General features: G+C 41.3%; 1 protein-coding gene across 2 annotated transcripts; it reads left to right on the top strand.

Moving 5' to 3' along the window:
- The first annotated feature begins 31445 nt into the window (after positions 1-31445).
- LIFR (LIF receptor subunit alpha) lies at positions 31446-58648 on the top strand. 2 transcript variants are annotated; one of them, XM_009954913.2, is made up of 19 exons: positions 31446-31527; positions 32233-32350; positions 34345-34496; positions 36185-36348; positions 37157-37331; positions 37611-37880; positions 39957-40086; positions 41905-42068; positions 44289-44434; positions 47214-47379; positions 47531-47601; positions 48025-48238; positions 51105-51284; positions 52879-52980; positions 54591-54758; positions 55400-55561; positions 56608-56701; positions 57257-57335; positions 58010-58648. In XM_009954913.2, exons 1-19 carry the CDS (start codon positions 31446-31448, stop codon positions 58646-58648), a joined length of 3276 nt encoding a protein of 1091 aa, XP_009953215.1. The 2 variants fall into 2 exon arrangements, with proteins under 2 accessions (XP_009953215.1, XP_086336014.1); XM_086479888.1 differs by having other exon boundaries at positions 32239-32350.
- The last annotated feature ends 2300 nt before the right edge of the window (positions 58649-60948 follow it).

Raw genomic sequence — 60948 nt, forward strand, 5'->3', positions numbered from 1 at the left:
TTTAGCAGTTACATAGTTTTATCTTTACAAACTGCTGGAAGCTGAAAATGACTAGTTAAACACAAAGATAACCTTTCCTCTCTAATCTTTAGAGTCCCATGCTTCACATTTGTTTCCAGTACAGAGATTTCCTGTGAAAGTTGTTTCTCTGTACAGCACTGCAATTACAGGAGAAAATTTAAGGCATCAGTGGGAGGATATTTAGTGGGTTGGTTCTGCAGCTTGTGGTTTATCTCAAAAGGTAGGAGTAGCATCACATTTGGTCGGTGACTGCTGCAGTATGAAATGAGGGCTAGCTCTCTGGAAATTTCTGACACCTGGGGCCAGAGAGGTAGTCCTTTGTAAGAAAGTGCGGGAGTAGCCCTTTAACCAGCTTCAGAATAATGAAAGGAAAGAGCAATAACATGGGGAAAGGAGAATAAAAACAAAAAAAAAACGAGCAAGAGAGAGAGAGAGAGAGAAGAGAGACAGAGAGAGAGGCAAGAGCATTTGCAGAGCTGTAACAATACATTTTTTGGTGTTTGAGATAACACTGTTCCCCAGACTTTGTCTTCTTAAACTGAAATGTTTGTTTCAGGGTTGGTCTGGGACTGTGCTGAGTAGTTCCTGTTGGAAGCAGATCTTATTCTTTTTCTTCCTCTTCCCAGCTGTGGGAACTCATCCCACAGGTGAACTGGTACAAATTCTCCCTGAAGCCTTTGGTACACTCCCTCTTTCTGGAGTCAGAGCCAGCTGCACTACCGGGACAGACTTCACATACATGTGCAATAGCCACAGCCAGCCTGCAGTCTCTCTGGCAACCACTTCTTGCAAAAAAAAAAAAGCAATGATTTATGCAACCACTGTCATCTGTGGAACATATAAGCTTGTCTCCTCATTCCAGAATCTCGCTCTAGAGTTGTGGGCATGGTAGGAGTGAGATGCCTGCTTTGGTATTGCTGCAGGACAGTGCTGCTCTGTACTCCCAGTTCAAAGCAGTATAGTTAGCCCTTCCTTCCTGAGAATCACCTTTTCTCACTGCTGGTGAGCTTTGGCTGGCACACACCAATGGGTACTGCAGCTCCTACCTCCTCCAGATGCGGAAGGTTTTGGGGGAAGTTTTTACCACTTGTACCCTAAAGAAAAACCTGTTACTAGTACAGCTTATGTTAAACTGTAGAAGGAGTGGCAACTTCAGCAAGTCTTTCTGTCACAGCTCTCTTGTGCGGGTTTCTCTATGGGAGGAATCAGGCTATTATGGAATAGCTCAACACAAAGAGTTATGTTTCTCTGAAGTCCAGGAAAGTGGTAAGATTGCACAAGATGGGTCAAGGTTGCTGCCTGTAATAAGGGACAGGCTGAATCACAGTGTGACTGTCATGGGTAAATACAAGTTTCTTCCCAACTTCCTCAGCAAGCCTAGCTGTTCTGTGTGAAAAATACATGGCTCCTGCACCTGAATACACAAAAAAATGCATGCCCTGGAGCGAGGGCCAGAAGTTCGCTCTTCCCCCTCCCTACCCAGGACTACTATCTGCACAACCACCTTCACTTCTGCTCCAGCTTTTTCTGCCTCTATAGCTTCACTTTGTTTTTTAAGGCTTGTCCATGTCTCAAAAGCAGAGTGGACAGCGCCCTCTAGCCCAATGAGGTGGTCAGAGCACCCTGTGGACACAGTAAACACCCTCTGGAGCACCCTTGCCCGTCGCACCCAAGCTCTTCCACTTCCCAAACAAGCCTTTAACTACCTCTGTAGTTGAAGGCGCAGTTTTCAGTGACATATGATGGCATCTGTTGTTTCTCCCATATGACTTCAGAGAGAGAAAATCCTCTGGTGTTTAAAACCAAAGGAGGGTTTCAGGCCACAAATGCCAGTGGGGGAGGTCTGAGGATTGTGACTAGGTAGATTGATGTTGGTGCCATCATCTCCAAAGCCAGAAGAGACTCCACCTACATGTGACTTCAGACGGTGTGTATATTCTACATCTTAAAGGTTAAGGCTTTCAAAGAGTCTTCCTTGGCATCCATCTTGCGAATTACAGGCGTGAGAAGGAAAACTGCATGTAAGGGCAGGGGTCTGGAAAAAGGTATGGTGGAATTGCTGCCTGTTGGTACATATCAAAAGAGGGAGGATAATAAAACCTCAGCTTACAGAGCTCTGTAGGAAAGCAAAACTGAGAAATAAGACAACAGGAATTTCCCTTCAGCTAGAACAAGTGCCCTGTGCTCAGCAAGTTGCTTCCTGTGAGCCTCTGCCCCTGTTCACTAGATGCCTCTATGGATTTGTAACTATGTATTTTATGTTCAGCAAAGAGTGTGCCTGGGACTTGATTTTCTGAGTTCTCAATTTTCTTTTAAATAATGGAGAACTAGCAGCCTAACCAAAGTATGAGGAACATTAAAACACTGAGTGCTGCAGTGCTCACAATTTATATATGTTCAGCTCCAGGCTGCATTCCACAGCAGTTCCATGCATAAAACAGGGAAGAGGCACAGGTTGAAAAGGCATTCAGCACTTGGAGATGGCAACAGCCAGCATGCCAAAATAAAACACCTTTACTGTGGCTTCACTGAAGTACCTCTAAAATTGGAATTAGGAGCCTAATAAAGGCTTCCTGTATGTATGTTCTTCTGAAAGCCCAGTACTCCTCACGGGCAAGGTAGTTTCCATATTCTGGTGGGTACCCAGAAGACATGGTTAGAGAGGTTTGTGGAGGATGAGCATTGCTCTTGTCTTCAGATGTTGGCTCACAAAGATCAGACTCCAGATGATCTTTGCAATTAGGGACACAGCTCTGCTCCCTCAACTGTCACTATCCTGCTTCAGACAATGGACAAGAGGCAAGTCCATCCTGTCTATTGAATCCTGGACCCCTGGGTGCTGGGGTCCCTGGACATCCCTGAAATACTCTAGTCTAGTGACTAAAGCACACAGCTGAATGCTGAACTCACCATCTCTCCCAGACTAAGGATAGCCTAGAGCCCAGGACTGTGGTTTGATGGATGGCAGAAGTGCCCCTTCAACTTTTCCCCTTGGCTGTTTATTCCTACCTCCTACCAGCCTTTCAGTGGCTTGATGTTTGTGCTCAGTGTAATTCACAGCAGGAGAATTATTCAGTTAAAAAATACCTTGAGGGGATGGTAATGAAAAAAAAAAAAAAAAAAAAAAGGAATTATTTCTTTGATCTACCTTACCGTGTGGATGTGTTTAAAGCTTTATGCTAACACAATGCAGTAGAGGATCATAGAAGAAGAAACACAATGGATGCTCGAGTTCATACTGCCGGCAGAAAAACCACCTGCCAAACCCTAATTTAGGCCAATACATGTGTTAACTCGGCCTGTGCCTCATACACTCACAGTGTCTGTCTCAAGAATGTGTTTTGCAGCCTCCCTGGTGAGCTATGCTTCAGAGCAGGGAGCACTGAACAGAGCCAAGCATAAATGTGAATTGGTTTCAGTTCAGTGTTGACCAACGGGGTTCTATGACACAGGGGTGGTTGTTCTCAGCATCTCAGGTGACCCAAGTGGGGAAGGAAGTTGCCTACACATCCAGCTTGGCAAAGACGGAGAACAAGACAGAGCATGCTCTGTCGCACTGTTTTAAGCATGTATGTACATTTCTGGTGCCTCCAGTGCTGTCCACACACGTTCAAATAAGTGTTTTACAGAAAATAGTTTTCTGCCTGAAGAAGCTTAATCTTACAGCCCTGATGCTACAACAAATTATTCCCTGGGTGGGCAGCTCCTTCGGCTTTACTAGGGATGTGCAAAGGCAGATTGAGATTACCATCAATCTGCAAACTAGTGAAAGCGAAGTTTCTTGTTACACCAGAAAGGAGGATGGGAGGATGTACACATATATGTAATTAAGTAGGTACTAGGTTAGGATTGTACGTCGTTGGTAGAGATGTTTTTGTATAAAAATAAAAACACAACAAAGGACAAAAATAGATCCACCTTGATGGAAACTCCTGGAGTGGATACAGAATTTTGCTGCAATATTTAACCTAATGCAAACAATCGCCTGCTTTTATGAAAATATCTTTCAACCTAACTTTCAAATACAGCGAGACTATCTTCTTTACTAGAGTTAGAATGTCTGCTTATGTACAGATACCGACCTTTTATTAGCCTGCAAGAGAACTGTGGTTAACCAGGGCAACTGAGACAAACCAAAAAATAGTATTTCTAAAGTCAGACCCAGAACGGATAAAGTTGCTTCTAATAAATTGATTTTGCCATTGTGTCCTCCAAGGCCACACCTTAAGGTATTTTATTTGCACATTATTTAATACTATATCCCAAGCTTTGATGCACTGTGTGTTAAGCAGTATTGAAACCCACATCTGAAAAATTATATGTAAAGACTAACAGGAGGAACGCCATAAGCCATGTAAATATAGAACTTCATATGCCCCTGAAAAGCATTTGTTACGGATCTCCACCTTTTCTCTAGCTGAGCTGTCTTTGTCTCACTACTTTTGTGCTGATACACAGAAATTTGGTTCCAAGCAGTGAGTGGGCTTACATCTCAGTCCAAGGATAGTATGGGAGAAGGCATATTTCTTTCCCTAGATGTCGCTCAGCAAGAGGAGAGGGTGTTGCTGCCTGGAAACTTCATGCAGGGAAAATGTTGATAATTCTAGCCGCTTATTGAGGATTCACTGAAGCTGGCAGCTCAGCTGAGTTACATGAATTCTGGTTGAATGGTTCCTGTTGATGTAGAGATCAGCTCTGGAATGCATATAAAGTTTATAACAGCTTAGGGTGCTTCAAATCATCTGACATTCATCAGACATGTTCAGGCCAGGGACCGAAGCACAGAAAATACGAAGCATCCACTTACTAAGCTTTGTAGTACAGGGGACATTTCTTTGTGGGACCTCATAGAAACAGAAAAAGCTGGTGAGCAGAAAGGTATGACTGACAGGAATGGCACTGTATTGGAAAAAAAAGCCAACATCACAGTGACAAGAGCTGCTAAACAAGGAGCATAGTTGAAAGTTGCACAGAGCAAGGCAGGATGTTTGAATGTGATACGCTGATGTTGGGAAGCCAGTGAAGGACCTTGCAATATTAAGAGTATATGAATGTCTGAGCTGTTCTCAGTATCTTTTATTTGCAGATTACCATGCTTCTCTGGCTATTACAAATCTAAATTAGCTTCTGACTCTCATAAATCCTCTCTTTAGTGATGTAATTAGGCCCTTTCACTACTGTGCAAAGTAAGCCTCTTCAATTTCATATCCATAAATCAGACTTAGTTCTAGGACTGGTTCCACCAACCCTTCCACAGTTAGTAAGATTGTTACCATTTGTTGGTGTTTCTTCAGCAATTTATGTTTAGCTCCATTTCTTTCCAAGAACTACGCTGTATCTTATTTCACTGACCTGAAGACTGACCTCTTATGCTACTGTATGGGACTCAGCAATGGGATGCATCCAACATGATGATTAAGCATGTGCTGAACTTCACACTGCTAGTATAATCAACCGCAGGGCGGCACAAATGCTTGAATGGGAAGCAGGCCTGCAACTGTCAATCAGTTTACAGCATGTAGGTTGTTTTAGCAGAAGACTTCAGCAGCAGGTCCCTTCTCAGGCCACTGTATCCACCCTAGACATTTTTAACTCAAGTATTAAGACTCATCTGAATGAAGTACAAATGGAAATATCTGCATGTGGAAGCATCAGAAGATGCACTAGAGCAAGGGTGGAAAGAATGAGCATTAATGAACATGATGGACAGCAGTCAAATCGAGGAACCATGAGGAGTGTGTTACTTACATCAAGACCACAAGACAAGACCAAAAGAGCAGTCCCCTTGCTCCGATAAAGCCATAGCACAGGCAACCTGTCACACCCAAAACCGTGCTCTGATAACATGGGCTTAGATAACATCTTCCCAAGAGGAAAATAAACAGTAGCCATAAAGCTGGCAAAACGAGGGAATAAGGCAATGGGCAGTAACTTTTCCAAAGGTTCCTGGAGGACAGGGCAAGCAAGAGTCCGAGGCAAAATCATTGCATAACAACTGCTTGAATTAGGAAGATATAAAAGAGCTGTTCAAAAAAATTGTTTGCTGTTGCCAGTCAAGGCAGACACAATGTACTTAATGAGGACTCAAGACTGTTGGTGCCCCTTGCTCTCTGTCCTATGCAGAAATGACCCTGGTCAGACCACTTGGACACAAAGATCTTGACACTTGGCAGTGTGTGGCAATGAGATCCACCTGCTAGTGTCTCTGTACTGCATGGAAGAAGCTTTACCTTTACTGCTGACCATAAGGGTCTTATTCCTGGTACTGAATCCAGTATTTCCACACCATGTATTTTTCAGGCATCTGAGGTAGAATTTTTTCCAGTGAAAGGAATGCAAGTGCCCCCAGTTTAATTGTTTTCAGCAAGTAGTGTTTTTCTTTCCATTTCTTTTTAAATTCATGGCACTATCTAAGTTAGGGCAGGTCAGTAGATCAAAGTCCTTCATTTCTTCTCCCTGCAAACACAAAAACCACAATAGACAGTATGGTTTTCCTGCAGACAAGGGAGACCAGGGAATTTTTTTAAGTCCTTTAGCAATATATTGCCAACATGTTTACAAGCATAGGTCCTTAATGATAAAGAAAATTCTCTGTATTTGAAAAATATTAATTACAAAGAGTTTATTTCTCTGGGGTCAATGTACTCGTCTCCAATAATAGCTCTGCACCAGCTTGAACAACACAGGGATGCTTCCACTGAGACCTCATAGGAAAGAGCTGTTGCTTTGTAAGCGCAGCAAAACACATGCACTATCCACAGTACTCAAGGTTATTCTTGGCATGAACAGAGGTTACTCCTGCTCTTATCACAACTAGTGTGAGTTTTGTTATTGGCTTTCTTGAATATATTCAGTTAGAACCAAATTTGCTTTTTTTGGTTGTATTATATAATAATTTTTTAAAGAAAACAGGGATAGCCTATAAAAAGAATCATTGGCAGATCTTTGCTGGCAATCTTATATATTTTCAATCTCTGATGTTTGTAAATGCTGTTAGAAGTACTACCTGTCACATTTCTGGTTAAACTGTATGGTTTGTAAAATGTGTGCACAGCTTCTCAGCAAAGGAAGTTCTTTAATATTCTTTATTGGTTGGAGCAAAGTGGGTGCCAAATACAACTGTTAAATGGGAAACAATGCACAATGGAAAAGTTCCAGAACATCAACACATCCGTTCCTTTTCTGTGCCATAAATAACCAACACACCCTTAAATACAAGACTAAATGGCTCCAGGAAACTCTCATTAATGAAAATGTCCTAGCTGAGCTTCTCACTTTCATTTGGAATCCACATGCCCCAAGAAGTTTTTTCTGACCTAGACAGCAGATATGTTGTTCTCTAGGTAATACTAAGCACTGAGATAAACTAAAATAAACTAAAACTAGCCTACTATCCAGAGAGATTTAAACCTTCCTGTCTTGCTGTCCAGAATATTAATGTTGAAAGGCACAGCCCTGCTGTTGTTGAAATCAATGACAAAATCCTACACTGACTATATAAAGACACAGTGTGTGTTCCAGCATCTGTCCTTCATTTTTCTAGAAAGCAGAGATAAGGTAGGAAACAAAGTAAATATCCTGCATATATGTACTACATGCATATAAGTTTTATTATAAAATATAGCAGTTATGGTATTTTACAGGGAAGGTCTCATGATGAGACAAGATGTGTAGATAGCATATTTTCTGCAGATCAGAAGTAGTAGGGTAATTTGACCAGTCATTTGTCTAGGGGATATTTATATTAAAATTAGCATATTTCACTGCATAAAATAGAAATAACTGATACACAAACATCTGTAACTTCATAACCTTGTAACTTGTACTAAACAGACTTGTCTTAAAGAGCATCAGATCTAGAAAGTTTCTTAACTTCCAACTGAGTCATTGAGTCATAAATACAATATCGAAACTTCAGGAACTACCCCTACCCCTGATTTCTCCTGGCAGCTTCTTCTAATTTCATAATCACATTTTTCCAGTTAAAAAAAACCTGAAACCCACACTTCTTTCCCCAGTTCCTGGATGGAACATCTGTGAATTACAGAGAAGCTGCCTTGATAATTAAAAAAAAAAAAAAAAAAAAAAAAAAGAAAAAGTAAAAATTACTGTTGCTTGATTTTGTCATACATAAAATGAGCCAGATCTTCCACAATTACTCATGGTACACATGGTACCATGTACATGGTACAGGGCTTCCTGACAAGTAAGGTGCCTGTGAGCCTTTACTAAAGGTGAAAGAACATCAGCTGCAGAAGAGTGGTACAATTTCATTTAACATTTTCAATATCTTTGAAAGAAAGTTCTCGCGTCACTTTCATGGATGGAAACCTGCATTTGTGGGTCTGTTATCCATGGCACAGGTGCAAGCTGCATCCTTCTGAGCCTTGGACGCAGATTCTAGGGAGGGCACCAGGCTCAAATTAATGAGGTCTGGAAACAGAGAAAGGCAGATGCAGTCCTCCCTTGGATGGATCACGTACAATGAAATAGCCACCTTTTCCCCAAGCCTTCTGGTGCTATAGATATCACCACTTTCATTGTGATTTGGCTGCTGTTGCATGGAAACAGGGCGGGTGGGCTTCTGGGCTAGAAGGGGAACAGGAAACTAAATGCAAAAAATGGTCTTAGGCAGCTGACGTACAAAACCTCTTGGTGCCTGGAGGGAAATCAGATCACAGGATTAACCATCTAGCAGACCTTCCCAGTGGGGAAAGATTTGAGACTGTGTGCTGGAAAGGTAACTCCTCAAACCTGCTAGATAGAAGACCCCTAAGAGAACTCTCTTAAAGTCTGTCTATACATGGAGTTATGAACGTTTCCATGTGCATCAGGAGAACACACCATCTTCTGCTTGGCAGTCACAGCCCAGGGCTTCTCTCCAAATTCTTTTCCAAGAACGATATGTGTATAAGAAGACTCAATCCTTCCTCTTGAGAAGGTGACACTGGTCAATGGGTAGACAACCGTCTCAGGACGTAAGGCCTGAAGTCAGGCATGCTCTTGAGCCAGAAGTGATCTGAACTGGTGTTCAGATGCATGACCTAATCACAAGGTTCACACATCTTTTGCTAGCCTACAGAGGCTTCAATTCTCTTCGCGCAAGTAAAAACACCAGAAAGGGGAGGAAATGGTGGAAGATTTCTTCTCTACAACATAGCCTGTATTCACTTAGCCTGAGCAGGGAATGTACAGGATGGCAGGAGGCTCTGGCTTTGGGGATCTGAAATCATCCACTTCGCCAAGGTGGGACACAACTTTGCCCAGGACCTCCATAAAAGTATTTGCAGTCCTTTATCATCTAGGTTCTGAGAAAAACAATCTACAGACACTCTGTAGAAAAACATAAGAAGAAAATGGAAGGGAAATCAAGCGGCTAGTTTTTCTTCCTGTCCTGCTGTGGTTTACTGGGGAACAAGACAGGAGCCACAGCTTTGCCAGCTCTTCTGATTTTATGGGCCTCGTGGTATATATTTTTTTTAATTGCCTGACTCTTGAGACTGTGGGATTGTGAGGATTTCAAGTCTAATTTAAAGGAGAGGCTGGCATGTAGCTGTTGTGGCTTCAAAGAAATGTTGGAGGTCAAGTCCCAGACCTCAAAAACTAGAGGGAAATACAAAGACAAAACGCATCAAGAATCTCCCGGGTTCGGAGGGCCAGGCCCACTGCTTCGAATCCTGGAGGGTGGCAGCATCTAAGACGGATATTCGACCGTGCCACGGAAAGAACCTGAAACGATCGGCTCGGACCCGTGACTTCATCCACCCCCGCAGCACGCTCTTGACAGCCCGCTGGGGACCCAAGGAAACCACCGGCCACGGAACTGTCTGTAACAACTCAGCCCCGACCGTGCTCCGGCAACAACAGCTCAAAGCGGATGTCAGCCTCGAAGCCTGGATCGCTTCGGCGCGATAACACCCGGACCGCCGGCGGCGCGCCCCGCACCGAGCGCGGCCCCTGCAGCGCGGCCGGGTCGGGCCGAGCCGGGCCGGGCGGCGGGAGGCGGCGGTGCCCGGGGGGCAGGGCCGGGGGTGGCGGCGGCGCCGCCGGGCGGTGCGCGGCGCAGGCTCCTCCCGCAGGCCGCCCGCCAGCCCCTCTCCTCCATCCCTCCTTCCCTCCCTCCCGCCCCGGCTCCATCCCTCCTTCCTGTCGGCGCTGCGCACTGCTGCCCGCCGGAGCTGGGCCGCCCGGGACCGCGCCGCCGGCAGCCCCGCGCACCCCCCACCCCCCGCGGCTGGAGGCTGCCGCAGGGCACGGCGAGGCGGCGGCGGGTGAGTGAGTGCCGGGCACCCGGCCGGGCGGCTTCTCCCGGCGGCGGCCCCGCGGTGGGGCTGCGCTCGCACCTGGGAGGGGGGCGGCCCGCGGGGCGCGAGGATACATGGCCTCTCCGTCCCGCCATCCCTCCCTCTGCCCGCCCCGGGGAGGTGCCGGCGAGGAGGGGCGAAGCGGGGGGTTGACAGCCCAGCCGGGAACCGGCGGGGCCGCGGGGAGTGTCCGAGCCCCCCCGCCTGCCTCCCTGCCTCCCCGCTGGCGCGGGCGCTGCGGCCCGGGGCTCGGCCGGGGGCGGGGGACAGGTGGTGGCGGCCGCGGGGCCGCGGCGGGGTCGGAGCCGGTGCGGGCGCAGACGGCGGCTGCCTCCCCCGGGGCTACGGGGGGCAGACCGGCGGCTCCCCTCCGCTGCTGCCCGGAGCCTGCGGCTTAAATAGAGGCTGTGTTTTGTCAACAGCTCATTCTGCTGGCCGGCAGGTTGGTTGGTCGGTTCCAGGACTGAACGGCGGGTAAATCATATTTATGCCTCTTTGTTGTTGGGTTTTTTTTTTTTTTTAATTTCTGCTTTTAACTTTTTTAAAAATAAGTAAGACCCTTCCAAAAAGGGGGAGCTCGGGGGGGAATCCAGAGCCTTCTGCGTTTGGGGAGCATCCAGACATGCTGCACGCTGGCTGTACGGAGACGCCGGTGCGGTGGCAGGTTGTTGTGTCTATTTTGAGTGATTGAATTTCGAATGTGTTTAGCGATTGTGTTTAAAAGAGATTTCTCTAAGCCTCTGAGGTAGTTCTGGAAAGAACATCATTCCCTTGTTAAAATTCAAGGTGTGTAAGTTTGAACTGGGCATATTGTGCTGGCATGCTGTGTGTTGCTTCGGTGGGAATTGGTGATACATGTGGTTTGTTTGGTTTTTAATTGTAATCAGTGGTGGACGCCTGGGAACTTCACTATAAATGGGAGTAAAGCTCTGGATAGATACTATAATCTTATAGTGCTGGGGTCACTTACGCTGTGAGCTGTTGTGTAGGAATTGTCACTTTGATTCTTTTCCACAGACTTTCACACTTAAAATCTCCTTTGCAAAAATAGCCAAATACTCATATTCCGTAATCAAGCTGTCCATGTCCTGTCAAATTCCCTTCAGGGAAGCGTGGGCATTGGGTAGATTTCTGCTGTATTTGAAATCCAACTTGTTATTTAAGTAAGGCAATGTGACTTACCCTTGACATCTCACCTGGAAGTTTGTTCTGCTTTTTTTTCCTTACTGTAAAAGAATTCTTTAAATTCTTCTTAAACCGTTCATTCAAGTCCACAGCATGAATCCAGACTTTTAATCAGACTCAGCAGGTTTAGTGGCTGTGGGGAAGATTAAAGTCCATGTCATGCCCTGTTCCCACTCAAATCAGCATGTGGCAGTGCCAGTTGAGACAGTATCTTGTTTAATGTCGATCTATCAGTGCCTATATTCTTTATATTTAAAGATTTGCACATCCTGTAGGGAAGAATGCATTGATCTGTAAAAAGTCTGTGCCTGTCCTTAGTTTCTCAACCATTATATGCTGTATGGTTCTGGTGATGGAGGTAAGTATGCACATAGAAGTCTCCCGGATTTGAATCAAGATCAAAACAAAAATTATGTTTGATGAGGGGAACTATTAGGATGTGGAAGAGACAGAAGCAAATGCAAGGAGTGGATCCACAGAATGAGTAGTGCCATATCTACAGTTGGTTGGCATTGCTCGGCATGTGTTGCCTGTCATTAGCTGGATAGGAGTCTGCTGAGGTGATAGAAAAAGCAGTGACAGTCTAGTGTCAGTAGGCTGCAGCACTATGTATCTAAACTGGGAGATGTTGCAGAAGTCCACCAATGGAAAGCTTAAAAATCGCTAACTTGGAGCTGGTTTGGAATATAGCTGTTAGGCAGTCAGTAGATCACCTGATTTTGTTTGATTTTGCTTTCTGTTTACGTAGTCTTTGCATCCTTTCATCTTATCACTGTTTCACCTATTCAAACCTTTATCAGCATTATTAAGTGATAACAGTTTCCATTGGGCACTCTCCAAACATACTGCTTTAGTCACTTAGAGGAACCAGTGACAAGCACTATCTATGAGCTAGATTGTGCAAAATCCCTTTACAGGTGTGCTGAGGAAAGGGAGAGACTTAACCTTTAGGTTAGGGCATTCTCACAGACTTGCCAAAGGCAAGTCAGGAATGTGTGGGAACAGCCTTATGGGTGGAGATGCTCTCCAAGAAAGAGAAAGAAACTTATTTTCACAGGTGGCAAATCTGCTGCTGCCACTTTATCAGGGAATTCATGGGGCTTTAATTTTCAAGTGTTTGATGAGTTATGATCTGTGGCTGTAAGGTCACATCTGTTCAAACATCATGCATCTCAGGGCTTTCGTAAATGTTTTAAAAAAATATGAATTTATGAATATCCATAGGTAATGCTAGAACAGAGTCTGTAAATCTATTAGGCACAGCTCTCTTAAAGCGTGAATGTTAATCCAGTGGGTGACTGACAGCAAGTTTAGTGCCTTATGAGAAAATGCATTTAAACTTTGTGCATTAGCAAGAATTCCACCTGAAAGATGGAACAGTACCTCGAGAGGAAAGTGTCTGGGAGTCTTAAACAGTCTAGATGTTTATGAATACTGACTGTGTCTTGCAGAGTGCACTGCATCACAAGGCTGATGCAGATGGATTATGTTTTTCTGCGAATGACCCAGTAGATGATGTGATCAGGTTCTTTTGCACTTAGGCTGTGGGCTAATGCTCAAGAGAAATGCAGAGGATGCTAAATTCAGCGGTTCCTGTTGTGTTGGTACATTTGTGGGATGAAAGCAAAAAGGATCTGATAAAGTTTTAAATTACAGTTTGTATTATCTTGTAATGAGCTTATTTGAGCTGTTGAAAGGCAGCTTTTGGATAATGGGAAACTTCTTGGAGTTAGTTTTGTTCCATTTCCAATAATACGTATTGGTCTGAGACACAGATTTAATAGAAACACTGGGATCTTAGATTCAGGCTGATGTTGAAATACAGAGATGATTCAAGTGAATGGATGCTAATTAGCAGTAGAAGAAAAGGTCTGATGATGGAGGTTTAAAGATACTTACATAGGAGGAAGGCTGGTACAGTGTTAGACATTGATTTGCACGCAGGGAGACACGGAGAACAGATATGGAAGGCAATTTTACTCCTGTTACCGTAACTAGCTAGAATTAGTTTAAATGATACATGTTTTGGTGTATCTTTTCCCCTGAGGTTAAGTTGTGACTCCTTTTTGACAGTTGGGTATCAAATTTCTGTCCAAAATAAAAAAAAAATAAATTACTTCTAGATAAGGCTTGAGAGGTGATTGTGCTCTGTGCCCCAAAGCTGGTTGATGTTTTTCATTCCATAAACAGTTTAAAGAAAAGGATATAAATAATCCTTGGGAGCAGGACCTGGGGCCCATGGTCCCTCGCTTCCAGTGAGGGCCTTCTTGCAAGGACACAGGGTCCTGCTCCGAGTGAGTGGTTACTTAAGTGCAGAGAGAAATGCCATCTACAGAAAGGCTGGAGAAGTCTCCATCCTGACTCGTCTGTTACTTCAAGTAGTCTCTGGGGTAGTCAGAGGTGTTTCCCATACTCCAGCAAGTGCTGCAGTGCCTGAGTTGCCTGAGAAAAGGGAGCACCATTGCTACTTTCTTTTTTTGACTGTGTCTTTAAACAAAAGCGATGGCTTTTGCTTTTCTGTGGAACCTGATTCTGTGGTTCTGCACACATTTTATCAGCAGACACAGACAGGGGAATAATTGCTTTATGAATCTTGAGTGTCTAAGCATCATGCAAGTGTTATGGCCCTGTCAAAGATGAGACTGCATCTGTGCATGCTGATGCCTATAAAATTTATCTAAAATTTATCATCACCTTTTTTTTCCTTTTTTTTTTTTTTTTTCTCAGCACTAATACTTACCCGAAGCTAAATGGGATTTTGGAACATGTTTCTTTTAGGTTTAAGCATCAAAAGTTCGGTTTTTATAGGTGCTTAAATGTCTCCAGGGATCATCTTCCAGAATCTCATGGATCTCTTCCAGAGTCGTTAGCATGGCAACGATGGGGGCCATATAAATTCCTAGATGGCCAGAGCTGTTTTCTTACCTGCATTTGGGGGATGGAGGGCAGCTAGGATACCGAAAACGTCACCAGCAAATGCAGAGGTTCCCGTGTTATTTGCCTGCCTTACTGACTTACAAACGAGCAGATGGTAATTAGAATGAATGATATCTGGAGGTTCTGATCTGACACTGACAAGAATGTCTAGGGACTGTTTTTCATATGCATCATCAGTTCTTTGCCGATCATTGCTGTCCTCCCTCCCCTGAAACATTTGCAATCCCTAGCTTTGCAGACGGTGGGAGCCCTCCTGCTCTGCACCTACAAGGTGTTCGCACTTCCTGCAAGCAGCACAAACTCTCAGCAGGGGCTTTTGCCACTTTGCTGCTGTCTGCCTTTCCCTGCCACTGTCTCTTGGAATGACTCCTAGTAGCAGGTTTCACTGCAAGCAGAAAGTGCCTAACTAAAAATAACTCCTAACCCATCAGTATGAATGTTGGTCAGGGTGTAAGGTTTTGAAGGGCATATGTCTCCCCTCCTTCCCATGCATGGTCTGGAGCTGGCACTGGGGTGAGGTCAAAGACTGTTGCTACAACAGAAGCAGCTTTCTCTTATCCCACAGACAGGGAACTGCTGAGCTGTCAGCTGTTGAGTCCAAATTATGCCTTTTACCTCAGGGAACACAAGTTACAAAAGCACATGTCATGGAAACAAGGACAGCAGTGTAGCAATTCCCTGGTCCTTTTGCTTCTCTTCCTGCCCTGCCAAAAATCAGACCCACAGCACAGCCCACAGAAGAAGATGGGCAGCCTGTGTTGCCAGCTTGGTGTTAGGGGAGCCACTTTTGAGCAGGATGGCATCTCCCTCTCTTGGGCCATGTGTTGTCACAGAGCAGAGTCTCCTTTCTCACCTGTAAACCCAGCAAGTTAAGGGCAGCTTCCTGCAAAACCAAAAAGCACAGCCTTTGAGCCAGCCTTGGCCTCCTGAAATTTCCTGAAGTCTTAAGTAGATAAAGTAGTGCTTTCTTTGGACTGCTTTTATGCTACAGTATTTTCCTCACCAGCCAAGTAGTTTCACTGAAACAGTAACATTGGTTAGAGAATTACTGTGGGGTTTTGATTTTTTGGGGGGGGGGATGCTTCCATATTGATGAGCAACATTATACCAGTGTTCTCTGCCAGTATAGCTTACTGCATTTTGATCATCAGTCAAAAGCACTTTCTTTTGGCATATACATATATTCCTAAAATAGAGGTATGTATTTGTGCTTGCTGTGTACTTATAGATGCACTGGTAATAGCTTTGTAGTATTGACTGAACCTTGATAGCTTCATATCAAGGTAGCCTGGTAGTTTGTAGTGCATAGTCATGAAATTTAGATAAATCAACGTATTTGTACAATTTCTTTAGGTGATAAACACTGTCTGCGAAGTATTCTGGAATGCTTCTTACGCTTGCATACGTTTGTCATCATTCACAAGTTGCTCAGAAGTGTAATAAAAGCACAAGTTAGTCTGGCTCAGAAATGGTCCATGTTTTCCTTCTGGGCCTTAGCCATCCATCTAAACTAGTTTTGCTCCCTGAATAAATCAATTACTTCCCTCCAAGAGGAAATGCAGGCTCAGTTGACTAGGTAGCATGGTTAAACGTTTCTTCTGGATGGTGTGGATATGGCCTATATCAAGCTTGGCTAGCATGATGAACAAGGCAAGCCAGCTTTATCCCAGCTGGCTTTATGCCTTCAAATGCACCGCACTTTGTGCCCTTGAGCGTGCCACTCGTTTCAGCCTAAAGCTTTAAAAATCACATTCTCTTCATTTCATGCACTTTGAATGTAGAAACACAGAAAAAGCTGGTTTGGAGCCAGATGGTGACCCAGGCCACTTGCTGCAAAGTGGTCTTGTCCAGACTTGGACATGTTGGTTCCAAACAGTATGAAGGCTAGACTATCTGCAGCATTTAGGCTAGATACCTCCACATTACAGTCCACCAGGGTGGTTTGAGCATCTCTGGTACTCACACTTTCTGTAACTTTACCAGCTGCATTTCAAATTGTCTGCATGTTAGGGAGTTGCATAGCACATATCTTAGAGAGTCCAGAGGAGAGGGACATTCGGACAAGTGGGAGAAGAGGCATGGCTCTGCTCATCATAGGATTGGAATACGCCTCTGAGATCATCAAGTCCAACCATTGACCCAACACCACCATGCCCACTAAACCAGGTCCCGAAGTGCCACATCTACAAGTTTTTTGAACACTTCTGGGGATGGTGACTCTACCACTTCCCTGGGCAGCCTGTTCCAGTGTTTGACTGGGGCTGGCCTGGGCAGGCAGTTGCCTTCTGAGGCTGTCTGACGGCATTTGCTTTACCCTGGCAGCCCTTTTGCCTTCTAAACAGGACTTAACGTGGTCACCCAGAAGCCAAGACAGCAATGCTCCTCATCATGTGATGTAACCCTGTTTGTACGGCTGACCATGGATCTGCCCTTCTTGAACTGGGTGATCCAATGGCCTCTCTTAACTATAAAATTAGTGAGAACAGAGCTCCAAAATATCTTTCTCAAATAATTGGTCTTAATATTACTGCAGGGCAAAAGTGCTGCTTAAATCAAATTAACTTAAGAAGAAAATTATAGTGGTCAGTATTATAGGTGGGGCTTCTGCAGACTCTGAAGCCCAAAGGTGAATGTAAGTTATAAGTATTTCAACTACAGCTAATTTTCACAATATTTCATGTTTTGGATCGAGTTCAGCACTTGCAGCAAAAGAGATGTTTGACCTCTGAGGTTTTACAGCTACTCTGGAGCTAAAACCAAGGAGATAAACTTTTAATGTTTAATCCTAGGCAGTGAGAGAGAGGAAAAACCAAAACAATAATGTGATTTATTTATATTGTATACTTCAGTGTTGTCTTGAGTTACATGCAGCAAGCACTGAAGTGTGTGTGTGAGGTGGACATAAATGTCAAATTCTTCTGCTAGGGTTTCTGTTGGTTCTGAGGATAATAATATCTGTTCCCTAGAGACTACCTGTTCCTCTTCCTTTTCCCCTCCTTCTCCCTGCTCCATACTCTTCCAAAGGTCATGGCTATGAGAAGTCTTTGCTCAACAGGTCTCCAGGCACGTAACTCATAATTCATCTGCTAGAACAGCGTTGTCACAATTCCCGATATAGAACACCCTTCTCCTCCAAATTGTATGTGATTGGCCTGTTTCTTTTTCAAAATTATAGACAGTTTTTGAAAGAAGATATTGTTGACCAAATGTTGCCTCATGTTTCAAAGGGCAGAATCAGTCTGGAGGTAAATCCAGTAAGCTGTCATGTGACTCTTATTTTAAATCTTACCTCAAAATCTGTGGTTTGTCCCCTGTATATTGTCTTCCTTCACCATGAAAACACTTATTAATGTGAGATCTGTGCAAGATTTATGCAAATCTAGTCTGACATTAGTGTACTGTGAACCAAAGACAGTAATCTAGGAAGACTTGTGTTGAGCCCATATTTAGAATTTTTTTAGGAATTCATCCAATCTTATTTTTTATTTCAATCAGTTCACCCCATCCTTGAAGGGCTTTGCCAATATTTAATTAGCTTTGCTTTTCACAGTGTGCACTTTTCAGTGAAGGAATACTACGTGGCATTGACTCTTGTATCTCATATATTGGGGGGTATGTTTAAATCCTTTCTCTGTGTAGGTAATTGAGAACTTTGACCAAGTAACTTCATTGAACTAAATAGTTGCATTGTTTTAGGCTTTGCAACAACAGATGATCTCTCAGACCTGAACTGCTCAAAGTAATAATTTGATCCTGTGTATAAATCGACTTTGTACTGGATTAAACCATTTCCGCTGCTAATGAATGGCTAGTTTTTCTCTTGTGCTGTTGGATCTAGTGCTATTGTAAGGTAGTGTAGTAAGGTAGAGTAAGTTGTGAGGACTTTTTGTTTTCAGTGACTTTTGTGTATTTGCTTGAGCTGTGATAACTGATACTTTGAAAATTGAATGTTTTCCAGTTGGTTCTCCATATTTCAACTAATGAGCGGTGCAGCTGGTGTTAATATGCAAAGAATGTATGCTGAAAATGTTTGATTCCTGTCTGTTATCCTTTTGTCCTGCTGTATGCCTGCTTGCTAGTCAGTAGGTAACTCTGCGTTGGAGTTTGGTCAGTGATTACTGCAGACAGAAATGGGAGCAGGCACTCAGCGTTACAATAGCTGCCTGTAGAATTAGGTCACTAACAGTCTTTCAGCAAAATAGTGTTAGTTTTCCTCTCTACACATTTAAACACAGAAGGTATGTTTATAATTACACACCTTCTCTGAGTGATTCTCTAGTATAGCATTCTTCCCGATGGATTATATATGAATCTTTTAACTTCAGGTACCTAATGTAACTGTCCAGTTTAGCATTCCACTCTCTCATAGTGAAGACTAAGGACAGAGCGTGTCATAGGCTCCTGCAGCTTGGTTCCTGCCAACAGTGCAAATGTAAGTTTACGCATACCTTTATTCATAAGATAGAATTAGTCATATACTTACATGTTTGCAAATTCAGGAGCAATACATGTATATATGTGGTTACTGAGGCTTATTATCTTGCATAAATCAGCAGTTAGTTAGTCACGAGCAGCACTCCACAGCTTTGAAATACCTTCTTGTCAGAGGGCACAGGTGATCTCTGATAGCACTTAGCTGCTTGTTTCATGGGACTTGAGAATTAAGGTGAATAAAATGCTGTGTTCTAAACCCAGATACTTGATGAACTGATCACTTTAATAAGAATTTAACAAGTATAAGAAATAGTTGCCTCCAGTTGATTGCTTCTTCTGAAGTAATGTGCGTTAATTTTTACCATCTTTAATGATAATTGGTTTTTTAAATTTTCTTATTTTAAAAAAAAAGATACTTGTCACTTGCATTCCTAATACGTATGTGTACCTCTGACCATTTTAATCTTTTCTACTGTAGCTCACAAAGACTTTCTGTGTATATTATCCTAAAGTCAAATATTTATGTCCCTGAGGCATGCACATTATCATCTCAATACGTGTTGCAAATATGATCCTTGTACAGATCTAGTGTATTGCTCTTTAATGTGGAAAATTGTAGAACTGGGAAAAGCAAAGTACTCTCCAAAAATGTTTAAGGTGGTGTTATTTTTAAATGCTATGTGGATTTAATGACTTGTTTCATGGTGAGATTGGCACAAACATTTGTAGAAGAGTATTTCATAAAAGGGAGGAGAAGTGAAATGTTGATGTTTGATACCATGAAATTTACATTAGAGGTTTTGCTGATTTCTGGATTGAGACAGGTAAGCTTATAAGAACGTGCTTGGCCTTGTGAGTCTTGCACTTTGTATCTGAATGGACCTGATCAGGTGCATATAGAGCAGAAATTTCCTGAGGAATAAAATACTGGAATAGAAACTAAAAATAAACTGAAGCAGAACATGTCTTTCAAGTAAGTACACCAAAAGGTTAGTTGTCCAATTAACTCTCTCTTCTCTGCAGTTAGGTTTCCCCTCACCCCCACCTTCTCCCCCCACGCCTGGGCACCTCAATCTGCAGTCACCAGAGAGACCATTGAGAATTGTCGCATGTCTCGCGTTCCCACAGTTGGACTTACTCAGCACTTTGGAAACAATAGCTGCTTCATTGCTGAGTTGTGAAACAAAAACGTTAAACATATCAGCAACAATGCATGAAAAATGTGATGAACAGCCTTCCACAGGAAGAGATTTTTCCATGCAAATGTGTAGGTATACAGGATTTATTAGTGACAGAAGCTAATAAGTAAGAAATCCTTCTTTTGTACATCATCTGCCAGCTCAATACTGGGTGAAGTAAACCATGAGATGTACTCATAATAGCAGGAAGGAAGAACGCTGTTAAACAGAGATAGCAAAGTTGGATTGACTTGTGTGTGTAAAATCCAAGGTTGCTTTTCCCTCTCCACAGCCCTTTTTTTTTTACTCACCCTTGAGAAGATAAAGCAGAAAATAAGAGAACTTCAGGAGAAGAATCTTACTTTCAGGGGAGGATTGAGGAAGAAGCAGCAGATGCAAGTTACAGATGAAGTAGTGATGGTCGTGTGAAAATGATGTGAAGATGTGGGATGAAGTACAGTTGTGGATTTGAAAATTTCAGTTTTGTATTCTTACTCTTAAGTGCGAATCATGGCAGGAGAGACTTGTGAAACTGACTTGCTCTGTATACTATTAGTAGCAGCCTCAATTTTCTATGAGCTGCTTTCATTTTTAAATGAAATGTGGTATCATTAGCCTCACAGACACTGCTGTCTCAGCACTTGCTGATGGGTTATATGCGCTGCTTTTGCTAAGTTCTTAAAAGGAGTGACAGAAAAGCATTGCTTTATTTTACAGCAATAAAAATGATACATATGGGTCCTAGCCACCTTGCATATTGTTTTAAAATGTTCAGCTCTGCATTGCTTTGTTCCATTTGCTGAGCATTACTTTAATGGTGCAGTTTGCTCAGGTGTTTCATCCCCTTGCAAATTACTTTATAGCAGTATTTTCCATTCTCAGACCCTCCGTGAAACAGGTAAAGAGCTGCTAGTTTATTTACATCAAGCAAAATCAAGAAACTTTCTAAGATATATAAATCCAACCAACAGACAAGATGTGAGGTTCTCATTTGGGGTATTCCGAATAAATGTAGGAATTTTTTAGCATCTTTCTCACTATTGTGGACTGAGACATCTCCGTCTGTGTTTGAGTTGGATTTGAAGTCGTGTAGCAGAAACTGAAAACAAAATTTGAACTTTTTTATATGTTCTGTCTTAAAACAGTGTTCTGCCTAAACTGAATATTCGGCCTAAATTATTTGAAATGGAAAAGCAGGTGTTAATTTAGTTGTAAAAAACTACATCTTGTGCCTTGGACGTTGCTGTAAGTGATTTATTTCAGTTAGGGTAACACAGTTAAGGAAATGCCGTGTGTTTGTAGAGCTGGGGATAACATGGAGGAGCACACTAAAACTGAGCTGAGACTGTCTGTATTTTGGAGCTGTCAAAGTCTATTAGAGGGATAGAAAGTATAACATGAATTAATCAGTTTATGTTGAAGCACTGACTTGCTAGCAGTGCTGCTACAAGAACTGAGCCAAAGGTGGACCGTAAGTCCCTTGCAGGGACCTGCAGACCTTTGTTAGAGGAGCAAAGCAGACAAGGAGGAGGAGTATTAGCTTCAGACATCTGGATTAGGTGTGCCTGCATGTCTTTTGGGTCTATGGCTCTAATGAAGGCGGTGAACAGCAAGAGGACGAGAGGGTACCAGTACCATGAGCAGGCATGCATGTGGGAGAGAGAGAGTGGGTCTCAGTTACCAGTAGCGGTGTCAATGTACATGCATGCACAAGTGCAAGAGTTAATATTTGTTCTTTATAGCCTGGCAATGGTGTCTCTTGGGTCTGTGAAAGTTACTTAGTAAAGAGACCAGCTCCAATGCATATCAACTGTAGAAGTCAATATTTGTATTTCTGAGTACTCAATTCCTACACTTTGCCGCCTTAAAAGGAGGATATGCATGTGTATGCATAAATGAAAAGCTGGAGAGGAACAAGGTACAACTAAAACAGTATGTGAGAGAAATAAATGCCAACTGCTATGTAATTAGGCATGGGCAGACTTGTTCTAATAAAGTCATACTAAATTGTAGACCTTCCTTCTTTGGAGAGGTTGGGAGGGGAATGGTGGCACTTGAGTGCCCACTTGGGAGTGGAGCAGAGAGGAAACCATTTGCTCACCCCAGCAGAAGGGTAGCCTACACATGATGACATGCTGCAGTATGTCTGTGTGACACGCCTGGTACTTACTAAGAGTGGAAATACAGCAGGGCATGCGAGCTTTTAAAGTCTCAGGAAAGATTAATACAATGGGAATTTATCAGAAAATATAGATCTGTAGTTTCAGGAATTGCCCCTTCCCTCGATTACTAAAAAATCAATTTATTTCTCGTAAGTGACTCTCGTTCCTTACATTCACTCTAAAAGGATATTGCATAACTTTCTCATTATTCTCAATATATTATTTAATGTGAAAGCTGCACTTCAGCATTTGATCTATTTATATGCTGTTTGTACACATGAAGACAGACTTTCTTTGGATTTGATTCATTGTACCTTAAAAATAAGTCGCATACCACAGGTTTCATTGTAAACAATGAAGGATTCCAACCCTCAGGTCATTGCCGGTTGTTTAAAAAAAACACACTTGGAATTGCTTCAGTAATTATCAGTGTTCTCTTATAAAACTAAATAGGCTTTTCCTGTGATGGAAAGAAGATTAAAGGTCATATAGTTCAAAACAAGTTTTTGGACATTGCCAGATTAAGGAAAATAAACTCTTTCATTAATAAGGTCAACTTCTTTAAGGACGTACGAGCTGAAGAGAACAAGCAGAGACAAAACTATGTAGATAACGTGACTCTTCTGAGGAACAGCATTTTTTTTCTGTAGCCCTCTTTGTACAGTCTGAGTGACATGGTCTGGCCCCTGAACCTCACATTGAGTAAAGTGCAGTTGACAGTGTGGGCAAATGACATTTTCTGCTGAAGATACACTGTCTTGAGAACTTCACAGAGCCTAACAGTACCTCCAAGAAATGAAATGTGGTTTAGAATATTTGGTTTGTGTTTTATTTCAGTTGTGTATCAGTAAAATGCAGCAAGCAGTGGAGAAGTGGGAAACCTACTCTGTGTATTTTCATTTGATTCTTGGTTTATGCACTGCAAAAAATGTGGATACATTTGTTTCTGTGCTTTGTCCCTGCGTTAAGTATTGAAAAGGCATAATGGGTAGCCATAGCATTCATGATAAGAGATGGTTTTTATACATACAAAGTAATCAGACTTGTGTGCCTTTGCTCAGTGTACTTGTTCCATTCTGCATTGCAAAGTGCAAGAATTCAAGGAAGTGTGGTGACCATGAGGTCACCAAATTCAAGCATATCAGGAAATGTATGTAGCTGTATCGGATTTACACAATACGTAAGTTGAATCCTTCACGTTACCCCAGTGTTAATTTGCCAGTTGTAGTAAGTATCAACACGATTTTTGAATGTGTTAAAATACGAGCGTGTAGGTGACTGGGAGCCATTTCCTTCTCCTGCACAGCACAATAGCCTAGAAGATCAAAATTTCTTTTTTGGCCAGTACCGTCCCTTACCCTTCACCCCTTTGCTTTGTTCTTTGTTCAGATGATTAGGTGTTTTCCATCTGCACCTCTATGGGAGAAGAATCTGTGCTTGTTAATTTGAGCTGACTTCCTAAGGAAGTTGGGCTTATCCGATAGTGCTTTGTGTGTCCTCTTACCCCTGCAATAACCTTTGAACACTGCCCAGGTTCGGTTCACTCGGCACGAGGAGGTGAGGTCTCAGCATACTATGTCCTTACAAGCTTGGTGAAACTCTGCAGCTGGATGGAGAGACCCTACTAAGGAAATAGCTGCTGAGTGAAGTCAACCTTTACTGGTCTGCAGTCCAGGCCTCTCTAGCGTGCCTTCTCTGATGTCTAATAAGGCTTAGGGAGTAATCTATAATAACATTTGCCTAATATGTAACAACAATAAATCATGAACAGGCTTGCAGATATCCCAAAACATATTTAGTCTATTTTTGGTAGTACCAGCATTCACTGTGTTTCTCAGAAGAGTTTGTTTTCTGTTGTTACCATCTGGAGAGCAGTACTATGTTCCTAGTAGTGGTGGATGTGCTTGTATTTAACCACGTGCTTGGTGGCTAATTGATATAGGCAAGGACTTCCAAACTCAGGAGTTAGACACTCAATTTTCTATTAAAACTTTGTTCTTCTGAAAATCTCACACTAGGAACATCAAATGCAACATCTGGCTTGGGGACCGCTGTTCCATGGTGTATGCTGGGCAATGCATGGAAAATTACTCTAGTAGGAGTAAGTTTCCAAATTAGCATATGGATTAATTGAAAATAGGTGTAATTCAGTGAGAACAAAACACAAAATGTATATGTAGCTTGAAAAAAAAAAAAAAGTTATCTAATAAGTTGAGTTTTAATTGTGGTAAAAATAAATCATCAGTTCCTACAGTGTCTCTGCTTTGTTTCTGCCCTTTCAGTCCACTGCTCTGCCTGACTCTCTGCCTCTTTTTCTCTCCAGCCTGGCTGTCCCATCAGGGATATTCTTCACAATTGTCTCTAAAAGCCACCTAGGCTGTTCTTCTTTGGAGGGGTTTTTTTGGTTGACGTGAGTAACCTGAAGGAGTCTTCCATTGTACTTTCCAAATCCTACTCAAAATTGCATCCATTGCTATCATTAAACTATTTGACATCTGCTTCTTCTGTATATTTTTCTTTCTTTCTGAAGGCAAGTCCTAGGGCTCAGTTTCTGGGCATGCATGTGTGTTGTGCTGCCCAATGGGTACTAAATGCTTTCGTAAAATCACTCTTGAATATTGGTGCTTGTTCATGGAGTTCTTAAGCAAATGACTTCAAACCTTTCTGATACCTGTCCTGTATGTAGTCTTCATGCATCACACTCCAAGTCAGGAAATCCCATGCAAAGAGTTTTCTCTCACCTCTTTGCCAGGTGAGGGTGCTTCCCATGCTAATTGCTGCCTGGAAGTGCCCACCAGCTCTCCCAGTCTGCAGCTTGCTTATTTATGTTTCCATAGTGTTTAACAGTTGGGATCGGAAGAAAGAAAGAACTGGAAATACTGGAAAGCAGGTGCAGCTGTGCGTTTGCCTCAGACATTGCGCCAGGTGAAATATTTACTCCAGCTGGGGTGCACCTTTGCTTTTGTTAGTAAAATTTCTTGCCTTTGTAGGTGGTGCTTGTGACCAGGAGCTTTGAAAATGGATTGTTGAAGTGTTGATCCTTGTGTTGAGCTTGCGTGTTGTGTCCTGAAATGTCACTTCACCTTGCAGAGCAGAAGCAGGCTGGGTGTCTGCAAGGTAACTGTGGTGTCATCCCAGCATCTCAGAGGTGATGCTGCTGTTTGGCAGCTAGAGGAAGCAGTGAGGAGGGAATTTTTCTCCGCGTGTTTGACAGGAAAAAAAACAACAAACCAAAGTTTGTCTCAAAGGACTCAAAATTTGGCCTTGTGCACTCCTGCACATTTACTGTATAATATCTTAATACCCTGTCTTTGTTTCCTTTTCCTCTGCTACAGATCAGGACAGTACATGTGGTGCAGATAGGCAATTTGAATTATTTTATCAGCTTTCCGAAAGAGAAACAGCAGATTCTTAAATCAATTCCTCAGAACTGGGGAAAGCCAGATTCCCAAATGGGATTCAGCCTTCATTTATAAACGAGTTTTAGTGATTCATGTCCTGTGAATCTTTTATAATGTGGAATAGTGCCACGTTCTAAAACAGAGAGGGAAAGCCTGCGTTTAGATTACTAAAGAGAGGTTTTTCTCTTAACTTCGGGAATTTTTTTAAGGAGGTGGAAGAATGTACTCTATTGAAAAACAGCCAAACCCCTTCAAATAAATCTTACTGATTCTCTTGCATTTTTTTTATTACTCAGCTAGCTTTAAAGTCAAAGACTGAAGGCTGTGGGATCCGCAAAGCTGTTCTAAAGAAAGCCAGTTCATCTTCTGCTTCTGTGTTCATTGTCTTTACTGTCAGCTGTATTGGCAATTTGCTCAGTTTCCCAGAAATGTGTACTTCTGGCATGGTCTTTCAGATAGGGGAATTTCTTTGGAAGCTTTCTCTTGGCAATTGTAGGATGTGTAATTTGATATATGCTTTTTTATCTGGATATAGGCGTGTTTTCTTTCACTTTGAAGGTTAAATTAGTATCTTCAGGCAGAGACAAATAAAATGAGAATTCTCCATTTGCTAAGCAGAATAGTTTTTCTTCTAGCAATAATGTTTTGATCTAGGCACATACTTAGCACCTGCATTTCTCCTTGGCTGTATTTGGGATGATGGCTGTTCAGTATCGCCAAAAATGCAGCCTGCCATCAGTCACTAGAAGTTTTTTGGTGGTGTGCTCTATAATAATTTTCCTTGAGAGCTTTTGATGTCCCATTTGGTTGTAAATTATTATTATGATATCTTTAACCTTGTAACTTGAAAAAATTTATTGACAAACAGATTTCTTCTATTGTATTTAGTACATATTTTTTACTGGTTTCATGGTTTCATCTAGCATTCTTCACTTACATTTTCCCTAAACCTTTTGTATAAGCTGGCTTTTTAACTATTTCTTTTTAGGTATCTGCTTGTGGAGCACAAAAATAGCTGTAAAATATGTGGCCACTGGTCCTCAATTCACAGATTTTTTTAAAACCAAATCTGGAGGGCTGTGACTGACAGATCAGACTGCAGGCAGAAAGCAGGCCAGAAAGATTTTTAATTCTGTTATCTGTTTTGTTTGTTTTCAAAGTGGTTTCCAAGCACTTGACAATGAAATTCGGAGACCAGAAAACTCAAAAGTGGAACAGAGCTTTGTAGAACTTCTACACTTAGAGAACTGATGTGCTACAATGTGACTAAGAAAATAATTTTCTTTTTTCCTTTAGAGAGAATCGAGCATTTGGTCAGCTATGCTTTCAGAAAAAGATATGCAGAACCAGTTGAGCCAAGAAATCTGTACAAACCACAGCCAGTAGGAGAGATACAAGTTATCTTCTGGTTTTCCCTTTGACAGGTTAAGTCTAAAGAGGCTGGTAATGTCTTGACATGTCACTGTCAAACAGCTGGTGCTGCCCTGGTTTTCTCAGCTTGTCAGAGGACCTTTAACATTCCTTACAGCCGATAAGGTTTTGAAGGAAAGCTTGTCCACAGATATTTTCCCAGATGCAAATTATTGACTTGGGAGTACTATCCCTCTCTTATCTATCTGATCACCAGTAGGTGCACTGTGTGCATTAAAACATCTTTAAAAGTCATCTAAAAGTCCACAGTTGGTATTGAGCTGTTTAATGAAGAGCCACCATCCATTGGCTTCAGTGATTAAGAATCTGAATGCAGTTGTTGCTTTGTTAGCTTGTCTGCATAAGAAGCAATTTAAAATTACTTCTTTCTGAGCACAGGCACAAGGGTAGTTCCTCTGCACAGCATAAAGCCCTGAGTAGAAGTCAGGACATTTCCATGTACTGTAGCTTCCAAGAGTTACTGTGAAATCCTGCTTTTAGTAGCTGCTCTTAAATATAGGTAATTCCGTACTGAAGCCTGACATGCTTTTGCTGCTGGTATGGCATGAATTTGTGTGTGAATGCTTTTTGGATGTACATGTGATGTTGTTCCTTAGCATGGATTTATGGGAGGCTTTTTCCTTATTTTAAAATTTCAGAAGTGAAATACCTTTTCCGGCAAGGCCTTTAAGATGAATTTGCTGTGCAAACACATTCGCACTAAGTCAGGAGGTTTGCAGTCCATTTGAGGATGAGATTGGAGTCTGAAGTACTAGATAAACAGCAACGTGGCAGCTTTATACAGTAATATCTGGGGCTGGATTGCACACTGAAATTGAGTCAACAAGGTCTGAATGTTGGGAGAAAGCAAATATGGCATGGGCTGTGTAAACACATACTACGCATCGGTTTGCCTTAGAAAAGTTCCTTCATTGTGCTTGATAATGCTCAGGCCTCAGGAGGCAGAAATATTTCAAAGCTAAGGATACAGCAGATTTGGTCCACAGAGAGGTATGTGTTCCAGGAGTGATCAGAAATCTAGACACTGAGATTGGGAAATGGTGACAAAAATTGGAGTTTTTAAGGGAGGAGCTGGTAGAAACCGGGTCTCAGTCACCTTTTATGTAAGAGTTTGCTGCAAGGCAGAGGATAAACTGTTCTTTGTCTTCTGGAGCTGGGACAAAGTAAAGTGCTTAAAATGGAGCAAGAGATAGTTGTGTAGCACATTGGGAGCACTAAGAGTGGCAGTGAAGTGACATGAATAGATTGCCCAAGGAAATGAGATTGTTATGGGCTGTGCTATTGCTGATGTATTTTTAAATGGACAACTGTTAAAATTGGTTTAGTTGCAGTTGCTCTTTCTGGTGCAGAAAATGGGCTGACCCTCTTCATACCATTTTTTAAAAATACAGACTTACAATGTAAAGACATTTACATTAGTAAATAAGAATTAGTAAATTAGACGTTTACTTAGTAGCAACTGCTCGTGTTGCACTCCAGCCAGCCCTGGTCAAAGTTTTGCCATTCTCTGACAACACTGAGCTCTCTTGTCCTAAATAAATATCTCTGACTCTTACATTGACCTATCCATCTTAAGAGTATGTCTGCCTAGAGGATAACATGCTTTTCCTATCTCTCCAGGGTAAGTTAAAAAGTTCCATGCCTTGTTTGTATTAATCTTGAACTGATGGAAGGCAGCTTTCCTGCAAAGAAAGTGAACTTCCTATTTTTGAATTACTTCAATTATTTTGTAACTTTATAATTAAAACAAGGCTATAAGTGGGGATCTTTTCTCCTGACTAATGACATTTAATTATGTGACATGAGGCTTTGAATGGCCAGCTTTTCAGCAAGTTATAAAATGTGTATGAGAGGACAAGAGCCAGGGAGTCTACACTTCTTACGAAAGATTGTGGTTTATAAGACACTCATCGTGCTCTGCATGAAAGTATATAGGTTCCCTTCGGTGCCTGACTCTGAAACAGAAATTAAAACTGTGCTTGAGTTAGGAGAATTTGATATGACTCAAATTTCTTGTAATTCACTGTTGTGATTACTCTTAAAACTTCTGCAGTAAGGGGACTACTCAGTAAGCTATGTATCAAAAGAGTGTGGAGAAAACCAGAAGATTTTCTTGAACCACACACACACACTTGTAGTTGCTGAATCTGCCTCGTAACCCTGGCATGACCAAACAGGTTTTGCACAATCCTGTACAGATAATGTGTTTAGAAAGTGAGAGGGTTGGGATTTAATTAACTTCACAATGCGGTGTTTTCTGCTTTCAGTGGCATTTTTTTTATTCTTTCCTTGGCTTCTGCTAACTGATAGGGGACTGTCATGTGATTTTTGATATAAAACCTGAAATTTTGATTTTGGGCTTTTCTGCGGACCAGAATGGCCTTTGAAGAGTACTCACAAACAAATAGATATAATTTACATGTACATTGCAAACAGAAATCAATCATTCTCGTGTAACTGCCAGGTTTGTCTGAGTGGTCTTCAAGTTTTTAATGAAGTTAGAGGTTTGTAAGCAAAGTTTAGACCTGGAGGTGACATTCCATTTTATCATTAGTAACATGGACAAATACAAGACCCTGAGAGACACCAAAATGCAGTGGGGGACTTCTGGCACAAAAATTATTGTATTTTATGTGCTGGTGGGTTTTTGATTCATCTTTACCTGAACATGGATTTGTCAAACTTCACTCTTGATTTGGCATTTAAGTTGCATGGCATGGATATTACAGTTTAGGAATACATAAAAAGAGTATCTGAATAGGTCTGGGAGTAGTAGGGCTTAAATTAGTATGTTTTTAGCGAGATCTTCAGGTGGCTTGAGAACATGGTGAAAATAAAATAATTGTTAAGTTTTCAGGGTGTTTCTTCCCTCCAAATGAAACACTGGCCTTTGCCATAGCATCTCTCTCAGCTCCTGTGCTGGCTGGGTCTTTCCCTCAGTCTGATTATTGCAGACCATGAGAAAGAAGAGAAATGGCCCCTTGTAAACAGCTCTGGATTATTTATCATAGTGCTGATACATTTCTCCTTGCACACTGCGGATTGGTGAAGGACAGAAGGGCATTTTGGGCATTCCCACCTGTCCCCTGAGGGAGAATTCCTTAAAAAAGAAGTAATGAAAAATATACGGTTGTGTTGCAGGGATGAAGGAGCATCCTCCTGGTGGCACAGAGGACTACAGCAAAGAGAGGTTTCTTCTAAAATTACAGAGGCTTTTAGGCAAAGTCTTATTCTGACAATGATGTATATCTAGCTTTGGAAGAGGTTTCTAAGACAAGGTCAGGAGCCTTTCTACTTCATGCTTTTAAAAGAAGTTGCCTGAACAAAATGGGAGTTTTACGAAACTGCTCTCTAGGATAGGCTGGCTCAGCTATGTTCTTGCGTGCAAATGGCCCAGCTCCTGCTGTTGGTCACTGAGACAAAGCCCTTTGCTATATGGGAGTTGTGGTCTCTGAGAGGGTACTCAAGACTTCAGAACTTCCAGGTGGCAAGGAAACAATGCACCAGGGATTGGCTGGGCTTTAGGATAAGCCTTCCTGCTGTTTTCCTTTTGAGAACAAAAACTGATGGTGGGCAATGTGGGGGTGGAACTGAATGTGTTCCTCAGACCCTGCTGAACACTTGAACTTCTCTTTGGAAAATGTGCAACCCATTAATCTTCAAAGAACATATTAAACGTAAAATTCTACATAATTTTTACCTTAAGGTCAGTATTTACATCAACAAGTTTTTGTGGGAGAAATGGCTCTCATTTTAATCTGTTTTTTTTTTACCTCCAGACATTATTACTTAACACTGGATTGAACCAGTGATCCTGGGTGATGAGGTCTGGTTCTGCAGTGTCTGGAGCAAACCGTAGCTTTGAGTGGCAGCAATATGAGAAATGAGTAGAGGGGAGAGGAAAACAGATGGGTTCTCCTGTCCTCTTAAACGCTTATCTGAAGTAGGGGACATTTCCATTCATGGTATACAAGACCCTTTGTGAATGTGACATTTCATCTGAGCTGAAGAGACCTGTTCCAGGGGAATACCGTGCCATGCTTATTCTGTTCTGGCCTCAGTTCTGGAGGAGGCCTGTGGACAGTTGAGTTTTAAATGTCTGTGATTCTTGAGGTTATGTTTGAAATGTTCTGAAAACTTATGCATCAAGAAGCAGTTGAGACAGTGAAAAGATTTGCTTTCCAGACAATGAAGAAAATGGAGTTGCTGCACCTGGGAGCAGCACTGAAGAAGAAAAGTAGATGAAACAGCAAGTGGCATTTGTGGAGTACCAGCTCTGGAATTTCAAAGTTTTTTTTTCTTTTTGTTTTTAATTTTAGAACTGACCAGCTTGTTGGAAGACGATGTTTATTCCTGCTTGAAGCTCGCGTTCTGAAAACAAACAGTAGAAGAATGTGGAAGAATTCAAGCCTCTGCAGCCTTTTAGCACTAGCTATTTTGTGTTTAAGAAGCTTAATATATAGCCAAGAGATAGGTGAGTTTATTGCAATGGAATTCACTAATTACTTTTTCTTTGTAGCTTCTGTACTGACACCATTCAATTATGTTGCTTTCCTACTATATATATGTTCAAAAACTCACCTCTGTGGTCCCACACCATCCTAGGTATGGACATACTACCAGGCCTGGTCTCTGCTTTCCAGCAACCAGTGGCATATTGTAAACCAGTGCAAAGTTTGGTGTTGAATTCTCCATAATGCAACTGTGATGGTCTGCAGTTGATGTATATGTCCATGTTAAGACCTTCTTGCTGTACATATCGGCTCTCTGCAACAATTTGACACATAATCATTAATTGCCCTTCCGTCATTAATTGCCCTCCATGTGGGACAGTGGAGGAGAGAAAAACTCATTAAGTTTATCATCAAAGCTTGCGGTTTTGCCATTGGCCCAAAGCCTGCTTATTAGGCTAGGCTAGGAACGGGTATTGTGAAAGAAACAGCTACTTGTGTCATTGCACACAAGTATAAACCCAGATTTTAGGTACTTCTAGAAATCTGTCAGTCTGTGGCTGGCTGTAATCAGGCACACAACTCATTCAACAGTTTTAAAATACTGGCCAGACATGCATGCACTAAAAATGTAAAAAGAATGGTTATAGATGTAAACAACAGCAGTCGTTTTACAGTTGGTAATTTTTGACCTGCAGTTTGTGACTGTATTTCTTATATGATTTCAGGTTCAGGGCACCTCCAGAATTTGAAATGTGTAACGCACAATTTGCATGAAATGATCTGTACTTGGGATGTCTCGTCTAAAGGAAGACATGGACAAACTGACTTTTGCTACACTACTAAGTAAGTCCCCTGTATAGACTAATTTGTGATGAAAGTATAGTTATTCCTCAGTCACCGCACATGGAATTTGTGATGCTGTTGTTTCCCAGCATCTCCTCGTCAGTTTTTCTTGGGTGGTGCTCCCTCCAGGCACTGTTAACTCGGGCAATGGTGGAGTTTCTGGCAAAGACTTGTTTCATGCTAACAACTCTTCTGCCAAAATCTCCTGCTTGCTCTCATCAAAGGACTGGAAGATGCTCTCATTTACTCAGACTTCTCTGTGTGTCTGCCTAGCCCTTGCTCAGAGTTTTCATAAGGGACATCTTCATACCAGGTTCAGTCCAAAAGGAAATGATAGTTGAAAGAAGCGAATCCTGATGTTATAGGCCAAAGTGGTAGAATATATGACATAAGTGTTGAGAATCACATGTGGAAAAATATGAAAAATCTCTTGGTGGCTGTCTTATAACCTGTATAAATTTTAAGTTGTCTGGAGATCATTGTATTAGAGGAAACGTAAAAATTATTCCACCATTACAATAGCTTTTCTGAAGTGAATGCAAGTTGAAAATTTTAAGAAACGTTAAACAAAACTTAAATCTTCAGTGTTTTTTTCACTAATGAGAACTACATGTGCAATTCCCCATGCTGTGGGTCTGCCAAATACTTATCATATGCTAGGGATGAGTTCAAATCCTTTTTGCATCTTGGTCCTGCCCCCAATCCAGATATTTGTAAATTCTTTTTTCCTGTAAATTCTGCAGGCAGCCCAGATTTGTCCTTGGGGTCCAAGGCTTGGCTGCACTTCTTCCACCTACATGTTTGATTTTCTGTGTCTAGTTATTCCTCCTGCATTGCCAGCTATCATTTCTATATAGAAAAAAGCACATGTATATGACATTGTGGACAGAGTTCAGGAGTGCAGAGTTCATGAGGTACTACCCTCTAAACAAGAACAGTCATGCAGCTGCTGCTATTTCTCCTTAGCAAAGGCTAGGTCCCCGAAGCAAAGAGGCTGAGCTTAGTGCAGACCTCCCTGAGGGGAAGATATTTTGTTTTTCAGTTGCCCAAACATCCTCTAATAATATCTCAGTACAGGAGAGGAATAGTGTTTCTGAGCACTCAAGTCTCAGCTGGCCTCTGCTAGCCCAGGGTCTTGCGTGAATCTTAAAAGTTCAACCCAAGCTCTTGACTCCAGCCCATGGGAGCTTCAGGGTCCTGCTCCAGTTCGTAAGTGAGTAACAGTCCCTCATCAGGAAGTCTGGCATTGTTCTCTTTGCTTTCCTTCCTCACATCATTCCCCCAAGAGGAAGGTCTGGATTTTTCCACTTTTTGCCTTTCTAGTTGCATATCAATGATAATAAGCAAAGCGACTTGACCCATCCATTGTTGTTTCCTGTATATACCTACAACCTCCAGACAAAAGCCAGATCACATTGTGCTGAGCACTGCACAAACATTATGTGCAGACTGTATTTATGTCTGGGATTTTTGCAATTCTATCCTCTGCCCTCTTTCCCCACCAGCTGAGGAGGAGAAAGGAGCTAAAAGATTTGTTCTAAGACAGGGACACAGATGGGTAAACCTGCTCTTTGCATCCATATGGCATTCCTTGAGAGGAAATGGAGGGAGAGGGAATCAGAAAACCTACAAGGAGGGGGAGGTACTGTTGAGGTTTAGGGTGTTTTATTTTGAAATATTTATTCATGGTGACTGTAGGTTTCAGAAATGTGTCTTTTGATTAAACACTTTCACTTTGAAGTGGTCTTTTAACAACTAGGTAACTGCAAATAGTGCAGAGCCTATCACTAGGATAAAAGTGATTTGAATGATGAGGGAATGCCTGTTAATCTGTTACTAACCCCAGGCAAGTCTTCCTCTTTCACAACCTTGATATAGAGCGCTCTGTTATATGACAAAGAATTTGTGTTTTATTAGTGTCCTGGGAATAGGACTTAACTTGCCTTAGCTTCCTATCAGGTGAAATACCTGTTTAATCCACTCTGTCTTTCCAGTGACCTCTCCCCTCCAGTGTGTTTTAAAACTAAGGAGAAAAGGGTTGAGATTCCAGTCCCAGAGACCTCCAGCGTGGTGACTATAACCACAAACAGCATTTCTGGAACTGCTTTTGCTACCAAAGAATTTGAAATTCACAAGAAAGACATCTGTAAGTATCAGTTTTTATGTGTATAAATAAGGTCTTCATACTATGATTACCAATGCTCCAGAAGTGGATATGCTTGTTCCTGTATGTAAAATGTTGATATGCTGAGTCCCTATAAATCTACCATACCTAATAGGTTCAGGGGGAACAAAAGACTCTTATCCATAGATCATAGCAGAGAAATCAAGGGCAGAAGGTGAGAAACAAAATGAAGTACAACACTGTTAGATGCGCCTAATCACTCTTGCCTTTTTTTTTTTTTCCTAATTGTAGATTAGGAAGGATTTGTAAACAAGTTCCTAATCTACATACTGAGGTACCTGCATGGGGCCTAAAGTGCATTTGGTCAGACTTGGCTTGGGAAAGGCAGAATAAACTTCCTAGTGCCTGTTCTCCCATTTTAAATGCTGAAGAGCTACAGAATGAAGTAGTTTATTCCTGCAATTTCTCAACATTTTAAGGGAAGTTGTATGTCACTCCTTGATATATGTCCAATTTACCCATTCTGTTCAAATGTATATGAAACTGAGCAAATACATTCATGCTTGTGAGGTAGGCTGCATCATGTTGGAATCATAGATAAATGAGTCTTTCTCCAAATTCCTTCCTCCCAAAGGAGGAATTTGTAAGCTGAAGATGGCATTGATACCATCTGCCACCCTTGCTCATGATTTAGTCTTTGGTTTTGATTTGCCTGCGTATTTCTTTAGTGCAGTCAAATTCTAAAGTCAGTAGCACTTCTTATCTGTGGCTCAGTTTTCTCTTCAGTTGAGAGCAGCTCATAAACTTTTAATGAAACACAACTCAAAAATATGTGGGGAACACACCGGGTTCTCCAGCATGCAGACTCCAGGTAGGATGAGTCTTTCAGGTTCATCATGAGTTATCCTGGGTAGTATGTTGACTGCGCTGAACCCTTTGCAGGCTCTGAGCCTTGTCCAGGACCAAAGTTGGATAAATCACACATTTTAAAAACAGGGTTTATCCTGCACCAGGCCCAATGAACTGCCATGACCCTTGTAATACCATGTTCCTTGCCTGCTTCTTAGCCTCTTGCTTCACCACCACCCATTCATAGAAGAGGTGATTCTCTTTAATCTCCTGGTCCTATCCCCATCACCATGTCATGCCTTTAATATTTCTTCTAGCTTAAAATCACATACCCCATGATCCTCTTCAGAGTTTCATGTGAGCTTCTTCCATCTTGTGCTTCTGCTCTCCTTTCTCCCTCCTCTGGCTTTTGTTGCAAGTCACGCCTTCCCTGCTGGTCACTTCTTCCTTTGGAGGATTTTCCATCATCCTCCCTAGATGTGTTCTCATGTACACTTCAAAGACTGTTGCCGTGTTTCGTTTATCTCTGCAGCATTGAATGAAAGTTGTGAAAGATAGGATGTCTTCCTTACTATGTATTATAAAGAGTCATAGTCATGATCAGTTACTCACTCATCTCCATGCTGAGATGTTAAAAAAAAATGCTACCTGGTGACTCATCAGCACCTGCACTTTCCTGGGAACTTTCCTGCTCAAGTAATGACAGAGCTCATCTTGTTCTAATTACAGAGGTTGACTTAATGTTTGTATGGCTACTAGCCAGTTCAGAGCAGAGAGATGTGGCTGTTAAACACCTGTAGGGCTGATGTTGCTGACTAATGACTTGAATATGTCTTTTTTGTCCCACTCTCTTTTTCAAGCGTTTGTTCCTCTCACTCCACACATTCTTAGTTTAACACCTGACTTTTCAACTTCCACGTTAAATCTGAAGTGGATTGATAATGGATCAGTCTTCCCATATGGACTGGATGCCTTCTGGCAGATTCAAATACTCCGTAAGGAAGCAATGGAAAAAGTCACACAAGTAAGTCCTTTTCTTCCTTTATGAAAATTATATATAGAATTTTTGCCCTTGGTAATATTCTGGGAGTTCATTTGAAGAAAGCTGAGAATAAGGAAGATTGTAGATCTTTGCAGAACCTGAATGTAGTCATGCTTCTTGTAGATAACTTCTTGTTAAGTTTCAAAGTTATGAGGACACTGGCTACTGTGCTGTCAGTACTTATTCATAGTCACAGCATTATTTTTTTTTTTTAAATCTAGTACAATTTATTTTTATTAGAACTTGCTTATGAATTCAGCAGGTATTTTACACTGTTATCTCTGCTTTACTTCTCTAACAGTGTCTCAAGTCTTGGTGGAGTTTGAATGTTCAGTTTGCTTTTTTTTGTGACCACAGGCCAATTTCTAGCTTTGTTCTATAATTTTTAGAAATGGAGAAAAGATGTGCAGCCTGGGACTAATATTAGGAGGGTGTCATTTTGGAAGGTCTGGAGTGTTTCCCTGCCTGGGAGAGGCCCAGGATAGTGGGATGCAGTGTATACCTTTTGAAATGCTTAGTGGGCTTCCTGCTCTCCCTCAGATGTCTACCTTCTGGTATTTCTGGCTGGCAGTCTGTCCTGCTGGTGTGATGTTTAGCATCTTAGACTTTTGTCCAAGTAAACTTACAACACAACTGAAAGTTAGGTGAGACACTTCAACCATCTGTCAGGATTTTATGATTTGCTTCATTTAATTTGCCATTCTGTTGATACCTGGGAGATTATATGTCATTACTAACAAGTGTTTATAAACATTCTCTTGGTTGTTTTTTGGGGGGGAAAACTTTGTAGGTAACTTACTATTCAAAACTGACTCATGAAGACATCATTCTTTCTTGGAATTGGACATCAGATATGCCTTTGGAGTGTACATCACATTATGTGAAGATTCGCTGTTACATTAACATAACACAGTTTGTTGGCCCCAAGGATTGGAGTGACTGGAGCCCAGTAGAAGAGGTCCCTGGTATGTTTGTTCCCTTGGCACCACATGGGTTTACTTTATGGAAAGTAAGCCAAAATCAGGTGAAAAGTATTAGGCAGTGATGGGCTACTGCTTTTGGGGGTGTTTTGTTTAGAGAAATAATGCAATCATTAGTTAAGAAAACATAGTTAACATTGATTTATATGCATTGGAGTGTTCTTCAGTTGCACTTTAGCTGATCAGCACCATGTTTGTAGCAAATTGTTCATGTGGGAGTTTTTGTTTGTTTGTTTCTATTTTCTGTTCTTCCTTCTCTGCTAGGAAAAGACACTGAGCCCAATGGGAGTGGGGTGTATCCTCAGGACACTGTGGTGGCAGTAGGTTCAGATGTGACAATTTGTTGTGTCCATGAAGAAGGACAGCAGATACAACAGATGAAATATGGACCAGAAATATACCCAATGATACGTCTGAGCAGTCGGAGCAGTGCAATCAGAGTGCTAAATGCCAGTGCTTCAGACACCAGTGGGACAAATGTAGTGTGCCTGCTGTCCGAAGAGGGAATGGGTGGAACTGTCCTGTTTGTGGGATGTATGTATCATTATGTTTACTAACCTTAGGAAAATCAAAATAATTTTGAGACTCTTAGAGTTCTGCTAAGAAACAAATACTATTGTAGCTTTTTTTCCCCTGGCCTTTGGTTTCTGAGGATGAACTGGGATTTTGCTGGTTTGATTTCAATGTGGAAACTCCAGCCCATGGAGAAGACACCAAGGCTGGGAGGATAAGGAGGTACCCATGTAAGCCCTCTTCTCTTAGAATCTGGCCCAGTGCTTCTCTCCTTGATCTCTTTTTCTAAGGCGCTTCTTCGTGATCTGAAGTACTTAGTAGTTTATTGCCATATGAAGATTCATCCCCAGTCTTTATCACTTCAGGTTTACATCTGTTCTGGCTTGGTCCCAGACAAGGTGAGAGTAAGAGCAAGAACTGTAAGTGAAAACTCATTTACCAACAAGTCAAACGAAGACAATAAAACAGTTAGACTTGCAACAACAACAGATGCTTATCCAGGGTAGTACCTCCCTGGGAGCTAATTACAACAAAGGAACCCAACTCACAATACCTCTTTCCTGGAATATCTTCTAAACATTCTTGTAGTACTTTCTTTAAAGATACAGAATCACTGTCTATCTTCTCTCTGTAACCATGCCAGCCTTAGAAATATCTTTCAGATACAGATGTCTCTTAAAACAAACTACTGAAAGTACTTGATTCTTCTTTTCCATAATTGGTCACTTTAGAGCTTTGTGTGTTTTCTCTACAGGGGTTTTGAGAGTTACCATCTTCTAATAGCTCCCCATTATAATCCTGTTCCGCATTACAAATGCCTGCCTTTGAATTTAGGGTCCTTGGAGTTGAGGGAAAGGAAAGACTGAACTCATTTTGAAAGTGTGTTCCCAACTCCAGCCTGCCTCCTGTCATTAACTTTGTGTATTAAGTGTGTGCAAATACAAAACAGAATCCAACCTTTTATGACTTCTCAGTAAGATGCCATTTTTACATTATTTGTGCAGTATTTGCCTTTGTGGGAGAGTCTTCCAGGTAAATAAGTCAGCGGTTCATGAACGAAGGCTGTGATAATCCAATAGGTTTTTCCCATACAGTTGTTTTTGAAGAGCTGGCATGTGGTGAAGTCTGTTTCCTGCTACTGTTTCTTCTTGTGGTACTTACTTAGTGGGAACAGAGAGGACTTGTCATGATGCTCTTGCTGATGAGAGACATTTGGGGAACAAAAGGTAGAGGAACTAAATGTGTATGCACACCACCTTGGTTAAGCCTAGGTTTGGCAAAGTAAGTGGTCTTTTTGGCCTGCTGGTCATAATCTGAACTAAGCCTGCCAGTGTTGCCTCTTGTGTCAGTGCCCCTTCTCTAGGGCAGCTGTGTGGATATTATTGTGCTAACTTTTGGAGAAAAGTGTGTGAGACTTGAAATAAGTGCTCTGCTTAGTCTCACATTAGCTCCCTCTCTGTTGGGAGCACTGCCTGTCTTCTCCCTGAAGACACTCAGCGTTGCTCTAGTATGGGAGCAAAGAACAAGCTTTAAAGAAAAAGGATGGGCACTTCCAAACCAACAGTGAAGATGGTGAGCCATTCGGGACTGACTTTAACTTTCAAATTCAGTGTGGAATTCATGCTAAAGGAAACTTCTCCTTGACATGACTTGCTTGGAGAATTCAAAGCAGAGGTGGGGCTGGCACGTAAGAAAATGTGACACACAGCCGACAGCATTCCTATGTTGCTCAGCAGCTAAACTGGCGCTCAGAATTTTGGAAGAGTCTTGGCAGAGTTTCAGTGAAACACTTCCAGGTCAGATCCTGGAGCTTGTGAACATATTTTCATATGGTGATTTACCATATTACCCACCCACTTAGAAGCCTAGAGTCAAGTGTTAGTCAGATGGGACTGATAATAATTATCCATCTGTTTTACTGGGATTTTTTTTAAGGATATTATTTATATGGTTGGTAACTATTACCATATATTTGTGAGGCATGCAATCTAGACCCAGCAAAAACCAATGATGATGCTTTCAGGGAGCTAGCGGCCCAACTGTCACACTAGGATGGCAAAACATTGGCTAACTGTTTGGTTTCCTTTTGTGCTACAGATGCCCCTGATATTCCCCAAAACCTCAGCTGTGAAACACCCAACTTCCTGATAATAAAATGCACCTGGAAACCAGGCAGACCCAGTGGACTATATGGAAAACGAAAAACAAAGTACAGTTTATTTGAAAGGTAAAACAATTCAGCACTAAAAGGAGTAAAAGGGTAGAATTGGAATATACCCATTGCTGCTGCTTGTGAGTTCCTGCACCATGCATATTTCAATGAGATAGTCTCCATTGTTTAGAGCCTAAAATACTTTTCAAGAGTTTGTGGAAGTTGAAACTAAACTCAGCTTGGAGAACCCTTGTCTAGCTTTGCAAAATTCCCATGGGAATTAAGGATGACTTTTCCTGAAGACTTATGCCATTATGAACTCATAAGAAAATAATGAACTTAGTGTGTCAGGCTGCTGTCGACATGTAGATAAGACCAATATGAAAGTACAGGGAGATGGTAGGAGTCATTCACTATTTTTTAAATTTGTTTTATATGCAACCTGTGTCAGATCATGTCAGACATTTACTGAGCTTCTGCTATGCAGCATGGCAGAAACTCGCTGAGGAACAACTGTAAGATGAGCCATGGGGCATTTCCTAAATGCTAGTAGGGAAAATAGCCGTAAGCCTACATCCGTTCTTCTTCCAGTGTTAAGAACTAGCTAGTGTAGAGGAGGCAAAGTGCATGTTACCTGGAAAACACTGAAAGGGATAGATAATATTGGCATCAGCCACAGAAAGAAGTGAAGACTGGTTTGCCTTACATCGTAGGCCATGTAAAGTCTTAAGAGTGAAGAATTGTTGTTTTGGAATAGCACTTGCAAATGGGATTCCTTGGTGGTTATGATTAGAAGTTAGCAAAGAGTTAACAAAATTCCTGAAGCGAGGATGCTCCCCTGTAATGCCAAAGGAGCAGTCAGGGAAAGGAGCCAGGAGCGGACTGAGTCACACAAACTGATGGGAAAAGGAGTCTAATGGTGGCTTTAAAGCAAGTCAGAGGCAGTGAGGACTGAGTTACAGTCACAGATGTCGTCCAGGATGCTAGTGCTAAAAAAGTCATTGGGTAGGGTGCAGAAAGGTGGACAAAACAGAGCAGGTATTCAAAGGAAAGGAGCTTCAGTCACTGGCTGCCCATATTCAGCTCATAAGCGAGGATGTAGTTCAGACTTGTTTTGCTCAGCCCAAAGCTGTGAGGAGACTGATGTGATGCATTTCAGAGTAAATATTCTCATCCTTCTCATCCCACACTGAGCTGTTGAAATAGAAAGTATGGTGTGGAGAGAGCTCAGAGCTCAGCTAGAACACAATAAAAATACCCGAAGGAAGAAATGAAACGTGCTACTGAATGAGAGGTTTGTACAGATTGCAATTCTTCTTCTATATACATAGATACAGATACACACTTTAGATTTTACCCCTAAGGATGTAACTCTGGTCTTGGCTGTTACCAGACTGCCTCTCTTGCTTTAGATTTAAAAACTGGGGACTAGTGGATGTATCCCAGGTAACAATCCTTAGTTTAGATTTGGCAGGGCTGATAGAAAGATTTGATGTGTGTCCCATCTCCCTAGTTCAGAAAACAATTAAGAACATTCTTTAAATGCAAATGTATGCTGATCTGAACAAAGATACTTTAAATCAGAATTTTAGTTGTGACTTCTGAGGTGGTTTTACAGGACCTACCTGTTTTCCAGGCTTTTGAGAAGCGAGAGGATGGAAATGTTATGCTAGTGGAAGAGGAGAGTTTCAGGTGAGAACAGGGCAAGTCATGACTGATGCCACTTTAACCTGCGTTGTGGTGTTAGATATGCCTCTGCAATCAAATCATTCTGTAAGCCATGTGTCAGTGAAACCATCGTTCTTTGCTGTGCTTTCAGTCTAGGCTTCTGACTGTTGCTAGTAATTTTCTTACTCAAAAATTAAGTTGTTCCCGTCACTTTTTGCTTTGTAGAATATCTGGGAAAAATGTTTCGTGCAAAGTTGATGAAACAAACAGAGACCGTGTCTGTGACTTCCCAGTACTGGCTGCTCAAAAAACCTACGATTTCATATTAGGTGTCTCCAATCCTATTGGACAAACAGAGTCATCACTTTTGGTTGATTTAACTCAAAGAGGTAAGGCTAAAATTTACAAAGGCAAAAATATAAGTTTACTGCATGCTAACTGTATTTGTTTGGTTTAGATTTCAAGAACTCTGACATGGTATACTTGCTTTATTGTCACCAGTAATTTGCCATGTTTGATAATTTGAACTTGAAAAGAAAATAGCTTAGGACATGCCCTGAGACAACAATTAGGTGTACAGGGAGATGCAGGTTCTCAGACAGCAGTGCTACCAAATTGGATGCACTACTGCGTGGATAAATGCTACTGGCAATCTAATAATTAGCTAGCTGCTGTTTATGTATTACTTCATATTCTATTACACATCAATAATTAAAATTTATGTGTAACTTTATGAACTGTAAGTGACCCTGCATTTCAGGATCTGCTTATAGGGCAAAATATTATGCAGCTTTACAACAGCAGGATTTGGAGCATAACAAAAGTAGCACTAAGCTTGAGAAGTGAACCTCGTGAGGTTCAATAAGGCCAAGTGCAAGGTCCTGCACCTGGGTCGGGGCAAGCCCCAGTATCAATCCAGGCTGGGGTATGAAGGGATTGAGAGCAGCCCTGTGGAGAGGGACTTCGGGGTGCTGGTGGATGAAAAGCTGGACATGAACCAGCAATGTGCGCTTACAGCCCAGAAAGCCAACCATATCCTGGGCTGCATGAAAAGCAGCATGGCCAGCAGGTCGAGGGAGGTGATTCTCCCCCTCTCTTCTTGGTGAGACCCCACCTGCAGTGCTGCGTCCAGCTCTGGGGCCCCAGCACAAGAAATACATGGAGCTGTTGGAGCAGATCCAGAGGAGGCCATAAAGATGATCAGGGAGCTGGAGCACCTCTCCTATGAAGACAGGCTGAGACATTTGGGGTGGTTCAGCCTGGAAAAGAGAAGGCTCCGGGGGGACCTTATAGAGGCCTTCCAGTGCTTAAAGGGGGCCTATAAGAAAGATGGGGCGGATTTTAGCAGGGCCTGTTGCAATAGGACAACAAGTAACGGTTTTAAACTAAAAGAAGGTAGATTCAGACTAGATATAAGGAAGAAATTTTTTACAATGAGGGTGGTGACGCACTGGAACAGGTTTCCCAGAGAGGTAGTAGAAGCCTCATCCCTGGAAACATTCAAGGTCAGGTTGAATGGGGCTCTGAGCAACCTGGTCTAGCTGAAGATGTCCCTGCTCACTGCAGGGGGGTTGGACTAGATGACATTTAGAGGTCCGTTCTGAACCAAACTGTTCGATGATTCTATGATAGCAGGAGTATTACCTGTTATTGGTAATAGCCATGATCATCTGCTGTTGTGGTTTGTAGGAAGAAATAACTTCTTTCATTAGACCTTCAGTTTAAACAAGGAAAGGGAGAGGCTGACCACCTTTCTGGTGCTGTCTTCCCTGACCTTTTCTATCTGCCTTCACAACCACAGCTGAGAATTCAGGGCTTCCTAATGGTTACAGCATTCTACCATTCTCTCTGAAAAACTGAACTTAAGCATGAAGATGGTGAGGGGTTTTTTGTCCATGTCCCAGTTCAACTAGCCTGAGATTAGAATTGTCAGAGTAGATTGGCTGGTCCTAGAAATGGATAATTTGTTTCTTTTAATTTTAAACTGGGCTGTTTTGCACCCAGTCGATATGACTGCTATTTTGTATTTGTTTCCTTTCCTTTCTTTCCCTCAGTGTCCACTTAATTCCCAACATAGAGTACCTATTTCCTTAAGGGTAACTGGACCAATTCCAACAGTAGAGGTTTCTTTTCTCTGATAACTATTAGTAGTAATACTGAAAATTCAATGAAGGAAGTTTTCAGGAGGGAGAGGTCATCTGGAAGTCCTACTCTGTCCTAGTCTGCAGATTTAAAGTTCTAACTTAAAAAGTTCCCAGAAGGTGAACAGAGTTGAGTGAATGTCATCTGTCACTGTGGTCCTCTGAAATAGCTCATGTTTCCCTTTTTTGATAAAGAAAGTACGAGGAGAAATGTTTTTCTGTGTCTCCAACTTCTTATCACATATGCCAGTATGCTTAGCCTTAACTAAATCTGTTTCCATGTTTGATAGGTAAGAGAAGCATTAGGACTCAGACTGCTTGCAAGTGCCTTTCCAGCAGCAGCTGTCCTAGTTGCTGACCGAATCCCTTATCTTTCTGATTGTCTTTGATCTTTTAAAATCGTATCTTTCTGAACTAAATTGGATGTTTTTTTCTTAGAACTGAGGGCTTTTTCTTTATTTTCTTAAGTTCATCCAAAAACTCCAGAAAAGTTAACTGTTTCTGGGAACAGCTCTACAAGCGTCCGTCTGCATTGGTTTGTAAATGGCAGTTTTGCTGAGATCAGGCTTCTGTGTCAAATTGAGATTACCAGTGATCACTCTGAGCAAAAACTGGTAAGTGTTGCTTTTAATGGATTTTTTAATTTTTTTGGCTCAAATGTTGATCTTTTTCACTGAACTAATAACATTTCAAATTCTTATCTCTCTAAGAGCTTAATTGTGATCATCTTATTAAATAATTAATGTAGTAATGATGAGAAGAAGTTCATCTACTAAAATCAGAAGATGTTCCACTCATCTCTGTTGTTACCTGCTTTCTTTATTTGTATTGGTTTTAAACAATTTAGGGGAGTGTCAAATTACCCACCATATTATTTGGTACTTGGAGAGGGTGCATAGTGCTTTATGCTGACCCTTTAGGTAGCAGTCCTTGTGCATTGTCCTTCCTGGTGCAAACAGCATTAACACACGCTTGTTCCAGGATGCACAGCTGCCCTGCAGACTTCCACAGGCGTTGTTTCAGATTGCCTCTTGCAGTCTGTAGTTCAATTTCGTCTTTTTTTTTTTTTTCCCTCCTTCAGAGAACAGTTCATTTGGTTGCTGTCAGGAACTGACATGCATGTGGTTGTAATAGGGAGCTGCTAAACCTGCCTGTATGTCAGTGATGGAGAAGCAAGATAAGGAAGGAGTCTCCCATTGGGCATTATCAGTAGGTAGTCCTCAGTGAAGACCTCTGCATCTGGAGAGAAAGTGGTATTTCTGGATGGGATTCAGATTTTCCAGCATTCAGGCTTTCAGCTGCTGCCCAGCTTTGGTGCTTTGCGTCACTGACTGAAGCTGCATATGTACTCTGCTGACTGTCAGAGGAGCTTAAGATACTAATTTAGACACCAGCATCAAGTACTGAGTGTAGGTGGTAGGAATATATCCTCTTCTTCTGGATTGCCCGTCTTAGTGTGGGGTGATCTGTGTCACTGGGGAAGCTTAATGGCAGAACTGTATGTTCAGTTGGCCTGAGATTTACCCCCAAATCCTGTGTTTGCGTATCTCTGACCAGCTCAGGTAGGCACGTGCTGAATTATCAGGTCTTGGTGTACAAAGGCTGAATTTGTAATTTGAGCACATTAACCTCAGAGGCTGCTTTTTACAGTGTTTGTTGGATTTTTAGCAGTATTCTATTACCCACTGCATTTAGTTGCCTGTTGGGCACAGCCTCGAATAAAGTCACTCAAGCCACGGAAGTGATGCAGTTAAAACTGAAGATAATCATTATATACATATATGCATCTAAAATAATAGGATAGTAGTTAATGCATGCTCTGTAAGAATATTTTTAAAATACTTTCAAAGCACTTGATGAGTGTGGAAGCCTTAAGTTTTTATATATTCTCTGTAATGACATGTGTTAAGTAGTACCCAGAGATTAGATACGGCAAAGAAAATCATGGATATCTTTGGAATTAAGAGGAGAAGGAACTGGCTTTTAAATGTACATAACAGCTCTGACAGGTGAGCTGTGTTGGATTTTGGTGTATAGTCTGAGGTACCATCACCCACCGCTGTCTGCATTTCTCTGCTCACAAGTTACTGCTTCTGGAGCAGTCAGCAGGGGAAACAAGTATCCGAATGTCACTCACCTTCAGCTCAATTAAACTTAAACTGCTAAAAAAATAGATTTGCACAGTTCTGTCTAGCCAGTTACACTGCTTGAAGCCTGGGGCACACATTTGCTTGTGAACTCTGCTGCCAGGTCAGTCACCTGGGGCAGTGGGAGATGGTAAGGTCTTACGCTGCCACAGCAGTTTGACTCACTGCACCTGTATCACGGCCCGCAGCTACAGTTATTTTGAAACATAGCAAACAGCTTAGTAGAAGCTTTTACAGCCTTGTTTTGTTGTCTCTGGTTGCTTAATAAAAAACCTCCAAGAGTCCTCTGTAATAAACAAAAGTAGCTGTGAAATTGTTACGGGGCTTTATATGGCATTTTGAGGATGTTTTCAGAAGCTTTTCCATCTGTATGAGAGATTGTTGGCTTTTTAAAATGTTTTTCAAGTTGTCATTTAGCTTTAGAAAGGCACAATTAGTTGCATCTTACCATCACTCAGAGTCCAGTTTTTGGCAGCTGTGATGCACATGTGTTATAATTAGATTCAGTAAAAAATATTGCCAATTTAGAGTTTCTTTAAGTAGTCATGAAATGGAAATACTCTCTAGATTCTCACTATTTTAAGAATAGTAGGGGAAACTAGTCCTGTCATAAGAGCTGTTAACAGAGGTCACCTGGGTGAGACTTGGGTACTGTCTTTTGAAGGAAAAATGACTGCCTAGGAAGAAGACTGCATGATAGACATCTTGCTCGGACAGTCTGTCCAGCATGCTTCTGTGCATGTGTCTTAGGAATAAGGCCTCTGTTCATCCAGTTTGATGTGCATGTGCACAGTGGAAGTGCAGGCTCTGAATACCAGAGGTGAAATCCTGGCCTGCCTTATGTGAGAAGTTTTTGCGACATATGGGAGAGAGGGGGACTGGATGGGACAGATGGAATACAACAGCCTGCTACTGTCTGCACAGCTCATCCTGTTGAAGGCCTATCAGTGTTATCTCTCTTTTTCATGCTTTGCATCTCAAAGGTGCTACCTACTGTCATATTTTGATTTCTGTGTTATATGTGACTCTTTCAGCAGACCTCTGAAAAATTTTCATTTGTTTAGGGTGAATGCATAGGAAATATTTTTCTTTTTCATTAATTTCTTTGTAGGGCTTGACTGCAGCTTTTTTTCACACTATCGGTATTCTTGGAGAAATATACCACCTTTTTAGGTGTTGTCTTTCAGCGTAATTTAGGAGCAAAGGATATGTATGTATTGTGTCAATTTCTGTAAATTTTTAACAGCACAATGTCTCCATGCCTGGTGGAAAATTCTCAGTTTACACAGCTCAGCTGAATTCATTGCATCCATATACCAAATACCAGTTCAGGGTGCGCTGTTCAGCTGGTGACCACTTCTGGAGGTGGAGTGATTGGAGCAGGATAGAGGAGCACACAACATTGGAAGCCCGTAAGTTTATTTAATTCTTTGATGAGAAAATGTCAAACTTGTGAAGCCATGTATCTTAAAATTAGCCATCTAAAACCCTATCTTTTTAACAGATGGTAAATTGTCTTCTCTGCAACTCAGAAAAAAATGCCGTCTTTTTTTTTTCCCTTAGCTCCTACAAAAGGACCAGATATCTGGAGAGAGAGAAGTTCTTCTGGAAAAAGTCTAAAAGTCTTCTGGAAGGTAGACAGGACACTAAAAGTTTTAAAATACTGTGTAATGTAACTCTATGAAAAACTATTTCCTTACACATTTATAAATGAGGGAAGTTCATAGTAAATCAGACAGCTTTTCTTAACTTTTTATAGAACCATCCATTGAGACAAATATTTTTCCCCAAATGAGAATATTATTAAAATTTTGTCATTTAAACATTGCATTGAAAAGCATTTCACATGAGAAATTAAATTTTTCATACATCCCAACTGAAAATTTAAAAACTTACAGACTTACGTGTTAAATCTCAAAATCACACTTAAGTAACTGTCTTTTCTGCCTTGTCATCCTATATGGTCATCAGACAAGATCAGGACATTCAATTCACATTATCATATGTCTTGTTTTGTTTATTCCATCTTGATTATAATGTGTTCTTGTCGCTCATAGCCTTTATCCCTTTCTGAAGCAAATGGAAAAATAGTGTCTCATGAAGTGTACTGCTACCTGCTTGAGACAGCACTGGAGTATAAAGAGGTCACCGAACCTTCAAACAGTACTGAGATAAAACTTGGAAAAAATGACTGTGTAATTAGTGTTGTAGCCAAAAACCACGCAGGCTCGTCTCCTCCTTCAAGGATAACAAGCGTGGAACTTCCAAATGGTGAGTCCTCCCAGCAGAGAGCTAAACACCTTCAAAGCTTGGGGAATGCCTGGGCGAGTTTGTTTATTGAAAAATAAGATAGATACATGCTTGCTTTATTTGAGTTCTGTTTCTGGTTTATTTCCCTATCCAAATCTACTTGGTAGGGAAAGAAAAAAATTACTGCCTTACTTTTAAGGTAGCATCTCGCCAATTAATTATGCTCTGTGCATAAAAGAAAGGTCATAGTGTTCAGTCTCTGCAGCTATTTGCACTTTTCTGGATACCTCCCAGGAACAAGGATGGGGCTTCAAAGCGTTAGCATTGATCTCTGATGTTTAGGGACCTCAGTTTGTTTCTGTGTCTTCTTGTTGAGACACTGAAAAGTGTTACATGCTAAAAAGAATCAGAATAAAGTTTTAGGGGTGTTGTGTGGCTTTTTAAGGGGGAATTGTCGGTTCAATGCCTGTGAGCTCTGCAGGAGAATATTAATTGGGCTGGTTGGTAAAGTGTTGGCATCCTTGTGCTAGGAGCCAGTGTTTGAAAAGGAGGTAGGACTTTAGCTTCCCAATTAAAGCACTGCCAGTCTTGCTGCAGGCTTTTGTAAAGGGAAGTAGCTGAGCCAGATAATGATTTTCTGCTCCTAACACTGAGCCTGGGGAGAAGATAATATTGCATGTGGCTATTGAGAGTCCATGCTTCCCTGCATGCCAGGAAGAGTGTAAGTTCCCGAAGTCCAAACCTTTAGCTCCAGATCTGGCCAGTGCTCTGCATGGAGGACAGACTTAGAAAGGAAGGCCCCTCTCTGCTTGTTTGCCAGGATCATGTATGGTGCTTCTTCTCCTTCCCTGCCCAAAGAACAAGTATCACAGTTGCCTGTCTTGCAACTCAGGTTCTGATAAGACAGGGCCATCTCTTGTAGGAAGAAATGTGCTTTGAGATTCACAGTGAGAGAAAAAACGAGTTTGTTTCTATACAAATGAAAACCATTGCTCTTAATGTTTCTTGTGCTTCTCCAGAACAGGAATACTAAAAGTATATTCTTAGTCTGCTCCTTGGAGGGAAAAGTAATTGTGTGGTACAGTTGAATGAATGAAAACACTTTCATAGCTCTCCTTCAGCAGCGAAAGAATGAGACTGGGAATCAGGGAGGTCTCTCTAATAGGTTTGTGGTGTGGGACCACTGATGGCAGCTGGATCATTGCATTCATTTGTTGCTTTCTCTCAGATGTCTGAGGTTCATTCCCTTTGGTGTTACCCAGTTGTACTCATTGAAGATTTGCTCCCAAGTTGGTATAGGAATTATCTGAGTCACTGACTGGAGTCACGAAAGGTGACTCATTCACTGAACTGGATGACATTTCTACCCAAACATCTTTTCTGGCTGCTTCCTGTGTACAGTCTGTAAGTGCTTTTAATGTCCGTAAGAGAGCAGTGGCTCTGAAGCTTGAGATCTTCTGAGGTTTTGTGAAAACTGGAAACACAAACAAAGGGTACTCTGCCTTAATTAATTTGTCACTGTATCTGAAAAGTGCTCTGTAGAGAGTTTGGGCATATAGTCTGACTGTTACAGGCTCCCCTACCACAGTAATACTGCAGTGCTATTAGTTACTTCTACTAGTCTAGGTTGCAGCTATAAATACACTAAAATGAGCAGTACTGCCCTGGGTGAATTTCTAGTCATCGGGCTCAGGAAATAAAATTGAGTGTGGTGTATTTAAACATTTTTTAGAGAGTATGTGCTCACTGTCAGTAAAAAGAGTTTCCTGTAAATAGGAAAATCAAAGCAGTCTAATTAGAAATACGATTTCTTCCACCATCATAGAAGTGTAGTTTCACTGGATACGTAGTAGTTTTTTAGGGAAATGTATTGAAAGATTTCTGGACTTGACTTACTTTTTTTAATCATGTGTGTCTTTCGTGCCATGAGCAAGCTAGAAAAGGATTGTACACTTAGCTGTATGTTAAGATTATTTAGAAATAGACAGTCCTTCGACATTCACAGCACGTCTGTGAGAGTAAAGTTTTCACAGCACTGGTTCTTAAAAACTGCCCTTGCCCTTCAGCCTTCCATAGTTTATGGCTTTAATAACATGAAATAATAGACTCAGTAGGGAGTATAAATGAGAACACTGAAAAAGGAAAAACTGAAATCCTGAGATTGTTTTTTCACATCTGTCGTGGGGCGACAGCTGTTGTGGTGGCCTTTGGAAAACATCCCTTAGCTCGGCAGGGTCCCATCTGATGGACAGCCATGGAGGGAAGCTGCAGGAATCAGAAGTCGGATCACTTGAAGGGCAGATAAACCTTTGATAAACAAGAAAGACTAAAAGCAAAGCTTTTAGTTTTGGGTTTGTTTGGTTTTTTTTTTAAATTTACCCTTGGTACACTGGAGCCTCCATAAAGTTCACCAGGGACTTGACTCTTGCAGTTGATTCTTGATGAAAAATGATTGTGTGGTCAGGTGAGTGACAGCTAGGCACTTTGAAAGAAACACAAGGCAAACTGTTTGATGGAATGACAGCAGGAATTTATAGCTGGAGGCTCCTGCCAAATTGGTGTCAAGTCAGATTTGAACCTGACATGTGCTGTAAATCCTTACCTTGAAAAAGTGCTTTTTAAGCTAGTCCTGAGCTGCAGCTCTTCTCGTCATCATACTTAAGGCTGGCTAAGTGATTTGCTGCAGGCTACGTCTGATTTCCAGCGCTTCAGAAAGCATAGCTGACTGCACCGCTTAGAATTTCACAGTACCAGGAGCGCGCCTCTCATTCTTAGAAATTACTGTAGTTTATAAAACCTTTGTGCTGTGGCTGGAAGGCTTTCTTCCAGCTTGGACTACAGATAAGTGACTGCTCTCTGATGGATTTTTGTGTCGTCTTTGTTGCAGACAATGTCAAAACAGATCGGGCTGTGGCAATGGGGAATGGAATTTATATTTCTTGGAATTCGTACCCCAACATGACCTGTGGCTACGTAGTAAAATGGTGTCATTCATCTGGGTCTCAACCCTGTAGTGTGGACTGGCAGAAATTTCCTTCAAATACAACAGATGCAGTGATAAAGTCTGGTAAGTCAGAATTAATTTTTTGTGAGTCTTTCTGGTTGAGAGGCTGAGCAGTGAGTGGAATGAGAGCAGCACCAATGCTATAGGTTGAAGATTGTTGCATTGCTGTGTCCTTGTGTATATAAATGAACCCCTTGTACTGTGTTTATTTTAATTTCTTACACAGCCTTGCCAAATCCAAATATCAGTCTTAACTGTTATCATCATGTTTATTAAATGTTTTGAAATTACCTCTTCTAGCTACACCCAACAACTTCCTAACTCAGCTTAATGCATAATGGTTAATCTAGGGTTTGGGGTTTTATTTGGATTCTAAACATAAACAGTGCTGCTCAGGATGAGGGAAGGCTAATCCGTTGCTTTTACATGAGGCAGATTTTTTTGAGTGTGACCTCCATGTGTTGGCTTGCTGTCAGCAATTGAAATTTCCTGGAACAGGGCACATTCCAGGTCTCTAGATGCTGGTGGGCAGATCAGGGAAATGAAACTCAGCTGTGGAGCGACTAGTAGGAGCAGAAGAGAAAGGAGGACCCAAGAAAGATGTAGGAATTTTTGCTGCTGGCTAAAAGGCTATATATTTGCTTTTTAGAAATATATATAAAGTCTCCTTTACAGAAAACAACTTGAAGCTGTGTACTTAGGAAAGTTGGGAGGGAGTAGGACCTGGCAAGGAGGGCAATATGTTTTTCTGCCTGTAATTACAGCACTGTGCCCATCTTATTTTAGTTTGTGCTGGCTAGAGCTTGCTTTTTCTAAGCACACAATACTACGTCTGTCCAACGATGCACTGCTCTAGTCCTGAGCTCTTCCCTGGGATGCTTATTGCAGCACATTGTGGGAGTTACCAGGCTGCTAGGGCTGGCCTTAAGCTGACAAATCCACCTCTGCACTTGGTCCTGCCAGGAGAATCTCTCAGGCTGGACCTGAACTCTTGCAAAACCAGCTTGGCTTCTGTAGAGTTTCACAGTGACACCTTGTTTAGAAAAAATCTTGAAAGTAGTATACACCCCCGACTTGAGAAAATCCCAGGAAGTGGTAAATTATTTACACATTGTAGTATCAGACACCTATGGCTCCATCAAAGACATGTGGAGTGGAAATTTGATGACTGTCTGTGTTTTGTAGAGTCCACTCAGGCCTGGAGTTCACCACTAAAGCGCTTTACTATCACCTTTGAGAGTTCTCTGAATTTCTTTTTGTGTTGTTGCCTGGGTATTTCAAAATGCATTTGTATGTCTGAGGAGGAGGCAGGATCTACATGGCTGCTGTGGGAGGAAAGGGAGGGGATTGTTTCTGGTAACTTCAGTTTGTCTTTCCCCATGGAAAGAGCAATTTATGCAATTTGAGTAGCTTGTTTTGAATCCTGTTTGTTTAGAACCAAAATTTCTCTAGGAGCTAGATTTGCTTACTGCTTCGAAACCGCATCTGATGGCACAGCTTTTATAGGCATTATAAGTAGGGATAATATTTATATGTAACACTGTGGTCTAAGACTTTGTAATTTTTTAATGCGTGTTTATGTAAGTCTGCATTGTGTGAAAGCTAAAAGCATCACTTTTAAATAGTGAAGTGTTCTTACAGCAATTTTCTCTTGCAGCTCTGTTTAGACCTGGCGTGAGATACAACTTTTTACTATATGGCTGCAAATCCAGTGGATATCAGTTACTGAAAAACATAACTGGGTATATGAAAGAGCTGCGTAAGTGCACTTTATCATTCAGGATCTTTACAATGTGAATTTAGACTGTGTCTATTTTTAGCTTAGTGTTGGCAGAAGAAGATTGAGATCAGAATCCCCATGCAGTACTACTGACCTCTGCTTGTTCTCAGGATATAATTGTAATGCATTTCTCCAGCCACTTCCAGTTCCCAGCATACAATAATCCTGTGTTCTCCACCTTGTGTGGTGGCACGGGGTGTCACAGAAGTTTGCTCTGAAGACAGTGGTCTTAAGAGTTGAAGTCACAGGCATCATGTGAACCACAGGTCTGTGGTCACTTCTGCAGGAGAGGAGGCAACTTTTTTTAATTTGTCAAGTCAGAGTAAACTTCTGAGCACATTTGGTACAGCACAGCAAATACAAAAAGACTCCATGTTTCTGTTTAAAGCACTTCTTAGACCAGAACTAGGTCCTAGAGGACAAACTACTGGGAGAATTGCACTTGTATTCACTCCTGTACCAACCGTGTCTGGGTAACTGAGGTTTCATCCAGAGCTGAGCTTTTCTTGTGTGGTGATGCATTAGTGTCTGAATGCTTTCTGTTCCCAGATATCTGAATATGTGTTTACCGTTTAACATCACAACTGTATTGTATTGTAACTACAGCACCCATTTAACTTTGAAGTTTAATGTGTTTTCTGCTAAAATAGCTTTCTTGGAAAACTGAGCTGCTGACATAATCTGAGCCTTTGGAAATGCCATTGTTTATTTCATTGCTGAAGGTGACATTAAGGCAATTTTATCAGAAACTTTCAGCTATTTGTATCTCTAAAAATCCTGAACAGTTTCCCAAAAGGTTTTTCTGTATGTGTTCTCAACAGATTGGAAGCTTTCAAGCTAAAAGGATAAAGACTTTGGGGTAATAAAAATGCAGAACGTGTAGAAGAAACTTATTGGAACTGAGAAATGTATTCACTTTGCACAAGAGCATAGATTCATTCTAAAACTTCGCATTTGCCTTTGGACAGATAACCATTAAGACAAAAATAGATGCATTCTTAAACATGAGTTCAGCACTGGTAGATCAATGCCAAATGTCAGACTAAGTCTTGAGGCACATGACCTTACACAGTATCTGCTGTTACACTTTCAGTGGGGTACAGGTATTGGAATAAGGACTTGTGATGCCTGCTAAGAGTAGTTCTTTTAAGCTGAGATAGATTTCCGTGATAGGAACGTGGAGTTTGTTTAATTTGAAGACAAGCTATGAAGTCACAGAGTTAAAGCCTTTAAAAGCTAAATAATTTGTATGCTCTGAGCGTTCTTGCAATCTTTTGGGGTTTGTTGCAGGAAGAAGGGTATTTACATGTATTGATCTGTAAGAAGGCTGCCCAAGGACAGATTTTTCTTTCAGCTTCTGTTAGTAGATAATAGTGCAGTAATTAATAACAATGAGACCAACATACTGGTGTTTTTGTAGTACCACCTGCCAAGTCTTTTCACAGGTTCTTGACAGTGAGCAAAAAGTATTCAGGAAAAAGTTGAAAATGCTAGCCCTGAAATAAAACTGATGAAACAGTTACATGGATTCAGCATTTAATGATAAGATGGTTTCTTACTAGCTTTTTCCTTTGTAATTGTCCCTACAGCTCCAAAACGTGCACCAAATTTTACTGTAGAAGAAACTTCTTCAGATTCTATATTGGTAAAATGGGAAGACATTCCTGTTGAAGATTGTCAGGGGTTTTTAGAGGGATATCGGCTTTCCTTTGCAAAAGGTGAAAAGGATGCATTAAAGCCTAGGCTTTCAGAGTCAGGTAAATGAAATCTACTTCCTTTCTCAAGCTTTTTTTTTTTTTTTTTTTTTTAAATTTAATTTCACTTTTAAACAAGATGCTTTAATCATAATTCAGTTGCATTACTCACTGGCATAATTGGCCCCTGATATGTGACAAAGGCTTTTGAAATAATCAGCTCCTTGTGTGGTCATCACAGTTGTTTTTTAATATAAGGCAAAAGTCAGAGAAAACTGTGGCTTACTGAGGCTGTAAAGCTATGCAGTGACTAAGTGGCAATGTGACACACTGCCCTGTGTACATATATCCTGGGTAGATGAGACATGGGGGAGGTTACATGCTATAGTTCATTGGTATATTCTTCCAGTACCTGTCTTGTAAGGAAATCTCTGTACAGAACTAAGGCCTGACTCACATTAACATAAGAGGACAAGCAGGAGTGTAAGAAACTGAAGCCAGTCTGCAGTAGCACACACTCCTGTGCTGTTCAGTGCTGTGTAAGCAAGCAGCATTGCTAGGAGTCTTTATTTCAGTTTTCCTTTATGCAGACTTTTCTTCAGGTGTCATATGCTGACTTCAAGAAATTCTTGCTAAAGCTGAAGCTGTCTTTGTGAATCCTTTCTTACAAAGTTTTGCTTTTCTTACTGGTTCCAAACAAACAGGGAATCCAGAACTTAAAGTTAAGAATATCACTGACTTAACAAAGAAGTCTTTGAAAATACTTGATCTTCAAGGCAAAACAAGTTACCAACTGGACCTACAAGCCTACACTGCTGGTGGGTTGAGCCCTCCAAACAGCCTCTATGTGGTGACAAAGGAGGACTGTAAGTTGAATATCCGTGTTTATAGCCTTCAGCACAGGCGCTGTACAATGTATATAAAGCTGAACTTATTTTGTGGGTTTGTTTGGGTTTTTTTCTGGTCCCCTTAGGTAGTTTGGGCCTGCAGCCTAATTTTTAATTTCTTTGCTTGGTTTTTTTAAATACAAAAATTGATACATCTCAGTGTGAGGAAAAGATCCTTTCCTATTACAGCTACCTTGTAGCTCACGGTGATGTATGTGAGAAAAGTAACTTCTAAACTACTGCTAAATATGGTGGAGTTTGAACTTAGTCTTCTCAAGCAGCTAGTTGTTTTTGTCAGGTTTCCCATGATGAATATCTGCTAATATATGGTGGGAAGAAAGACATTGTGGAAATATTTACCAGTTTCAGAATTATAAACAGATGCGTTTCTGCTTTGAATTCAGTTTTATCGATCCCCTGACAGAAACAAACCCAGAAAGACAAGTGGGGGGGGAGGAAAAAAAAAAAAATAAAGTGTTTCATATGAAAGACTAAACACTGGGGTGAAACTAAAATACAATCAAACTTGAAAAATCAAATTTGAGGCACTTAACATCAATGGAGGAAAGCAGTGGGAATGTATCGGAGCTAAACCCTGGGGATTAGAAGCATTGTAAACCAAATAAAAGGCAGTGCAGTTTGTGCAATGAGTTGTTGGCCTGTAAGAGCCATTACCAGAGATTTGGCCAGCTCAAGTAACATGAAAGTGCAATTCCAGTGCTTACTGAGAACAGGATTACAGTGGCAATCAGTCTTGTGTTGCACTTGAAGCCTTTTGCAATTAAGCAATCAGAGAGAAGTATCTGCTGATTTCTGTAGTTATCACGGAATCAGCCCTGTCTGTGGATAGACTTTTGCGCTTCCAGCAAAGGGGAAGTGTATGATATAGGTCACTGTTTGCAGATCACTGTTTGCAGATGAGTTTAATGAAACAGTCTCTAATCTGTGGGAATTTAGAAAAGGCATAAAGTTTGCTGGTAAATTTGGATATGTATTTACTGTCTTTTTCTTTTTTCATCCTCCAGCTGTAGGGTTAATCATTGCAATTCTCATCCCCGTGGCAGTGGTAGTGCTGCTTGGAGTGGCGGCCAGCATCTTCTGCTACCAAAAGAGGGAATGGTAAATGCTTGCATTTGGTTTTGATCTTTTCCTGAATGTGTTTGCTTCAGTGCTAGAGTTTTCCATTATTTACTCACTTAGTCCTTTTTTTCTGCAAGTACCCAAAGATGTCAGTGGGCTTATTTTGAAGGTAGCTGGCAAAAACACATTGTAGAAGGTGACGGAGAAATTGTGTTGGAGAGAGGTCAGAGTGGGGGATGCAAAAAGGTTTTGCAGGAGCCTGTCTCCCAGTGAGCACCGTTTATAAATAGTTCTCAAATGGAAATAAGCTGGCGACATACTGTAATTTGTGAGCTGTCCACAAACACTCAGGCAGACATCCCATCTTCATCTTTTTCTAAATGAGGCATATCAAGTTCCCTAGTTTTAAAAAAATAAAAAGAAAAGTTTGCTGTTTTTTCCATTAAATACTTAGTGAAAGTGTAACACACTAAATCTTTGCCCCAGATGTATTTAGTATTCTGAATTAAAGCAAAATGTCCTGACTCCTTTGTGTGTTCGGAATCTGTTTCAGGGCTTGATAACTTTTTAAAGTTTGTTTCTTCCTCTTTAAAGGATTAAAGAAACGTTTTATCCAGAGATCCCAAATCCTGAGAACAGTAAGGCTCTGCAGTTTCAGAAGAACATCTGTGAGGTAACCCTCATTTTAAATCTAGTATTGTAAACTTCTGAAAGGTTTTGGGAGTGAAAAAATTTTTTTGAAAACTTTGAGTCTTCTGCTCCAGTTGTAGAAAAAAAACTCAGCGGTGGGGGAAACAGGACAACAGTAACTTGTTGTTAGGTGCTACTTAGAGCTTTTTATGTTGTTCATGCAGTTACTTGCATGTTTGAACTAGGAAAGGACTGCTACATTTCTCTCCTCCCGCGCTAATGAGAAGTGTCAGTACATAATAATGATGTGGGAGTAACATAGCCGTCTTTAATAACATTAGAGGAAGTGGAAGGTGTGTAGAAGTGTACATGCTTATCCTCAACCTCCTGGTAAACATAGTAACTGGAACTGGGCCTAACTTTTAAACAACCTTCTGGAATGAGTTATACAAAGCTGAGATTTGGGGAAAGAGCTCTCAGTTACTGCAAGATACGGAGTCTCTTTAAGTTGGCTAAAATACTTTTAACATTAACAGGAATATGTGATGAGTCAGAAAATGAGAACTAAAATACTTTTTTTTTTCATATTGTACTAATGGCAGTGGGCTGAGTGCAAGCCACAAGCCAACATACCGGTTTAATTTGGGCAAGTTGTTGCTTTCAGGATTTCCAGGTCTTGTGGCTTAGTCTCTCTCCCTCTCCTTTTTCTTGCTTCAGGGGACTAAGACACTTAAAACACTGGAAATGAACCCATGCACCCCCAATAGTGTTGAAGTGGTGGAAACACAGTCTGCAGCTCCAAAGATTGAAGACACAGAGATGATGTCTCCAGCAGTAGACACCACTGTTCCTGAAGATGGCTCTGACTCAGAAACGGAGAACCATGTGGTTGTATCCTACTGCCCCCCTATCATTGAAGAGGAGATCTCAAATACCCCTATGGATGAGCCTGTGGGGTCATCTCAGGTGGTTTACATTGACATTCAGTCAATGTATCAGCCTCAAATTAAACCAGAGGAGGAGCCAGAAATAGACTTAGTGACTACAGCAGGCTATAAGCCACAAATGCAGCTGCCTATCAATGCTCTGAAAATAGAGAGTCGTTCACTTGCAGAGGAGGAATTGGATAAAACTGCAGGTTACAGACCTCAAGCAAACACAAATGCCTGGAATGTGGACACTCCAGACTCTCCTGGATCAGTTGAAAGCAACAATGAAAATGCATCTTTTGGGAGCCCATGCTCCATTAATTCCCGACAGTTTCTGCTTCCCCTAAAAGATGGTGAAGACTCTCCCAAGCCCAGTAACATCGGGTGGTCCTTTACACACTTTTTTCAGAACAAACCAAATGATTAACTGTCAGTCCTTGTTGCACCTGAACCGGCCTTCTAATTAAGCTCTTATTCCTGATGTTGTAAAGAAAGAAAGAAGAAAAGTGCAAAAGGCGTGAATTATTCTTGGAGACAGTCAGCAGAGATTCTAGTGAGCTGAATGTTACTGTGTTTAAGTTAGCGAAAGTGTTAATGTTCCATTTTAACAGCGGTCAAGAGGCCAAAGTTATAGCAATTTAGTTATTACTCTAGTAAAATATATTGGATAGAAGGGGTATTGAGTTTAGAGCTCATGATAATCATAGTCAAAGAACTCTGCCTACCTTCACATAGTGCTCCAAGATTAATATGGTCACATGCAACTTATAACTTCGAAAGATTGCTTTGCTTTGTTGTAGTTTTCTCAACTGTGCATACTCAAATGATGCAGCCCCAACAGGTTTCCTTGTTGAAGGTTTCATTTATCACAAACCTCAGCCTAACACATGGAAACAATGCGGTTGGAAATTCTTGAGGTCTTTTACCTAGTTATAAACTAAGAACAAATGAGTGCTACTTTTTTTTTCTTTCTTCTCCCATACAGAAGGGTATTGTCACTGTTTAACACTTTTGAAGCAATGGCCATTCAGATCTGTTGCTTTTTAACTAGACACTAGTTTCTGTACCTACTGTACAATGTTTATTCAATGTTTGACTCAGGGGTACAAACTTGGGGAAAAAAAAGTGCAACACTGATTTAAACCTCAACAAGAACTGCATAAAGTCTAAAACTTTTCTTTTATTTTGAACTAGAATGCTCTATTAATCTTTCCTAATGTATTGCACTAATGCATTTTGTATTTTATAGCTTCAGCTCCAGATCTCCTGCTTTAAAGTGGTAGAGTACTCAATTCACCCCTAGTGTTGAGCAGTCTTTGCACTATACCGTAATGTAAGCCATGGGGAGATCTCTGTCTACTAACATTAGCCGTCCAAGCAGTTTGGCATGCAAAATTAGAGGCAGTAGTACTAGCTCCTTGCTAACAAATTGCTGTTTGGATGGTCTTTAATTTACTAGCTTTGCCACCTGCAACCTGGCTGTTCTCCATTGTCTACCCAACAGTACCTTCTTTACGAACCCTACCTAGGAGTGTAAGTGGGATTTATCTAGTGGCAGGGAGAAACCCAAGGAGGTTTTGTGCCACTAATTCTACCTCTCCTTTACCAGACGTGATGCAAAGAAAGCTTAAATGATGTACATTTGTGTGTTTAAAGGAGTGTTCTGAACAATCACCTTCAAAAATGCTTGTTTTCACATATGCATCTCTAGGCAGCTGTACTTGTAATATTTCACTGTGTAAACTTCAGACTGTGGCACATGTGAATTTCACTAGCTTACAAGAGAAAGTGCTCTCTAACTTACCTGTTCCTTACTGTAAAACACAGTGGTGAGAGGTCAAATGTTAAAGAGCTTGATCAAAAAGCATGTCCATACAGTCTTAACTGATTTTTTTTTTTTTTTTTTTTTCAGATTTCAATTTCCTTAGCTACTTTTGGGGGAGTGGTTTTCTAAACAAGATCCCAAAACAGATAAGGAGGCTGAATTGGCTAAGCTGCTAGTTGTAAAGGTGTGAGAGCAGACCAGGAGGATGGCTAGTTTGCCAGACATTTGGTCTCCAAACCACATGATTTGGCCATCAAAATAAAACCAAGCATTACGTTAAGCCTAATTGCAGCAATGGATGGTGCAGTGTCAGATGTTGGTGTGTCTCTTGCCATCTCCATGGGAGAGGGATTTCAAAACTGACAAATAACCCACTAAATAGCATCCAAATCGTCATCAGTAACAACTGCCTGTGTGTGCCTCCTAGAAGAGTGAACTGTGAACACAGTAAAATAGATCTGTCTGCACACCTGACAGAGTGCAAGATGTGTCTAAAAGAACAGAAAGTGCAGATAGGATTCTACTTTTGAGGTTGAATCTTGGAATTAGCAGAGCTGTGAGTGAAAAGACAGACAGGCAGTGCAAAGACCTGGTGTCCATCTGTCCCCAGAAATCAACGCAAGAGAAACTAAACTAATACATTAAAGGAAGCAGTTCTGCCCTGTGTGCTTGACAGCTGGGAGGAGGCTAAATCCTAATAGAAACAACCGTTTCTCGCAGTATCTCTTAGAGCAGATTTCTTTTTACTAGTACAGATTTGGCTTAATTTGTTTATCTTCTAAGATTAATTTTATATTGTGCTGCCATATGCTTTTAATTGAAAGCAGAAGATGTTATGGACAGAGTGTATGGGTAGTGGTTTGGGTTTTTTATGGAGCAGTTTCTCAATGCAGAGAAGCAAT

This window comes from Leptosomus discolor, chromosome Z (genome assembly GCF_034619465.1).
Source record: "Leptosomus discolor isolate bLepDis1 chromosome Z, bLepDis1.hap2, whole genome shotgun sequence".
NCBI classification, from domain to species: domain Eukaryota; kingdom Metazoa; phylum Chordata; class Aves; order Leptosomiformes; family Leptosomidae; genus Leptosomus; species Leptosomus discolor.

Bases quoted from the DNA above. Each gene is read 5' to 3' on its own strand.
- LIFR (XM_009954913.2), top strand. From the start codon at position 31,446: ATGTGGAAGAATTCAAGCCTCTGCAGCCTTTTAGCACTAGCTATTTTG. The intron at 42,069-44,288 runs GTAAGGCTAAAA...TATTTTCTTAAG, and splicing joins GGTTGATTTAACTCAAAGAG to TTCATCCAAAAACTCCAGAA. The intron at 52,981-54,590 runs GTAAGTGCACTT...TTGTCCCTACAG, and splicing joins TGGGTATATGAAAGAGCTGC to CTCCAAAACGTGCACCAAAT.